Source organism: Amblyomma mixtum, chromosome 5 (assembly GCF_055824585.1).
Source record: "Amblyomma mixtum isolate Tamu chromosome 5, ASM5582458v1, whole genome shotgun sequence".
NCBI classification, from domain to species: domain Eukaryota; kingdom Metazoa; phylum Arthropoda; class Arachnida; order Ixodida; family Ixodidae; genus Amblyomma; species Amblyomma mixtum.
In genome coordinates, this window is record NC_143016.1 from 184,215,268 (window position 1) to 184,276,215 (window position 60,948).

At 49.8% G+C, this 60,948-nt stretch overlaps 1 protein-coding gene, 3 long non-coding RNA genes and 15 other non-coding genes across 20 annotated transcripts; 17 read left to right on the plus strand and 2 right to left on the minus strand.

Annotated features, from left to right (window-relative positions):
* Positions 1-2,442: 2,442 nt before the first annotated feature.
* On the plus strand, positions 2,443-3,656 carry LOC149345066 (uncharacterized). Its single transcript, XM_089547360.1, has 3 exons — positions 2,443-2,536; positions 2,663-3,528; positions 3,618-3,656. The coding sequence occupies exons 1-3, from the start codon at positions 2,443-2,445 to the stop codon at positions 3,654-3,656; spliced, it is 999 nt and encodes a 332-aa protein (XP_089403486.1).
* Positions 3,657-5,219: 1,563 nt separating this feature from the next.
* On the plus strand, positions 5,220-7,125 carry LOC149345067 (uncharacterized). The gene is made up of 8 exons (XR_016282813.1): positions 5,220-5,392; positions 5,478-5,529; positions 5,602-5,722; positions 5,783-5,837; positions 5,947-6,041; positions 6,104-6,154; positions 6,254-6,368; positions 6,964-7,125. It is a non-coding gene; the product is annotated as an uncharacterized LOC149345067 (long non-coding RNA).
* Positions 7,126-16,018: 8,893 nt separating this feature from the next.
* LOC149345068 (uncharacterized) lies at positions 16,019-18,262 on the minus strand. Of its 2 annotated transcripts, none has more exons than XR_016283245.1 (5): positions 17,937-18,262; positions 17,310-17,457; positions 17,047-17,197; positions 16,744-16,908; positions 16,019-16,373 (listed from the first exon to the last, which is right to left on the minus strand). It is a non-coding gene; the product is annotated as an uncharacterized LOC149345068 (long non-coding RNA). The 2 variants fall into 2 exon arrangements; XR_016283244.1 differs by having other exon boundaries at positions 17,310-17,366; positions 17,937-18,257.
* Positions 18,263-20,810: 2,548 nt separating this feature from the next.
* On the minus strand, positions 20,811-34,633 carry LOC149345069 (uncharacterized). The gene is made up of 2 exons (XR_016283249.1): positions 34,445-34,633; positions 20,811-25,438 (listed from the first exon to the last, which is right to left on the minus strand). It is a non-coding gene; the product is annotated as an uncharacterized LOC149345069 (long non-coding RNA).
* Positions 34,634-36,845: 2,212 nt separating this feature from the next.
* TRNAT-CGU (transfer RNA threonine (anticodon CGU)) lies at positions 36,846-36,917 on the plus strand. The gene has a single exon. It is a non-coding gene; the product is annotated as a tRNA-Thr (tRNA).
* A 190-nt stretch (positions 36,918-37,107) lies between these two features.
* Positions 37,108-37,179, plus strand: TRNAT-CGU (transfer RNA threonine (anticodon CGU)). The gene has a single exon. It is a non-coding gene; the product is annotated as a tRNA-Thr (tRNA).
* A 1,532-nt stretch (positions 37,180-38,711) lies between these two features.
* TRNAT-CGU (transfer RNA threonine (anticodon CGU)) lies at positions 38,712-38,783 on the plus strand. The gene has a single exon. It is a non-coding gene; the product is annotated as a tRNA-Thr (tRNA).
* Positions 38,784-39,233: 450 nt separating this feature from the next.
* Positions 39,234-39,305, plus strand: TRNAT-CGU (transfer RNA threonine (anticodon CGU)). Its single transcript has one exon. It is a non-coding gene; the product is annotated as a tRNA-Thr (tRNA).
* A 5,083-nt stretch (positions 39,306-44,388) lies between these two features.
* On the plus strand, positions 44,389-44,460 carry TRNAT-CGU (transfer RNA threonine (anticodon CGU)). Its single transcript has one exon. It is a non-coding gene; the product is annotated as a tRNA-Thr (tRNA).
* A 190-nt stretch (positions 44,461-44,650) lies between these two features.
* TRNAT-CGU (transfer RNA threonine (anticodon CGU)) lies at positions 44,651-44,722 on the plus strand. The gene has a single exon. It is a non-coding gene; the product is annotated as a tRNA-Thr (tRNA).
* A 190-nt stretch (positions 44,723-44,912) lies between these two features.
* Positions 44,913-44,984, plus strand: TRNAT-CGU (transfer RNA threonine (anticodon CGU)). The gene has a single exon. It is a non-coding gene; the product is annotated as a tRNA-Thr (tRNA).
* Positions 44,985-45,173: 189 nt separating this feature from the next.
* Positions 45,174-45,245, plus strand: TRNAT-CGU (transfer RNA threonine (anticodon CGU)). Its single transcript has one exon. It is a non-coding gene; the product is annotated as a tRNA-Thr (tRNA).
* Positions 45,246-50,131: 4,886 nt separating this feature from the next.
* TRNAT-CGU (transfer RNA threonine (anticodon CGU)) lies at positions 50,132-50,203 on the plus strand. Its single transcript has one exon. It is a non-coding gene; the product is annotated as a tRNA-Thr (tRNA).
* A 189-nt stretch (positions 50,204-50,392) lies between these two features.
* On the plus strand, positions 50,393-50,464 carry TRNAT-CGU (transfer RNA threonine (anticodon CGU)). The gene has a single exon. It is a non-coding gene; the product is annotated as a tRNA-Thr (tRNA).
* A 693-nt stretch (positions 50,465-51,157) lies between these two features.
* Positions 51,158-51,229, plus strand: TRNAT-CGU (transfer RNA threonine (anticodon CGU)). Its single transcript has one exon. It is a non-coding gene; the product is annotated as a tRNA-Thr (tRNA).
* Positions 51,230-51,418: 189 nt separating this feature from the next.
* TRNAT-CGU (transfer RNA threonine (anticodon CGU)) lies at positions 51,419-51,490 on the plus strand. Its single transcript has one exon. It is a non-coding gene; the product is annotated as a tRNA-Thr (tRNA).
* Positions 51,491-51,671: 181 nt separating this feature from the next.
* On the plus strand, positions 51,672-51,743 carry TRNAT-CGU (transfer RNA threonine (anticodon CGU)). Its single transcript has one exon. It is a non-coding gene; the product is annotated as a tRNA-Thr (tRNA).
* A 189-nt stretch (positions 51,744-51,932) lies between these two features.
* TRNAT-CGU (transfer RNA threonine (anticodon CGU)) lies at positions 51,933-52,004 on the plus strand. The gene has a single exon. It is a non-coding gene; the product is annotated as a tRNA-Thr (tRNA).
* Positions 52,005-52,193: 189 nt separating this feature from the next.
* Positions 52,194-52,265, plus strand: TRNAT-CGU (transfer RNA threonine (anticodon CGU)). The gene has a single exon. It is a non-coding gene; the product is annotated as a tRNA-Thr (tRNA).
* The last annotated feature ends 8,683 nt before the right edge of the window (positions 52,266-60,948 follow it).

Here is a 60,948-nt window from a genome sequence, read left to right on the forward strand (position 1 = left end):
GTAGCAAAGGCAAAAAAAATATATCGAAAACGCTTTACTGAACATTATAATACATCACGGCTCAATATAATTACCCGTGATTACGAAATCAACGCCTGCCACCACGTTTTACATTTATTGCTGCCAAAGAATTTTTGGCCACTGAAAGGCCGCACCGACGGTAGGGTGCCGACGGCACCGACTGAAATCGTTGGCATGTGAAACGGGGGCTGCGATTACCGTCTCAACGACAGTGCGACCGGGCCGTATTTTTTCGTTCGCGTCGCACCATGTGAAACAGCCTTTAAACGGGGATAATACGGGCAGAGTTAACTGCGGTTAGCGTATGTAAGGGCCGTTTCACATGCATGCGATTCTCGCCTGCGACGCTGCGAATTATGTCGGTCTGCGACTGGGAAGGGCCGTCGGTCTAGCCGCAGACGGCCTGCGCGGTGTGTTCGCTCTGCGACTGACCAATGGGCAGCGCCGAGACGGCACGTGACGTCACGTCACGTGGGAGCTGTTGCCGCGGCCACGGCCGGTCTCCAGGCGCGCGAGCGAGAGCGCATGCGCGTCGAGACCGGCCGCGGCAACAGCTCGCACGTGACGTCACGTCACGCGCCGTCTCGGCGTGGGGTCACGTGGGAGCTGTTTCCGCGGCGTAAGGAAAACTTTATTCTAATCAAAACATACGAAATATTGCCTTGCATCTAAAAACACGCTGGTCATAACATCATCAACACATTCCGTGCAGCGTTTCTGTCGCGTTTAATCGTGGGTTGCCTATGCGAACATCGAGCAACCTTGCGTGTCCCTCCGACCGAATTCGCTGGGTACGCATTGCATGTGAAAACACTGCGAAAATTGCACTGCGGCGTCACCGACTAGGCCGACTATTTTCGTTCTAGTCGCAGCATGTGAAACGGCCCAAACCGCAGTTACGCGACTAACCGCGGTTATCGTGAACCGAGCTTGGCGACCGTTAGTGCCCGTAGGCGTCCGAGTTTCGAAAAGCGTACGAGCTGGTGCGCTTCAGCAACGTACTTTTTCGCGCGAAATCACGTTTCAGGAGCAACACATTAAAATAGGCAGTGCGTAGAGTGCCGTCCGACGGCGCAGCAACAGCGTGCTGCAGCACCGTCCCGCGATGCTCGAGCTGCACATTCTAGCACTGTAATATCGAAAAAGGACCGCTCCCTGCGCCGCATCTTTAAAGTAGGCTACAAGTGCGCAACGCTCGCTGCACCGGATTTCGCGAGCTGACTGCGGGGGTGCCGCCTGCGAGCGCGGCGGACGGCGGCGCTCCGACAGTGTGCTACTCCCTAGTCGTCGCTAGGCCTAACTTGTTTCGCATCGAAGTCACAGTGGGCTGCGCTTCTGAAATGACCAGCGCTACAGTAAATGGTCTGCTCATTGCACTGCCTTACTGGCTACCCCATTGTCTCATGCTAAAAAAAATATATGATCGATTTCAGCGACGGCTTAGCAGCGGAGCTAGCGTGCAAGAGATCGGGTGAACTGCGGTGCACCAGCGGCAGCTGATGCGCCCTAGCTTGTATTAGAGTTATTACTCCTACCGTCAACTCGGTACCGATCATCGATCCTCGAAGAGGAATCATTTTTTACATTGCCTTATCCCAGGGCTTATTATTTACGACAGCATGAAAGCTTAGCACGGTTTTCAGACACTGCCGCCAGGGCTCCGTCGCAAAGACGTGGCCTTGGCGCGGACGGCTTGCAGGAGGTGCGCCGATGTATGTACTACGGCAGTGCTGCCACCGGACGGCGCCGTCGGACGGCACTCTAGACACTGCGTTGTAAGGTATTTGCAAATGCTGCTTCGCTCTGCCGATCATCATGTCACTTCGTTCGTTGCACCCGGCCGGTGTATGCCGAAACCGAGAACGGTAGCGAGCCGTGTGACAACGGCGAACCGCGGTTTACCAAAAAAAAAACGAGGGCAGATGAATAGAACGTCTGCACTAGGCATGTAGTACAGAGGGGGAAATACTTGGAGCTGCTTGTCCTCCTGACTGCAGAGGTGGCTGCCCATAAATAAGGTGTTATGAGTGTAGGCAGTGCGCTCACCTTGCACATTTCGGACCCGGTGTTATCGCTAGGTGACGCGTGCGAAGTGAGGAATGCGATCAGAGCGCGCAGCTCAGGTGTTCTATAGACAAGCGTTTTGGGCTCTGTACGTGCGTTGTATGTCTCGTCCCTCCCATGTGTGCTTTTGTTTCTCAGCCAGTCTGCCACATTCTTTTTCAAGTAGCCTACTAGCTCACTTCTTGCCTCATTGACATTGCAGAACCATTTGCTAATTCATGCGTATCATCCATTCCACAGGTCGTCATGCCTAAGCTAAAAGAAAAGGCATACACACGCAAGAAAGCATACCAGCAGACAAAGGCAACCTTTGCTAGGCTTGGACGGTTATGCCAAAATTCAACGGAGGCGGAGGATATGGGTGCTGTTCAACGTGAACAGAACTTGCAGCAAGAAGCATGTGACAGTTCTTCCGATGACAGTGACCGTGCGCCCAGTTCTGATGGCTTCGGTATTGCTCACGATGAGAGCACCAGCAGAATGCCTGCAAAGACAGATATGCCTGGAGAAACATTAAGTGACGTTTCTGGAGGTACAGAACATGATCGAAGAGGTTTGCTATCCTCACCACTTCCAGGTCCTCCAGTTCTTGAGACTAGCATCAGTGATCGTGAGAATCCAGATTCAGGTGTTGCACCCACTGATTTCTCAGGAGCATTAAGGCGTTGGGCACTCGAAGAGAATATAACACTAAGCGCTTTGACATCGTTGCTGAAGATACTCAAATCTAACATAGTGGACCCTGCTACTCTTCCAAGTGATGCTCGTACCTTGCTGCAAACACCCCGAGATACGCATCATACTTCACAGGCAATTGAGATGCCCCCTGGCAACTATTGCCATTTTGGTCTGGAGCAACAGTTAAGACTCGCCCTTTCTCATGTGGCTCCTGAAATCTCTTTGATTTCTCTTTCTTTTAATGTTGATGGGTTGCCTCTCTCAAAAAGCTCAAGAATTCAGCTTTGGCCAATCCAGTGCATGATTGTTGAGTTTAACAAAATGTCTCCTTTTGTCATTGGGGTTTATGATGGGCCATCAAAACCAGCTTCAGCTAAAGACTTCTTGGACCCATTTGTGAATGAACTCAAGCAACTAATGTCAAATGGGATTTGTATCAAAGGGCGACAAGTTCAGGTGTGTGTTAAAAACTTCATCTGCGACGCACCAGCACGTTCTTTTGTCTTTGGCATTAAAGGCCATATGGGCTATTCTGGATGCCCGAAGTGCATTGCTGAAGGAACTTACACGAACCAAAGGGTTGTTTTCCCCAAAAAAATTTCAACATTAAGGACTGACGATTCCTTCCGGCGGCAGGCTGACCCAGATCATCACAATGAAACATCAGTGCTGACAGCTCTGCCAATCGACTGTGTAAACACAGCTCCCCTTGATTATATGCATCTGCTTTGCCTCGGAGTCGTCAAAAAACTTCTGAATCTTTGGGTGTGTGGGCCTTTGCACGTACGCCTTGGACCTGAACACCGAAAGGAGCTATCTGATGTATATGTTTCCTTTGCTGAACACATGCCAAGAGAGTTTGTGCGGAAAACAAGGAGCATAGCAGGAGTTGATAGGTGGAAGGCAACAGAATTCAGGTTTTTTCTATTCTATGCTGGGCCATTGGCACTCAGATCGGTTTTGCCTCGACCACTTTACAGTAATTTCCTTAGCCTCCATTGTGGTGCACTCCTTGTTGCAAGTCCAGATCTTTGGGAACAACATGTTAACTATGCAGAGCGTCTTTTCTCCCACTTTGTAAAGATTTTTGCTGAACTCTACGGGGAAGATCAAGTAACTTACAATGTACACTGTGTATTGCATCTGGCAAATGACGTAAGAAATCAGGGGCCACTAGACAACTTCAGTGCCTTTCCTTATGAAAATAACATGCAATTCCTTAAACACCTCCTGAGAAGCCACAACACCCCTCTTGCTCAGCTGTACAACCGTTTAAAGGAGCGAGAAGGAACTGGCTTGTCTGTCAAGTCTTCACCTGCTTTAACCTTCACAAAAGGGCATGTGGATGGTCCGCTTCCAGTTTCCTGCAGGTCACCCCAGTACAAACTTGTCAAGTTTCCCAATTTTGTACTCGGTGTTGGCGCACCTGACAACTGCTGCATGATTAATAATGCCATTGTAGTCATTGAAAACTTTGCAAGCCTCGCGTCAACGGGGGCTCCTTGCATCATTGGCCGCGAATATAAGGTGAAGGAAGACTTCTATGACAAGCCATTCAGTTCGGGTGTTATTAGCATTTTCATTGTTTCCGAGCTTTCTGACACAAAAGTCTGGCCACTTATAAACATCCGTAAGCTAATGAGGTTGCCTCTGTCAAGGAATGCAGCCAGGCCTAGCATGTCGCAGAAGGTGGTAGTTATGCCTCTGTTGCATACAGCTTAACTGTTAGAGACATGCCTGTCTCACACTCCCCATTTTGATAACTTTCCAAGAGTAGTTCTACTAGCTGTGTAAACATTACATGGGCCTCTAGCATGTCGCCTCCATCAAAATGCAACCGCCGCGGCCAGGATCGAACCAATGTCTTTTGGGTCAGAAGCCGAGTGCCGTAACCTCTGAGCAACTGTGGTGGCTCTTGACATGGGAAAATGCGTCATGAATGACAGCCTGCTAGCGAAGCAATGTAACAAAAAAGTAACAATTAACGAATGCAATCGGCAAGCGTGCGAAGAAAACGCCACAAGATTCAGTGGGAAGAAGCAACTGGTTAGTGACAGCAGAAAAGAATGCGTCAGCTCACCGAAACGTTGAGTCAGTTATCCAGAAAACGCATAACACAGTAAGCAACAATAGCGGCACCTTGCATCTCATCTATGCCAAATCGCTAAAAGCACTACAAAGTGCTACAAAAACCAGAGGCATTTAGCTGGTTGTCTCATTGTGAACAAGAGAGCCATAGTGCTCCCGAAGTATCATTCCTTTTTGACATGGTCAGTAACCAGTGAGCTTCATCAGTAGTAGGTAAGTTGTTAGAGTTCTTCCTGTTGACAGCCGTTCACAAACATTTTGCTCTTGTTTCTATAGACTCTTAACATGAAGCATATAGCCACCCATGTGGGAAGGACTGAAGGTACACTACAAGTGAGTTTCAAGAAGGGTACTGTGGCTGCTCGTTCCGACGCTTTTCTGTTTTAGGTATTTTGGTACAACTGACCGTGTCGTAACGGGTGATTTTTTGGTCTTTACAGCAACCATGCTGCCTTGGGATACTGAACTACACAAAGTTACCATTATTGTGGCTTTTACCGGGAAACAATTACTGCACTGTGCACTCCTACTGGAGCAACAGGTAGGCTGCATAATTCCTTGCAGTGTAGGCCCTTGTATGGGTCAGTGATATGGTGTGTACACGCTTTCCTCTTGTTTCTATAAAGGCACAATTGGGAGCATATCAACCCGATCTGGGAATGACAGTATAGACTACAGGTGAGTTTCAAGATGCACGTTATGGCTGCTCATTTTGACATCTGTTTCTATTCTATCCTTTTTGTGATCAAGGATAGTTTGTACACCTCTACAGTATTGTGGCCTTTGAAGACTCAACAGCACGGTGCCATTTTTCTTGCTTTGACTGAGAAACATGTTCTGACCTATATGTGCACTCCTGATGATGCAACAGGTAGGCTGCAACACTCTGCTCTGTCAACCTTTCTCTTGACTTTCGCTCTTGTTTCTGTAGGGACTAATATATGATGCATATCTACCCATGCAGTGAAGGACAATGTAGGCTAGAGGTGAGTTTCAAGGTGGGCACTATGGCGGCTCGTCCAAACATAGGTATCTTACTGTCCTCAGTCTGTACTGCTACCCATGCTAGAAAGAATGGTTGTTATGCCTTTACAGTATTCATGCTGCTTTCGAAGACTCAAAAACAACGTGCAAATTTAGTGGTTTTGAATGAGAAGCATTTGCTGAAATATGCACTTTGGAACGATCAGGTAGGCTGCAACACTCCTTGCAGTGTAGGCCCTTCTTATACCTTTTGCTTTTGTGCCTACAGAGGCATGTGGAACATATCTACCACTGCTGGGAAGGACATTGTTGGCAACAGGTGAGTTTTGAGATGGGCACTCCAGTGGCTCCTCCAGACGTCTCTTTCTATTCTCACTCTTTGTACAGCTACCCATGTCATAAATAATGGTTGTTACAGCTTTACAGTATACATGCTTCCTTCGAAGACTGAAGAAGACCAAGGTGCAGTTTTTCTGCCTTTGAGTAAAAATATTGACTGAAATAAGCAACCCCCCCCCCCACTTAAGTGAAAGGTAGGTTGCAACAATCCTTGCTTAGTGTGCCCATGTCATTGCTTTTGTTCTTGTTTGTAAACAGTGTTAGCAATGATTTAAAATAAGCTGCAGGTGAGATTTAGCAGTGTAGCTACTGATACCAATGCTTCCCTTTTATATGATGAATGGAGCTGTTCCTACCTGAAGCTTTAGAAGATTGAATGATATAGGCTGGAATGTTTTTTTGAGAGCTACCAGTGCTATGGTGTGTACAACTTCAAAGGTTTGCGATGCGTAACAATCAGCACTCCTGCAATTTGTTTTTGTTCCTATCTGGTAAAATGAGAAGTGAGGCTGCGTGTTGCGGTACATGCACGGGCTACAGGTGGGTTTGTAAATCAGGCGCCATTGTCACATTCATAGCTTCCTTGATCTTGCCATCTCGTGTGGCAATGCGCTCATGTTACGGAAGACGATTACGGGTGTATCAGGTGAATTGAAAGATAGGTGCCAAATTCAGGCATGGCACACTTCATTAACATGCAGATAGCATACACCAGTGGAGAAACAAAGTTCTACCTAGCTGTAGTTCACTTTTTGTAAGCATCAGGATTAATTTTCATTTTATTTTCAGAGGCTGCTTTCTACCACTGCATAAAGAAGCAAGAAGGATGTGTATTGCCAGCTTCGTTTCATATATGAAGTTGTGTCCAAAAATTTTACAACTGTAACCAATGCTGCTGTGGTGCGCATCATAATAAAATATTCCATGCTGTATAATCGTTTACCATTCTCTTGCCTCGTGGTACTGAAGAAAGCATGATAAACCACAGGCGCGAATATACGACAAATATCCACAACGGACCTCCGGTTAAAGACGGCCGACGAACATACGGGAAGGATGCCCGACGGACGGCGGCGCCGGACGTCCGTTGTATGACTAACCGTATACCTTTGGCTGCCTCTCGGACATCCGGTGGACGTCCATCGGCTGTTTGCGGATGTTCAGCGGACATCCGGAAAATCCGAAAAGGACGTCCGTCGGACATCGAGGGGATATCTGTGGTTGCTTGGGAGGCTAGATGTAAAGGACGATAACGACTACCAGATTATTTTGCCGCAGCTGCCCACCGGGCGTGTCGTGTTGAACACGGTTTTCTTGCATGGTGACGTGCGCGCGAGGCCCTTTCGGGTCGAAGATTTTCGTGAAGCCTTGGTTGAGACTGGTACGCTCCCCGACGTGGTGGCTTTGGGGGCGTATCAGGTGAACCACGTATGGGCGGTGACTCTCAGTAGCGCGGAGGCAACGAAGCGCCTTTTAGCTTTTAAGGAGGTTCAGGTGAAAGACCGTCGGTGCATCATTATCAACCCAGAAGACCAACAGGTGAGACTGCGACTGCATTGGATGTTGCATGGCGTGGCAGATGAAGACATAAGGACGGCCCTCGCGGCATTCGGAACAGTTACCGAAGTCACTCGGGAGCGCTGGCGGGTTCAAGGTTTCCAACAGAAAGGGTCGACTACAAAAGCCGTGCTCATGAAGCTGAAAGCTGGCATGAAAGTAGACGACCTCCCGCACCAAATCCGAGTCGCGGGAGAGCTGGCTCTCGTTGTCCTGCCCGGAAGGCCAATGCAATGTCTGCGTTGTGTAGGCAAGGGCCACGTCCGCAGGGATTGCAAGGTACCGCGATGTACACAATGTAGACGTTACGGTCATGTTGAGGCGGACTGCGTGCGGACCTACGCAGCGGCGACAGGGTCGACGGCAAGGGACGAGTCGGTAGAGCTGCTGATAGACGTAGACGAGGCTGAAGCTGCTGCGAAGGGTGCCGGAGGTGACGAAGGGCTGGCAGCGACGAAGTATTCATCGGTGTCCACGGGGGAAGAGGGCAAGGTGACCGACAGCGCGGAGACGCAGACTGCGGCAGCGGCATCGCCTGAGACAGCTGAAAGAGCGTCAACTGAGGGTGGGAGCCCTCAGCTTGACGAGTCGCTGAAACCAATGGACTTTGACGCCGCGACGCGAAAGGACAACACTATCGTAGCCAGTGTCTCCGGCCCCGCAAAACGCTCCCATGCACAGACCGACAGTGAAGAAGACAAGGCGGCCGCGACTAACGCAGAGGAGCCGCCTGCAGAAGCACCTCCAGTACGACGACCACCTTTCAAGCCGCGGCCAAATGTCGCGACGGAAAGACGGCCGGCCGATAAGCCGGCACCGCAGCAGAGTGACCCTGGTCCCCCCGATGACTGGTCCCCCCGAAGCGGCAGAACATTTGCCACAGGCAAGATGCAAGTACTGCAGAAAGTGCCAACCACGGTTTCATGAGATAAAGATTTTAGGTAAGAGCAAAGACACAAGGGCGAGGGAACTATTGGAAGCATATCATATAAGGAAGAGAGGTGTATCGTGTGTTAGCGATACGTCAGTGAACCTCTACAAATCGAAGATGGCGTATCTTGAACGGTTCAGTAGATAGTGTGGTGTGGAAACTGGTATCTGTCGACACGTATCCTGGTTTTTCCTTATATTTGCTGCGCTGTTAGTGAATAAAGTTAGATGAGGTTTAGCGCTAGTCCTGTGTGGTACTCTCTTGTGTTCGTCTTGATTGCGCTACTGTTCTTTTTCTTACAACATGCACCATCTATCCCAACAAAAAGTTCTTTTAGAGACATAGATGTACTAACCGTTCAAGAAACCAAAGTGGAAGGGGAGTTGGAAACTGGAGGCATGGTGCAACGATTCACGTCGAGGTACTATGCAATTGTGAGCCATGCGATTGGCAACTCTGCTGGGTGTGTTGTGTTTGTGAAAAAGTTGCCGGGACTCGAAATACAGGCTTATTTTTCTTGTCAATCGGGCCGCTACGTAGTATGCGATTTTTTGTACTGCAACGTTGAGTGGCGTGTGCTATGCATTTATGCGCCAAACGTAGTGGAAGACAGGGCAACGTTTTTTGAGAACCTGCAACAGTATCTTCTTTCCGACAAACAAATATATAGTTTTCATGGGTGACTTTAACTGTGTTTTGAGCGCTCGCGATAAGAGTAGCACCCGTGCCTTCCGGGACAGAAGTACTGAGGTTTTAAATAAAATGATAGACGAATACGCCTTGGAAGATGTTGCCGAATGTTTAGAGGGCGCACGCGATGTGCAGTACACGCACTTTCAACGTGTCAGTCACGCGCGGCTCGACCGCATCTATATGCCACTTGATTTATTGCCGAAATGTCACAAGTACAATGTTTTGCATGTGCCCTACTCTGATCACTGTGTAGTCGAGTGCTCTGCAGGATCGAAGAAGCGAAATAACAGCTTTTCGTGGGACCTATGGAAACTAAACTCTAACCTGCTAAGTGACAAAAGTTTCACTGACGCCGTGGTAGAAAATATTAATAAAATAGAGAGGGAGGGAAAAAACGAAGTCGGGTTGCAGTGGGAACTAGCGAAACAAGACATTAAAATGAAGGCTCTAGAATGGTCCGCCGTTCTAAGGCACGAAGAACGATTACAAGAAAGGCAGCTGAAAGTTATGCTAGAAAAATTATTAGCTCAAGAACGCAAACAACCGGGCATATTTATGGAAGACATCAAGAAAACAAAGCAAAAGCTGGAAATTATCGAAGAAAAACGGTATCAGGGAGCGCTAGTTCGGGCGCGAGCGGCAGATTTGGTCGCGGGAGAAACGCCCACTAGCGGGCGCTTGGAATGGAAAAGGCGCACGCTCGACGAAACCTGACTCACGAGGCAGAATGGGCAGGCACTTTAGTCACTGATAACGATAGCATACAACTGGCCTTCTTTGAGCACTTTCAGACAATCTTTGCGCAACATGAAGTCGACTCGAATGCATTTAGAGACGAGTTTTTGAAAGGTATGCCACGGCTGGATGACGAACAAAAAATTTTAGAGCAGCAGATTACGCAGCAAGAAGTCGAACGCGCTATAGAAAGCTTAAACCCTGGAAAGTCTCCAGGCCCGGATGGTTTAAGTGCTGTTTTTTGTAAAGTGTTTAAGAGTGGATTAACCCTCTGCTGACGTCTTTATTTAACGAAGCCTATAATCATAATGCTCTGCCTCCATCCTACGGTACGTCCCACACAGTACTTATTCCTAAAACAGATGATGCGCAGAAACTTTAACTGGTTACATCATATAGGCCCATCTCGCTGACGAACGTCGATTACAAAATTTTTATGAAGGTGCTAGCTGCCAGACTTCAGATGGTAACTAAAGAAATTGTTGGCCCTCATCAAACGTGTGGCATCAAGGGGCGGTCTATTGCTTATAACATTCACAAAGCCAGAAGTGTGTTGGAGTGCTGTGACGCCCTAGGCGCTCGTGTGACAGTTCTCCAACTAGATTTAGAAAAAGCTTTAGACTGTGTTGCGCGTGACATATTGTTTTCTATCCATCATGTTAATTTAGGCACTATTATCACTGAGGGTGTGGCCTTGGCGTACAGAAATTGCACTACCAGGTTAATTGTTAATAAATCGTTGGGGGCCCCTATTAACGTTCAGCGTTCTGTTCGCCAGGGTTGCCCCCTCAGTCCTCTTTTATTTTGTATTTATATAGAAACTTTGAGTAAGCACATTATAAGAAATAATGCAGTTCAAGGATTTCGGCTACAGATGGCTGAAGTCAAGATCCTAGCATATGCAGATGACGTTGCTGTTTTTGGCGTGAGTCACGATAGCATTCCTAACGCGGTCGACGGGATAAAGCGATTAAGCACTGTGACGGGGAGCAGGGTTACCTGCGGGAAGTGTGTGGGTTTCTGGCATGGACAGTGGTCAGTGACCCCGGAAAATTTTGCTAACGTGACCTGGCACACGAACCCTGTGAAATACTTGGGTGTCCCGCTGGAAAATTACCGTGACAGCGAACCGTATTGGACACGGCAGGTGCAAGAAACACGAGAAAAGGCTGAAAAGTGGAAAGCGTCCTATCTATCTATATTTGCGAGAGCCACAGTGTGCAATCTGTTTTTCATCAGCAAACTGTGGTATGTGTTGCAAGTGATGCATTGTTCGCGAATTAATGTACAAAAGTTACATCGTATTTTTGCTATTTTTGTGTGGGCCTCGAAATGGGAGAGGTGTACGCGAACCAATTTGTTCAGAAGAGTAAGGGATGGAGGACTCGGGCTTGGACATTTATTTGCGAAGCAATTGGTCAATAGATTCTTGTTTTTGCGCGATGTGAATGATCCTTTTCTGCGCACAGTGTGCCAAGTAAGGCTCGGTAGGGCTTTGCCAGACTTTGTGATTTCAACTGAGTGTATGACGGGTGGCATTTTTGGGTTTTTCAAGGAGATAGTTGCCAGCGTCCGATTTTTGAATGCTAGATTTTCAAAACAATATTTGAGTGATGTGAGCCGGAAAGATTTGTACAAGGATTTGTGTCACATCCTCTTTCCGGTGCCCCTGTACAGGGCCATGTACTGTGGAGGGCCGGGCTACAACGTCTTGAAAAGGGTAAAGAAAATGAAGGCGCCACCGGGAGTCAAGAGTTTCTTCTTTAAGTTACACTCTAACTTTACCTGTGAAAACTTTTCTTGAGGCAAAACAGTTATTTCGTCCTTGGGGGTCGCATTGTCTCATATGCAAACAGCCGGAGACAATTGACCACGTCTTTTTGCACTGTTGGGAAGGGGTCTGTTTTTGGGACGTGCTGCAGAGGACTTTAAAGAAACAGCTTCCAATCCACTCATACGGAATAAGGTTTTTGCCAACCAAAAACGAGGATGGAGTTCCGTTAGACTTAGTCATGCTGTTGGGCCTCCACAGTATATGGCGCTCCCGCATGGCAGGGTATTATTGTGACCCTGACGCACGGCCAGCCCGCATGTATTTTAGAGAAAGTATGCACAAGTTTCTGGAAGAACAAAAGCTAATAGTGGAGGTTCCTGAGTGGTTACCAAGGCTGGAACCCCTCATAATTTTAAGAGAATTTTAACCTAAGTCAGGCCCACTCTTTGGGATCCTGGCTAACTCTCTATACTGTACGTACATATTATCATGTTCTGTTTTGTAATGTCAAAGCCCGGCAATAAAGAAAAAGAAAAAGGTAGAGCGTTGGTCTTGTAAACCAGCGGTCGTGAGTTCAATCCTCACTGGCGGCTCGAGGTTGGTGTCACTCTCTTTTTTCTCTTTTTTTTTTCATTAGATGAACTTCCGTGCCTTAACGACTCCTGCAAACAGAATAATTGGGTGCTACTCGGTGACGCAGAAAGCGCGTGCTTCGCTTACACCTGGACTACGCTGTGCATCTGCGAGAGCGCCTGAAACAGGTTGTAAAGGCAACAGAAGCGCCGCTATAGCTCAGGAGCTCTCTGGTGGAACTTTTGGTTACTACAAAGAGATTGTAGCAAGCGTTCGGTTTCTTTCGGCACGTTTTTCCACCGATTATTAGTGGAAAAGTAAAAGGAAAAAGTTGTACAATGATCTTTGTGATATTGTTTTCCCAGAGCCCATGTACAGTGCCATGTACAGTGGAGGCCCGGGAGGGGATATTTTAAAAACGGTGAAGAAAATGCAGGTGCCACCAGGAGTAAAGACTTTCTTTTTTAATTTACACACCGGGACATTACCAGTTAAAAAGTTTCTAGAGGGAAAGGATTTATTTTTACCGTAGGGATCGAACTGCTTAATTTGTAAACAGCCTGAAACAATAGACCATGTTTTTTGCATTGCTGGGAAGCGGTTTATTTTTGGGACGTGTTACAAAGGACCATAAAGAAAGAGCTACCACTTGACGCGCACGGAATTCGCTATTTAAGCACTGATAATGAGGATGGGGCACCTTTTCATCTCATAATGCTCTTGGGCCTCCACTGTATATGGCGCTCCAGAATGGCAGGCTACCATTGTGACAAAGACGAACGACCGGCCCGAATTTATTTTCGGGAAAGAATGGCCTGGTTTCTTGCCATCCAAAAAGCAGCTGCGGACCCTTACGAGTGGCTCTCAAGACTAGAGCCGTTGTGTATGTTGCGGGAATTTTAATCTGACGAAGCCAGTCTCGTGCTGGCTGACCACGACAGTGTCGTATTGTATTTTTGTTGTGCAATGTCATGAGCCAAAGCCAGGCAATAAAAAAAAGCTATAGCTCAGTGGCAGAGCGCTGGTCTCGTAAACCAGCGGTCGTGAGTTCAATCCTTACTGGCGGCTCGAGGTTGGTGTCAATCTCTTTTTCCTCTCTTCTGCAAACTGAGAATATTTGGGCGCGACTCGGCGACGCAGAAAGCGCACGCTTCGATTCTACTTCCGGCCACCGAGCGTGACGGACGCAGGATCATGAGCTCCAGCGGAGCGGCGATAGCGACTGTTGGGTTTTGGGCATCCCACCGCTGCCACCACTGTTGAGACTTTGAGCAACCCACCGCTGCCACCACTGTTGGGTCTGGGTGTCCGAGCCAGGAAACGGTCGAGGCGACGGTGAGTCAAATGACTTTTATGTACAGTATGTACAAATGCTTTTACTTGATGCACGACGGGCTAGCACAAAGAAGGGCGGCCCCGGCGGCGAGCGTAGCTCCGGCGTGGTGGCTCTTCTGCTGCCCGTCTGCTGCGCGGGCTCAGCGCGGCTCCGCTTTTAAAGCCGCCCGCTAACGGTTGCGGCAGCCAGCAGTTCAAATCCTCCAATCAGGTCACGGCACTGGCCACCGTTCAAATTAGACCAATGGTCGAGAGGCGACGGCCGACGAAGCGTTGTAGGAGTCCGCACCGACGGAGAGGAGGGGAAGGAGGAAGAGTCCGCGTCGGCGCCAGCGAGTCGGGGTGATTCACGCTGCACGCCGCGACATGTCCGAGAGAGGCTGGGCCTGCTTTGAGCGACGGCGGGCGCGCAGCGCTTGTTTCCAGAGGGGCCAGCCAGCGAAATGTGGGCGCCGGCACTACACGGCCCTTTCCAGCCGCGGAAACAGGCTCGAGGACAACGAAGATAGCGAGTACCAGATTATTCTGCCAACTTTGCCCACCGGACGCGTTGTTTTTAACACGCTTTTTTTTGCACGGCGATGTGCGGGTTAGGCCATACAGGGTCGAGGACTTCCGCGACGCCCTTGCCAACGCTGGTGCGCTCCCCGACGTTTTGGCGTTGGGGGCGTATCAGATCAACCATGCGTGGGCTGTCACGTTAACCAGCACAGAAGCAACAAAGAAGCTGGCGGCGTTCAAGGAACTGGAAGTTAAAGGTCGCCGCTGCCTCATCATCGATCCCGAAGACCAACAAGTGAAGCTGCGACTCAGCTGGATGTTGCACGGCGTGGCAGATGATGACATCTGGACGGCCTTTGCTGCTTTTGGGAATGTGACCGAAGTGATCCAGGAGAGGTGGCGAGTTCAAGGGGTCAAGGAGAAGGGGTCCACCACGAGGACGGTGCTCCTGAAATTGAAGCCGGGCATCAAGGTAGATGATTTACCGCACCAGCTGCGAGTCGCCGGGGAATTAGCCCTTGTCGTGGTGCCTGGGCGGGCGATGCAGTGCTTACGCTGTCGAGGCACGGGACACGTCCGCCGCGAATGTAAGGTGCCCCGATATTCAAAATGTAGGCGCTACAGACATGAGGAGGCTGACTGTGTGCTCACGTACGCTTCGGCCGCGGGACCTGCAACGAGGGAGCGGTCGGCGGAGCTCACTATGGACGTAGTAGAGGCAGAGGAAGCGGCAAAGGGAACCGGAGAAGCGCGTACGCAGGCACGGGAGAGAGACTCGTCGGGGGACTCCGCACGAGACATCAATGCTGCCAGCGATGCGGGGAGGAGTGACGCTACACCTGACCTCCCTAGGTCAGACGAAGAGACGTCACCTCAGCCGGCAGACGACATGGAGCAGGATAACGGTGAGGAGCACCCGGACACCAGCGGTACTCGTTCGCCAAGCGTCACAGCCCCAGCCAAGCGACCCTACACACAGGCCGATCTCGAAGGTGACAAGGCAGCAGCCCCCGGTGTCGACGAGCCGCCAGCAAAAACAGTCCAATCCCAGCGGTCCGCACTACATCCGCGGCCAAACCTTTCTTCGGAGAGGCGTGCAGCGGATAAAGCGCCCCCGCTGCCAGTTCAGCCGCTCGCTCCAGACGGACGCGGTTCCAACGACGGCGTCTAGCCGCGCGCTAGACGAGGAAGGTAAGCACCATGCTTTCGGTCTTTTCACCCTTTATGAAAATGGCGCCTGAAACCCCTTTGCGAATAGCCACGTTAAATGTAAGGGGATTGGCAGCAAAAAATAAGCAGAGCCAAGTACACCGCCTGCTAACCCACGAAACACAAAAAGCGCTAATAGACGTCTAAAAAAAGTCTCGGAAAAAAAAGCTTGACATCTAGAAGAAGTTTCACCTAAGCAGTTTTTTAGACTTAGACGTTTATTAGCCCTCTATTAGCTCTGCTAACGCTACGCTTGTATACGGCTAGAAAACTTCTGAGGTAGAACTTTTCTAGAATTTTTTTAGACGTTCCTTTTTTTTCCGAAATGGGTGCCTGTATTATTTTACGCATTTCAAGACTGATTTTAGTGCTGCCTTTAAACCCTCTAAAGCTTTAAAAATGTTATAGTTCATTTTTCTGGTATACACCACTCAAAAATGAACTCAAAACTGATTTGCAATGACCCGAACAATGAGCCCACATTACAAGGGATGTATGGCTGTAGTAATGAGCCATAAATGCATGTGCTAGCACACTTTTCAGTCACTGCGTTACTCTTTATTGAATCCAGTGCATATACAACCACACAAAAAAAGAAAAGGATCAGGAAATTAATGTTAGAAGCCACGGAGGAGGTAGCTTCACTGGTTTGGCTGACGTTGCAACGGTAAGCACTTGGATGGCGGGAAAGTGTCGAGCAGCAACCAATTGTTAAATCAAAAATTCATTCGGCCCCGGGCCTTGTTCACAACGGATGCGTTGATGAGCAAGTTGCTGTGATGTGGATGGCACTGAAGAGCTCGCTAGGTGTTCCAAAAATCGCTTTTCTTGCAAGGAGGATGCCAACTAGACGGTAACAAAGGGAAGTCAAATCCAGCTCTGTTCAGCAGCCTGCAGAAGTGAAAAATATTAGAGTAACCAAGAGCACAGTCAGTCAGGTGCATGTAGAATGGCCAATGAGGAGTCGGAAGAAAATAAGACCAGGAAATGGCAAGGAGTGACAGCACAGGCAATAAAATAAGCTAATTAAAAACATAGATGCATATGATGTCACTGCAAGCGGCATTTCAGCAGAGTGCTACGGCTCACCATAAACTCAAGAAGTCAATCACTGTGGAGGCCTACAACAGAAGCAAAATCCAAACAGCGTGCATGGACACTGAAAGCCAAGCAGTCAATAGCAAGTGCAATGCCTTACTGTGATGCACACTGTACTCATAGAACCTCCTAAGCTGCATCTTGCAAACAGGCTTTCTCTTACCTGCGGGATGTGGCTGAATCAAAAGTGGTTGATGTTTGACATCTTGCACCATCGCATGAAAACATAGCAGAGATGCTGCTGTCCTGGTAATGCCTGCATCACTTCAGTATACACCAGAGATGTGTTAAATCTTGGACCTTAACTTGACAGCCACACAGGGCACATCTGAAAGATAAGACAAATAAAAGTGCGTGTGTATAAGGTTTCTAACACTGCATTGCCAAAGAAGCCCTTTCTAATCTGTACGATGGAGCTCAAACAGTGGGCAAGAGATTGCTTACACCACTGCAAGAGATTACTTACACCACTGCACAAGAAGCATTAGTCCAGATTCCCACCTCAGAACTGAAACAATCTCCAAGCCAAGTCGTCTGAACAACCAAGTACAAGGTGCTGCTATTAATTTGCGTGAAACTAGACCAGGTCCTTGCTCCTCCGGCCAACAGTTGGAGTTCTAAAGGACAAACAAATAATGGGGCTTGTGGAATGAACATTAGCAAAGAGCCTAGGCCTATACAAGAAATCATGAAGTGAAAGAAAAGGAAGGAGTTGCAAAGCGTGCTTACCAAAACTTGAGAAGTTGAGCAGGCAAGGAGGTCCTCTGAAAACCACTGTTGAACAGCCTGTACCCAAAACGAAATGTACACAGTGAAGTAGGGACAACGCCAGTTGTGCACGGTGCAATGGTTTTCCAAAAAATAAAAGCTGCCATGCCTGCAAAGAGCCGTAGTACTTCACTGCAGTGTCAAACAGCCTGCACACATACAGAGCAGCACCCCTGAGTAAACTACCTTTGTGCCGGGGCTCTCAATCGCAATTAAATAAAAGCTTGACGCAGTTAAGATAACCAAAGCCTTTTTAACGCGAGTTTCACTGACGGCAATCACAGCAAGGAGAATTGGAGCACACAGGTGGCCAGATGAGAGTCCTTGGCAAGAATACCGTTCACCTTGTCATCGCCTTGGTAAAGAAAGCAACTCGCATGCGATAGCAGCGTAGTTGTATCCACTTAACAAAAGCTCAAATACATGCAAATGCCCTGTTTTAATACATTCAACGCTGCACTTTGGTATGTAAAACACTGGCTGATACTGTTTTGTGATTTGTAAACCAAAGGTTCAATCAGGCGCGTTAGTGGCTTAGCCGGCAAAGCCGACACTTTCACCACAGAAGAGAAATGGAAGGTTACTTACTTTTGCGGAAAACGAGGCTCACATCTCAGTGCAACACTGGTAGTAAACGATACCGCAGAAAAGGGGGAAAATGCAAACTGCAGCGGCGTGAAGTGCCAACCAGCGCGGAAAAAAGTGCGCAGCGAAACGTACTACAACGTGCGCAGCCTCCGCTTCGCGCGCGTAGCTATCGCTAGCCTCTGCAACGCCAAATGGCCAAATGAAATACTAAATTTCTAAACGTAAAATAAACAAATCATCAAAGAACCAAAAAACGAATTGAATCTAATACTTTCATGTAAAACTAAGCACTTGCAGCTTCCACTAAGATTTTTTTCTGCTTTAAACGACTAAAATCACTTTGGCAAACTATCCTGCATCGCCACAGTGCGGAGCGACACCAAGCAGCAAGCTGCAGCGTGACTATTCTACTCAAGAAAGATTGCCTCCAAGATACGCCGCCACGAAAAGATAGCGCGCGGGTGATCTGCGCGATAAACCGCGCGAGCGAGCTCGGCGAAGGCGGCGAAGGCAGCGTGCGCTGCGCCTGTCAATCCGCATGCTGCCGCCAGCTAGCCGACGCGTAACAGAGGCGTTCGCAACATGAAGCAAAATTTTTCACTCGCGTCGGCTTTCAGGGCAATTATATGTTACCTAAATCCAGCCTTACGAGTGGCGGGTTAGCTGCACTCGATGTGGAACGTGATTCGGGCTCCGTAGGAGAAAATGCGCTTTCTGTGTTCGAATACAAAGAGCGGTCTTTGCACCGGCGCGCCTGCTCTTCGAAACGTCAAGCAGGAGAGCCATCTAATTTATGTGCCGTGATTTACAGCATGTTTAATCCACGGTGGCAACTCTGCTGATTACTGGCGCATCTCCTTTACGTGGTCTCAAGTTCCACGTCTTAGAAACAAGTCTAGAAAACATCTGACTACAGATCTTTCACAGAAGTTTCACAGCAAACGTCTGACTGCAGATGTTTAAGAGACGCCGCAGAGGAAACTTCTTCTTGTCGACATCTATGAGACGTTTGAACACAGCGCAAGACGTTTGTAGTCATTTGAAGCTGTTCCGAGACGTTCGTAAGACGTTTTGTGTTTCGTGGGAAGTGACCATGATATCGACGTGCTTGCCGTGCAAGAAACAAAGGTTGATGGGGAGGAAGAGACCGGGAGCATGGTGCAGCGTTTCACGGCTAGATTTTACGCCACTGTGAGCCACGCGGTAGGGACATCGGCTGGGTGTGTATTGCTTGTCAAAAAGCTGCCTGGACTGATTTTACTGGCTCACTACTCATGTCTGTCAGGACGGTGTGTTGTAGCCGAATTTGCATATTCCAATGCTGAGTGGCGCATTATTTGTGTGTATGCTCCTAACATTGTTGAGGAAAGAGCAGTGTTTTTCGAGAATGTTATGCAGCAGTTAAGTACGGAGAGGCAGATTGTAATGCTGGGCGATTTCAACTGTGTACTGAATGCTCGGGACAAAACCAGCACACGCGGCTTCAGAGACAAGAGTACTGATGTGTTGTGCCAGTTAACAAGCGAGTGGAATATGAAGATGTGGCTGAGTACCTGGGGGGAGCGCGTGCCGTACAGTACACGCACTTCCAAGGTTCGAGCCACGCGCGCCTTGACAGAATTTACGTGTCGCTGGTTTTGATTCCCGTATGCAATGAATACCAAGTTGTGCCCATGACATTCACGGATCACTGCTGACTGTGTGCTGAGTGAAATGCGTATTCGGCACCAAAAAACTAAGGAATGCATTTAGCTGGGAGTTTTGGAAATTTAACAACAAATTGTTCAGTGATGAAGCCTTTAGACGGGCTGTACTGAATGAACTCATTAAAGTAAGGCCGGGCACGTTGCACGAAATCTGGAAGCAATGGGAGATGTGCAAAGAACACATTAAAATAAAAGCCATTGATAGGTCCAGTTGCCTGCGGTACCAGGAGAAAATTAAAGAAACCCAGCTAAAGGCTTTGCTGGAAAAACTACATGAGCAAGAATGTAAGGCACCCGGCAAATGGATAGAAGATATTAGGAAAATAAAAGAACAGCTAGCGTTGATGGAAGAAGACAGATACCGAGGAGCGTTAGTGAGGGCAAGGGCGGAAAGTTGGAACATGGGCGAGACGCCCTCGAAAAGATCACTGGCATTGGAAAAGGCTCATGCAGAGAAAAATCACATTGATAAGATTGCATGGGGCGGCATGCTATCGTCAGATGACGAACGTATCAGACAAGGTTTCTTCCAATATTATCAGCAGCTTTTTAACAAACAGGAGATCGACATAAACGTGTTCAAAGAAAAGTTTCTTATGGCCATGCCACGACTAGACGAGGACACGAAGAAAAGATTAGAGATGCCAATCACAGAACTCGAGGTCGAAAAAGCAATCGATGCATGGTTTAAATATGGGAAAGTCGCCTGGGCCAGACGGCCTAAGTGCAGCTTTCTATAACCCAAGCAACCACCGATATCCTTCGGATGGCCGACAGAGGTCTATTTCGGATGTTCTGTACGTCCGCTGAACATCCGCAAACAGCCGGCAGACGTCCGTCGGCCGTCCGAAAGGTGGCCAAAGGTATACGGTTCGCCCGCCGACGGACGTCCAGCTGAGTACGTCCATTGGCGGATCTTTCTCGAATATTCGCATATATGGTGCATGCGTGCTTTTTTCACTCCGCGCAATGCAATAAAACCAAAAACAATTTGATGCATAGCACGCATATTTTATTGTGGTTGATGATACATCAGCAGAGCAATGGGTTACATTCGGAAAATTTCTTAAATGTGACTCTTCAAATGTGGCAAGCTTGGGACACACATCCGTAATCTTCCCACCCACACGATTTCTGAAAAATAAGAACGCGGCAAACATCAGTCATGTGAAACAAATGTCACAATGCAGTAGCCCAAGTAGAAACATTGGAACCAATTAACAGAAGTGTTTAATGCTGCAAGTATAACAGACAATGCGCTTTAACAAACACCTCAATAAATATAAGGCAATAACAGCTCTCACTTTTCCACACCATATTTGACAATGTATCTGTTCTTTATTTATTTTCATGGGCCTTAGGGCACTAACCTGCGCAGCACTGTACGCGACTGTGCACAGGGGCGCGATTACGAGTTGCTCAAAATCGTCTCAATCGGAAAGTGTCTCAAAAAGTGTCTCATTTGCCCCGTTCCTATTGGTCGGTCGTGACCAGCGGCCATATTGGTTTTTTGCGTCACCGGCCGACGTCAGAAGTGCGCCAGAAGTGGTGACGTTGCTTGCCTAATTATGCGAGCCGATTGAGACGATTTTTTGAGACTGGAACGAGTGGTCTCAAACCGCTCGAGACAGAAAATGGCGGTTGTTTACATGGCCGGTGGCCGCGCGAGCAGCGGTGTAAGAGGGTGCATGAAGACGGTTTTGACGTGCCGGACGAGTTGTTTCGACGTGTTGACATAGGAAGGAGCATAATGGCTGTGCGACGAACTCGGGCGTTGAACTTGGAGGTGTGCGGGTGAGTGCGCGGTCAGTGGAGCGGCAAGTGCCTGTGCGCGCCTTCGCCGCCGGTGGGTTTCAAGACACCGTAGGAAATGAAGTAAACGTCGGCGTAGCCCAACCGACTGTGCAAGTGTTTGCGGTGAGTTGCGGAGACCACTGTCAAAGTTAAGTCGCAGAAGGTGCGCGCTTTCCGGCGAGACCCCTCAAGACAAGGCGGCGGCGAAGGTGGACTTCCTTCGCATAAACTTTCGCCACCGCAGTATCCCCGGCGGCGTCATCCGAGCATCATCCGAACGGAACGGCACCACCAACACGAATATCAAGTGCTTAACCCGAAGCGGGCGGCATGAGTTGGTTACGAGGCGGAAGAGTGATTGTTGCCGCAGTGACCGGGCGTGCCGGCTCTTAATTCCCGCAGTGAGATTGCAAGCTCCCATCAGCTGCACCGGTCTGCTTCCGTATGTCGGCAGTTGCTGCAGTGTGATTATTCATGGTCGCCGGGTATTTTCTGAACAAAAAAAAATATAATCACGCATCGCCCTTGGAGCACATTTGCCATCGATAGCAGCAAGGTGAGTTCACACTGGCGAGTCGCGGAGGTCGCGCGACAGGCTTAAATCGATTTATTACGCTCCCTCCCCGCTTTACATGTGCTTCGCAAACCGTAACTAATTGACCGAAATCGGTCGCCTAGAATACTAGCGCGACGATTGCAACTCGCCGGTGTGAACTTGCCTTGAAGCTGCCTTCGCCGGTTTTCGAGCCAAGCGCTCCTTCCAAATTGTTCTCGGCAGACTCGTAGCAATCACTGCCTTTAAACAGATTTTTCCGCGCACTTAAGACGTCTGCGCAGTACTTTGATTCTGCGTAATGTGTAAAAAAAGAGGACAGCCGTCGAATCAGCTGATTGTTTTTCTGGCTGCCATGTTTACGATGGCTGAATATGTGCGTGGAGGGATAAGGCTGAATCGGTTGAATCAGGCGGCAGCTCACGCCGCCTAGCCGCCGCTACCGACGCTTTTCCAGCGTCAGCGCACCCTCGCGGCAGCAAAAGTGACTGAAGAGCAAAATTAATTTCAAAATTGAGGACGCTTCTTCTTTTGCTTCATGTCGTTGAGTTTGAAACATAGTTTGTTAGCGAAATAAAACATTCTTCAAATTATTAACGGCGTGTTTACAGCAAAACTTTAGTATACGGTCCCTTATTGCGCAACTAAATGCTTCCTGGGTGGAACCCTACTATTAGACACCACAACCTCGCTGCTAATTGGTTGATTCCGCGGTCAACAACTCGCGGTGTCGTCATTTTGACGTCAGAGTCTCAAAATTGAGACGAAAACTCGTAATCGCGCCCCAGAAAGCCGCAAAGCTTCCGTTGCGAACCACTGCGACCTCACGTGCTTCCTATGGTCTGCCTTTCGCGCGTTGTCACTCTTTATATAAGCACAGTGAACATAGCGATGCCTTAAAAATTAACAAGATGCGAAAACACTCCGTCCCGCAACTTTGAAGAGGAGTGGGAATTAGTCGCGCGAGTTGAGGGCTCCCGCAGCTGTGTGATGTAGGCTCCCGAAAGTGTGAGAACAGCACACACTTGGGGAAGCCATCTCCTCGCGCTTACTGCTCCCACTGTCCTGTGAACGAATGTTATATGAGCATGCTGCATTGTCCTAGAAGCAAAGTTCCAAGAAGTGTACTGGATACATACCTTCGTAGGCAATCACATGTGCACTAAGCCTTCTTTACACCAAGGTCGACGCAGTACGGGATTCCGGTGTTCCAGAGGCGCTTCCCGTATCTTTCGAATTGCTTAAGTTACATACAATTTTCGTCCACAGACCGAACAAAGCCACATTTTATAATAACAGAGCTATAAAGATCTGCGCGACAACACTACGCGACATATCAACAACAGCGCTACGGAGCCGTACTGATGGATTGGATTGCTATGACCGCGAACTGACATCTATGATGATGGTGATAGCAGAATGCACGGGAGTTTTGATGCTTACGAATGGTTTCAATGGCAAGTTTAGCTAGCAAAACAGTGTACATGTCGCGCAACTCCTCTAATTTGGAGAAGTCTTATAAATATAAAACTAGTCATTGAGTTCTTGCAAAATTCTGCAACACCTGATCTTGACAGTGAAGGCGCTCAAAAGGACAAGGACGACAGAAAAGGAAAGACATACAAAGCGCTTACTTACAGGTAGGAGTGGAATCGTACCAATTTACAAACGTCTTCGCGTCAAACCCTCCAACTGATGCAAATAAAACAGTATACATACACGAAAGACTCGAATTTTCTGTGAAATAAAAAACGTCCATACTCATGGCCTGGGAAAATACTCGACCTTACATCCTTCGGACGTCCACCTTGTCTCTCATGCGGATATACAAAAGTGGACACTGTCCGTACGTCCGGCGGATGTAAGAATACGGATATCCGAAATCGGATTGTGTTCGTACGTCCGATGGACGTCCGATCTCGGCAAAGGACGTTCGGATCTAGCTCGTACGTCCGACGGATATCTGTGGTTGCTTGGGAAGGGGTTTAAGAACGAAATAGCGCCAATATTGACTGCGTTTTTCCAAGAAGCGTACGAAATGAACAGATTGCCGCTGTCATACGGGTTATCCCACACTATTCTAATTCCCAAGACAAATAACGAGGAAAAACTCCAGCAGGTCACAGCTTACAGGCCAATTTCCTTGACTAATGTCGATTATAAAATATTAATGAAAGTGCTAGCAAGGAGACTGCAGTCAGTAATTCAGGATATTGTCGGCCCTCATCAAACGTGTGGGATAAAGGGGAGATCAATTATGACTAACATACACACGGCAAGATCGGTTCTGGAGTGTTGTGATCTGACTAATTAATGTGTGGCCATCCTCCAACTAGAGCTCGAAAAAGCATTTGACTGTGTAGCCCACGAAATTTTGCTCGGTATTCTGGACCACGCGAATGTAGGTTCAGTAATCCGAGAGGGCGTGGCCATGGCGTACCGCGGCTGCACTACGAGATTGATTATAAACAAGAGTCTGGGGGCCCCCATTCGGGTGCAACGTTCGGTACGCCAGGGCTGCCCCCTCAGTCCACTTTTGTTTGCCATTTACATAGAGACACTATGTTTGAACATTATTAAGAACGAGGCTGTTAAAGGTTTTAGGTTGCAGGCAGCTGAAGTCAAGTTGCTTGCGTACGCGGATGACCTAGCGGTGTTTGCTCTGAATCAGCAGAGCATACGGGAGGCTGTTGTGTCTGTTGACAGTTTCAGGAAGGCAACCGGAAGTAAAGTGAACTCGGCAAAGTGCCAGGGACTTTGGCATGGGGGTTGGCCATCAACCCCAGATCTTTTTGCAAATGTGACTTGGGTAACTATCCCCCCAAAATACCTAGCAGTGCCACTAAATTGCTACCGGGACAGTGATATGCATATTGGAAAGAACAAGCGAACGAACTACGGGAACAATCAGATAGATGGAAGGGGGCACATTTATCAATCTTTGCGAGAGCGACGGTGTGTAACTTGTTCTTTTTAAGCAAACTGTGGTACGTCATGCAAGTTTTGCACTGTTGCCGGGCAAATGTACAGAAGATACATCGCATTTTAGTTGTTTTTGTTTGGTTCTCGACCTGGGAACGGTGCCGACGGACGAATTTGTTTAGACGTGTGAAAGATGGTGGCCTTGGGCTAGGACATCAGTTTCTGCGCCAGCTTGTAAACAGGTTTTTCTTTTTTCGAGATGTGCGTGACCCTTTTTTGAGAACTATGTGTCAACTAAGGTTAACCCGTGTTTTGCCTGATTTTGTTGTGGGAACAAATTATTTTTCCGGAAGAACTTTAGTTACTTCAGAGAAGTTGCTGATAGCGTTAAATTTCTTGTTGTGCGTTTTTCGAGAGAATATTTAAATGACGTGAAGCGGAAAGAGCTATACGGAGATCTGTGTGATGTTGTTCTTCCAGTGCCAATGTACAGAGCTTTGTACGATGGAGGCCCCGGAGGGGATGTTCTGAAAAGAGTAAAAAGAATGCAAGTACAGCCAGGAACCAAAACTTTCTTCTTCAAGTTACATACAGAAACAATATCAGTTAAAAGGTGTTTAGAGGGAAGGGGTTTATTCCTACCGTGGGGTTCGCGTTGCCTAATGTGCAAGTGTCCCGTAACAATAGACCATGTGTTTCTTCACTGTTGGGAGGGGGTGTTTTAAGGATGAAATTCTTTTAGCTCCCGTTGTCGGCAGTGTGGTGACGTCACGCCGAGACCGAGAGCCATCATCCGGGCTCTGAAACGAGGACATCCGGGCACCGTACGAGACTTAACGAGATTTAACGAGACTCTCTAAGCCCTCCTACGCGACCGGCATTCAAGCGCCGGTTGGTCTCCAAACGAGTCACAAAAAATAACTGCTGCCAGGCCTTCTCAATGTTTATCAAGATATCAGTCGAGCTCTGCGTTTGATAATGCACGGAATTATAATTTCCGATTTCTAATAACGCGTGCAAAAAGCACATACATGCCACATCCGGGCACCATACGAGATTTAACGAGACTCTCTAAGCCCTCCTACAGGACCGGCATACAAGCGCCGGTAGCTTCGCGCCGAACGGGTGGTGGCGTTCCTCCCTTCCTGTATGGTGCGGTTCGGGTGTCCACCGAGATGACAGGTGGTGGTGGTGAAAACTTTTATATTGTAAAAAAGAGTTTGGGAGCCACAGAGTGGCCCCACTACATGGTCGGCGTCCCTAGTCCGGGACACCGCACGACGAGGCCCCGTCTCTCGCCCGTTTCACCAGAGCCCTTTGGGACTCAAGCGAGGAGCAGTTGAGGAGGGCAGTCTCCCATGCCTCTCTGGAAGGGGTAGGGGAAGGGGGGAGGTGGGGATTTTGAGTACATGCCCACACCATGTGGAAGATATCACAGGTCTCCCCACAGTGTGGGCATCGCCCATCCGTGTTAGGATCGTAATGTTTTATTATTGCAGGACAGAGTAGAGTACCTGTCTGCAGGCGCCTTAAAGTTCGCTCCTCCGTCTTACTCAGCCCTTTTGCAGGGGCCGGGAAAAGGCGGTGGTTGTCGCTATAATGTGTTAATATTTCCCTGAATCGCAGCAGCGGCTGGTTAGTCTCCGAGCCAGAAGAGCTGGGATGAGGAGCCCGGTGAGTAAGCGCTCGGGCAGCCGCGTCAGCGGCCTCATTACCTCGTAAGCCCTGGTGGCCAGGAGCCCAAATGATTCGTTTGGGTGTTGGATCAGTGGCAGTCCGTCGTAGAATACAAGCAGCTAAGGGGGAGATCTCCCCTGCCAAGTAATGTTCACATGCTTTTCGGGAGTCCGTGATGATTATTCTCGAATTGGCGTGGGCGGCAGCAAGCGCTATCGCTACTTCCTCGGCCCGCATTGAATTCGGGGCTCGAAAGGAGAGTCCATCAACGTGCATTTCCTGGTGAACGACAGCGGCCGAGTAAAATCCCGTGGGCGATGGCCCTGCTACGTCTACATAATATACACCGGGTCGGGAGCCGTGTTGTCTCTCAAGAGCCCGAGCCCGCGCTTGTCGTCTGTTTTCATGCATGTCGGTGTCCATGTTACGGGGGAGCGGGGAGACCCAGAGCATATGGCGCCATAGTACTGGGATACGCTCCGCCTCCTCTGGAGTGCAGTCGTGTTGGATGTGTAAGCGGTTTAGCAGGCGGCGCCCAGGAGCCGTCTGCGTGAGCCGCGCGTATTGGTTCACGAGGTGGGCCTCCCGCAGCTCCTGGTAGGAGTTTAGCACCCCCAATGCCTTGAATTTGGCATTAGAGGTAGCCACCGGGAGATCCAGGGCTCCCTTAGTTGCCTTGCGGATGATGACGTCTATTCGCGCCTCGTCTTGCTTAGTAGTGCGGAGATATGGCACGGCGTAGAGGATCCGGCTAGTCACAAAGGCATAGACGAGCCGAAGCGCGTCCCTGCCCCGCAGACCACCCCGCTTGTTGGAAACGCGGCGGATCATGCGCCCTACCTGTTCGCCTACTCTCTTGAGTTTCGCAATAGTGGAGTCCGGTCTGAGTCTCTGGTGAATGAAAAGGCCCAGGATACGGAGCTCCTCCACCTCTCTAATAGGACCTCCTGACAGAGAGATGTGTATTGCTGTCCTATCCTTTGGGTTCGCTCTGACATGCAGAAGCTCTGATTTCGCTGGAGCACATTGGAGCCCACAGTCATTAGCATACGCATCGACTATGGAAGCAGCCTGCTGAAGGCGGTCCTCCATGTCTCCAAGGCTCCCCTGAGTGGTCCAAATTGTAATATCATCTGCATATAACGCGTGTTGAATGCCTTCCACCCGGGCCAATTGGCTTGGGAGGCGCATCATAGCAATGTTGAACAGGAGCGGTGATAACACTGCTCCCTGAGGGGTACCCCGTGTTCCCATCATGTAAGGGCCGTATTCCTCGCCCTCAATCCGAAGAAAGGCCTGGCGATTAGACAAGAAATCTCTTACATACGCGTAGGTCCTAGCCCCACAATCGGTAGAACTCAAGTTGGCCAGGATGCTTCCGTGTTTCACATTGTCGAAAGCCCCTTTCAGATCAAGGGCGAGGATGGCTTTGTCATTGTGTTGCATAGTTGTGGGTCGTATTACATCCCTGTGCAGCTGGAGAAGGACATCCTGTGCAGTCATGTGAGGGCGAAACCCGAACATGGTGACTGCAAAGAAGCCCTTACTCTCCAGGTATGGAGAGAGGCGATCCCGTACCATCGTCTCCATAAGCTTGCCCGCACATGAGGTCAGTGATATGGGCCTCAGGTTGTCCGTATTCACGGCCTTACCTGTTTTAGGGATAAACGTCACAAGTGACGTTTTCCACTCGGGAGGGAGTGGACGCCCGTCCCAGATCTGGTTGATGTATTCTAATAAATGAAGGTAGGCTGAGTCCGGTAGGTTCGCCAACAGGTTCACTGTTATGTGGTCCCGTCCCGGAGCCGTACCCCGGCGCATTTTTGCTAAGGCCGCCTTAAGGTCGTGCAACTCAAAAGGGGCATCGAGTGTTTCATTAGGCCTGCCAGAGTACATGTACTGTTGCCCAGGCGGGTCCTCCATACGACAGAGATATCTGTCGCACAGAGTGTCCGCAAGTTGCGCCGTCGTACCTTGATACCCTTGCAGAGCCCGCCGGAGCTGCTTTTGCGTCTCCCCTCTCGTTTGGGAGGGGTCGATTAGACTGCGAAAGAGACGCCACGTCCCCTTCGAGCTCATCTGATGAGCTGCGGCGTCGCAGCGTGCTATCCAATTTGAATCTGAGAGCTCGGCAGCATACGCTGCAGCCTGCTCTGTGAGTTTGGCTATGCGGTCGCGTAATTTGCGATTAGTTGTCTGCTTTTTCCACCGTTTAGTTAAGCTCCGGCGCGCCTCCCATAAATGCAGGAGGTGGGTGTCCACTGCGGGGATCTCTTCGGTGGTTTGTAGTGTTGTGACGTGTTGTTTCTGAATGTTGTATATGTGGTTAGCCCATTCCGCGTAGCCGCCGGAAAATAGTACGGGAGGGATAGTGTGATTCCGGAATTTGTGCCAATCGGTCAGCTTGGCCTGACCCCATTTTTTGCGCGCTGCCTTTGCCTCGAGTGTAATCCGGAGAAGGAGGTGATCGCTGCCTAGAGAATCTCCCAAGTTCTCCCATGCAGCCGCTCTAGCATTTTTAACGAGAGAAAGGTCTGGACACGTGTCGCGGGTTACCGAATTCCCCACTCGAGTGGGATACGCCGGGTCCGTGAGCAACGTGAGGCTGAGGGTGGAGATGAGCTCCGCCAGCTTACGTCCTCTTGCCTGTTCGAAGTGGTAGCCCCAATGAAGGCTGGGAGCATTGAAGTCTCCAACGATCACTAGAGGCTCTTTGGCTGCCAATTTTATCGCGCGAAGGAAGATTTCATTGAAAGTTACGCGCGGCTTACGCGGAGGGCAGTATATGTTAAGGATATGTATTGACGGGTCGCGGCGTCTGAGAGGCAATACTCGGACCATTGTATATTCTTGCTCGGTACTCAAGTCTAAGTCGACCTGAACCACGGTGTAAGCCTTATTCACCAGGATGCACGTAGAGGGGCCCCCCTGAAAGGTGCTGTAGCCTGATAATTTAGCGTCTATGCCGGGCTCCTGTAGGGCAATGAGCGCCGGCATGTCACCTAGGGACTGCAGGTAAAGCTGGAGGTGTGACCGCTTTTTCCAAGATCTGAAACCCCTGCAGTTCCATTGGATGATCTGGAATTTTTCAAAGTTTTTTAGCATTCCTATTACATCTGCTAGCCATCTTGTCGTATTTATTTAAGGGTGATCGGAATAGCTCTGGCCGGAAGCCGGCGCAACCCCAGTGAGGGGCCGCACCGACCCACCAGCTGCCGAGCCTGAACCATGTTCCTCCGCTGCCTGACGGAAGGCTGTCTTACGTTTGAGGTGATGGGATTCGCAGCTTGTGGCGTTCTTAATTTGGGTGCTGACCCAGGGCTGCACGGCTTTAAGGACCGAGTCAGTGACCTGGGCCATAAGGTCGGGAAGTGCTTGCGTTAAAGCTGCCTTGAACATATCCTGGAAGGACTCGCTGACTGCTGACATGATTTGGTTCGGGAGGGCCGCCACTTGCTCCTCCAGTTGCTCGGTTTGGCGCTGCAGTGCCTCTAGGCCGGCGACGCGACCAGCTGATCCAACTACCGTGTCCCCGCTCTGCCGCGAGACGCTAGTGAGGCAAGATGTTACGGATGATCCGTCATCCTCGTCGTCTGGCTCAGCTTCTTGCATTGGTTCAGATGACCCGGCCTGTTTGGCCTCTAATTCCTGAATTTTGCGCGCTAGAATTTGGTTCTGGCGCCTGAGCTCCTCTACTTGCTGCTGTAGGGCGGTTTCGGTAGGGGAGGGACGGGTAGGGTAGGGACGGGTAGTGGGCCCGGAGACTGCCCTACTCCAACTGCTCACCTGTGGTTGGACGGGTGCCAAGGGCGGGAAGTCCCTGGCGTTGAGGACCGGGGGCGCCGCCTGGGTCGCGGACTTGACAGGTTTCGATGGCCCGGTTTTGGCCTTGGTTTCCTGATCGGCTGACGCTTTCTTGGCCTTGGGCGGAGGAGCCTGCTTGGGCCCCGTCTTTGTCTTCGGTTTGGATCCTGATGGGGAGCTGGGTTTGATGGGTTTCCGGAACCGCCCGGCACAGCCAGGAGCTCCGGTAGGGTGGCCGCCTCCGCAGATGAGGCAGCTCGGAACGCAGTCATGTTCCGCCGGGCCGTTAGGAGTGGCATCGGGAACCTGGACTCCGCAGCGTTTGCAGCGCCCCGGCTGCGGTCGCGGGCACGCATCGGCCCGATGGCCCACTGTGCCACAGCGGTGGCATGCAGGCACTGTTTTCTTGTACAGGCGAACAGGGAGCCGTTCGTAGCTGTACAACACCGTCCGTGGCACCTTAGTCCCCGCGAAGGTGATCACCGCAACCGGGGTTCCCCCCAGCTTGCGCACAGACACCACATTTGGTTCCGCACAGAGTTTTCTTTTAACGGTTTCAGACGTTTCGTCAGGCGAAACACTCACGACGCCGCGACAGAACGCACCGGAGAGTTTGGGGTGTCCCCGGAACGGTAGCTCGCGTTCCCCAACCCGCAGCACAACATCCCGGAGTAGCTTCTCCGCGGCGTCGACTGATTTCAACGCACATACCAGCACGTTTTGGTCCCAAACAGGCCACACCGCAAGTCCTGCATTTGCGTCGTCCCCGAGGATGCTGCGGATTGCAGCGCCGGCTTGTCCGGGACCAAAAGTTGCTCTGAGGTCGACCGTGTTTCGCGGTTTCAGCACCACGACGATGTCGTCTTTTTCGATACGCGGCGTGTTCTGCGGCCGCCACCGGAGTTGCCTGGAGCGCTTCGAGGTTGCGTTCGAGGTTGCGTTCGTAGAGCTAGCCGGCGCCTGTTGCTGGGTGGCACCAGCACCAGCGTCCCTCGATGCAGCCGCCGCGTTCTTCTTTCCGCGCCAGACGCGGACCATATCTTCAAGGTAATCGTCCTCGGTTGGTAGAGGATCCTCGCCTTGAGTAGTACCCTCGGATTGGTTTGTATCCATTGTTACGATCCGCAAGGACTGTGGGTCGTACCCGGTGACGTGATTTGGAGCCGCCGAGGCCGAGGGATCGCCGACCGGGGCCATCGCAGGCCCCGGCGCCGTTAGGCTTAGCACCACCGCGGCGTGACGAAAGCTTCAAATGACCGAAAAGTGGTCGAAAATTGGCCCCACCTTAACAAACGTGGTGTAGACGGGTGCCGCTGAGGTTCCTGGAGACGATAATACCAGGCTTGCAGGGGAAAAAGTTGGTGTATCGCAATTGATTGCGATTTGTCACGGAGCCGACGCGGTATGCGACCGCTCCCGTCACCGACGCTAGCGCCCCCCCATCAGATACGCCCACCCTCAACATCAGATACGCCCACCCTCGACACTCGCCTGGCCCACCTTTGGGAGGCCCACCATAGCATCCTAGAGCGCTGGAAGGGGCAAAAGCTCAATCGGACCCTTAAAAAGCGGCTGGCCGCGCTGCAAACACAAATTACTGAGCACGCTGAGGAGCTCTGCCGATCAAACTGGGGTCAGATTTGCGACAGTTTGGCTGGCAATCTGTCCTCCAAACGTAGCTGGCAACTCCTCCGTCACCTAATTGACCCCACGCAATCCAAAACAGCCACACAACACCACGTCACACGCCTTATACACAAGACCGGCCTTTCTCCTGACGCACTCATTAATATACTTAGAAACACACATACAACTCCCGGTACCTCAAACCCCCTGCCCCCCTATACAGGCGCCCCGAATGCCAACCTCGACGCAGAGATCACGGAGACAGAAGTCAGAGCGGCCCTCCTGACTCTCCGTTCTAACTCCACCCCAGGAGTTGACCGGATCTCTAATGCCATGCTCCGCAATTTGGACGATCAATCGATCGCCCAGCTCACGGAGTACTTCAACAAATGCTGGCAGGAGGGCACTCTTCCCCAATCATGGCGTCACGCCAAAATCATATTCATACCAAAGCCCCACAAACCACTTACACCCTCAAATCTCCGTCCCATTTCACTAACCTCATGCCTAGGCAAGCTTTTCGAACACGTCGCACTCGCTCGACTCACCCAACACATGGCGGAGCAAGACCTCTACCCGCACAGCATGGTGGGCTTCCGTCCCCATCTGTCAGCACAGGACGCCATGCTCCAACTCACGCAGGACATTTTCGACCCCCTCATTCCGGGTCACACAAAAGCTGTCTTAGCCTTGGATCTCTCCAAGGCCTTTGATCGCCTGGACCATCAAGCGATCATGGCGGCTCTCTCCCCCTTGAACATAGGTGAACGTATGTACACCTATATTCAAACATTCCTTACTAACCGCACGGCCGAAATTCACTTCGGTCCCCACATCTCCCCCCCATACACCCTTACTGGGGTCGGAACCCCCCAGGGGTCCGTCCTCTCCCCTTTCCTCTTCAATGTCACTCTCATTCCCCTTGCCCACAAGCTACAAACCATCCCTCACCTTCGGCATACACTCTATGCCGATGATATCACGCTATGGACCACCCATGGCAGTGATGGAGACATAGAGAACACCCTACAGTCCGCAGCTATCCTCACCCAAACGCATACGCGGAGTATCGGACTCTCCTGCTCACCGGAGAAGTCGGAGCTCCTCATAATCCGCCCCACAACACGAAACTGTCCCACAGCCTCCATCACCGTGACACTGGAAAACCGGCCCATCCCGGAGGTAAACACTCTCCGGGTACTTGGCCTCCACATCCAGAACAACGGGAAAAACACACTCACCATACGGAAACTCAAGCAGACAACTGTGTCGATATCACACCTAATCCGCCGCGTTTCTGCACACCACCGGGGCATGAAGGAGCATGACCTATGTCGTCTCATTCATGCCTTCGTCCTCAGCCGCTTTATCTTCACGCTCCCCTACCTGAAACTCCAGGCTAGGGAAATCTCCACCCTGGATGCCATGATTCGAACAGCATTTAAGACAGCATTACACCTACCCCAAAATACCTCAACCGAAAAACTCTTTCAACTAGGCCTGCACAATACGATAGGGGAGCTTATCGAGGCCCACCGACAGACACAATACATACGTCTCGCGAGAACCACCACCGGGAGACACATCCTACACACCCTCGGTATACGCCTACCAGTTACCGATCCCACACAGCTCCAGGTCCCCCGCCTCATTCACCGCGATTTATTTATTAAACCTCCCCCCAAAAACATGCATCCCACCTACCACGAACCCCGCCGCAGAGCTCGCGCACGGGCACTCCACAAATACCATGGCACGGAACCGTATGCCGTTTGGGTGGATGCCGCATGCACGGGCGAGGACGCGGTTGTCGCCATCACGAACCCCTCCCTCCAACCAATTGCCACACTTCACATAACCCCTACTGCCACTTCGGAGGAGGCCGAAGAGGCCGCCATTGCCCTGGCCATCACCCGCACGGAGGCGCGATATATACTGTCAGATTCCAAAACTGCCATACTAAATTTTGCTCGCGGGAGAGTTCACGTCCCTGCATTTCGCATACTGGACTCCCTCGCCGCGCACCCGCCCCGCCATGTGGAGCTGATATGGGTGCCTGCCCACTCCGGGAATCCCGGAAACGAGGCCGCCAACGCTTTAGCCCGAGCTTCTCTCAACCGGGCACCGGCGGCCTCCGACCTGGGGTTCTCGCGGGAGCGCATGCACTCATTCAGTGAAATGACGCAGGCCTACAAAGCCGAGCGTCGGCTCTACCCCCCACCTCATCCTTCCCTCGACAATTACCATCAGACACTTTGGAGGCGGCTCCAAACACGCACTTTGCCCTCCCCTTATATACGCTCGCGATATCACCCAGTCCACACGAACCCTTCCTGTACCCTCTGCCACCACCCCAAAGCCACCCTCGACCATATTCTTTTCCTCTGCCCGGCGGATCCTCCCCCGCGGGGCCTGGAGCACCTTACCTCATGGGAGGCTTGGGAGACCCTACTGCGCTCCGAGGACCCGGCCAAGCAAGCCATCGCCACCGGCCGGGCTGCCAGCGTCATGAGCCTCCGGGACATGAACGTTTGAGTGCAGTGGGGCCGTGCGGGGGCCCAAGGACCGACGTGTCCAAAACTCCCTTGTTACAAATAAAGTTTTCATCATCATCATCTTTCCTCAAAAAGCGTTTCGTTCAAAGGGCAACGCATCGCGCAGAACGGGTGGTGACGTTCCTCCCTTCCTGTACGGTGCGGTTTGGGTGTCCACCGCGATGACAGAGAATTACTGCTCCATTTCCTGTCCTCAAAAAACGTTGCGTTCAAAGGGCAAGGCATCGCGCCGAACGGGTGGTGGCGTTCCTACCTTCCTGTAAAGTGCGACTCGGGTGTCCACCGAGATGGCAGAGAATTACTGCGTAATTTCCTTTCCTCTTAAAGCGTCGCGTTCAAAGGACGAGCTCGCCGAACGGGTGGTCGCGTTCCGCGGACTGTCTGGCAGCGCTACAACACGCTGTCGCGTTCCACTCCTAAAGGCGAAGCTTAAGCGTCATTAATTAGCAATTCATTAGTATTTAGTCATTAATCAGTCATTACCCATTAATCAGCAATTTGTCATTACTTCGTCATGAATTATGTGTGACGTAATCCAGTGGTAACATCACCAGTGTAACATACGCAAAGTGGTGCTGAAAACGCTTTCGCCTCTACGCACTTCGGACAGTTTCGAACGCGCTGCATATACATTCTTGTCAGGCCTGCGTCTCGTCGTGTCCGCGTGCGCTTCGCATTATGCCCGTAAACATTTCATGCTTACTCTACTCTCGGTTACGGGAGAGGCAGAGATTTTTTTTTATTTGCCTGATGTCGTCGATCCATTTATCAGGCGATTCACTTTCCTTTTCTAGAAGTTTTGCAAGCATACATCTTAGATTGCGTTTGTTTAGATTCTCTTCGTACGCAATGACACTAGACCGTTCAACTACTTTAACTTTAACCTGTTCTTTGCAAAGTTCCCGCTGTCGCCATATTTTAATGCGGAAGCCTTTAATGTCTCATCGTTGTAAGCAGGAGTTGTCGACAGAAATGTCACGCTTTTCAATTGGTCGAAATGGTCGGGACGTCACAGCGCTCGAATTGCAAAAGGAGCCAATTGTACTTGGGGCTAGTTACTATGAAACCAATTAGAGGAATGTTATGGTGATGCTCCAGTTAAGTGCGACTCAGTTTAGTTAATTAGTTAATTAACGAATTAGCCTAATTAACCTTTCTAGTCCAACCAGAGAAATAAATAAAACCGAGAAGGAAATTGGTCGAGTGAGTTGGATAATCGAACCAGGGTCTCCGGAGTGCGAGACGAGCGCGCTAACCACTCCGCCATGCCAGCTCGATGGTTTGGAATGACCAAAGGCGCGTCTAGTGAATACGGTGTCTTCGCTCACTCCCATCTTCCTCCCTTCCCTTACGCGAGGTTCAGGTGACCAAAGAGATATGCGAGACAGATACATTTCCTTCCCTTAAAAACCAATTTACTGGCATGCAAGGCGTGGAGCCAAATGGGCGATGGCGTTCTGTGGACTCCCTGGCAGCGTTGCAAGACGCTGTGTTCCACTCTTAAGCGAAGCTTAACATCTTAACCACATATCAGTGACACAAGCAGCAACACCGCTTTTAAGACTGCCGCGGCTGCTCCGAACTCCATGCCCAACAGGCATTGGTAGCTAGAGCCCGGGCCGCTGCGGAAGCTACAGGGATCCCGGACTAGGGATCCCTCCTAGTGTTTGTAAGGGGCGGGCCCTTCCGGCTCGCCCCATCGACCTCTCACTGTAAATAGGAATAAAAGTTTTCCTCCTCCTCCTCCTCCTCACCGCACTTTAGGTCAACAAAGTGCCCCCTTGAATTTTTTTGGGGACGTTTTGCAACGAACAATTAAAAAAGAGCTGCCGCTTCATCCCTACGGTATCAGATATATGGCAATTGAAAACCAGGACGGGTTCCCGTTTGATCAGGTAATGCTCTGGGGCCTCCATAGTATATGGCGCCCCAGAATGGCGGGGTATTACTGCGATTCTGACGCCTGACCAGCCCGCATGTATTTTCGGGAAAATGTACGTAGATTTGTGGAAGTAATGAAACCACAAGCATGTGTACCCGATTGGCTACCCAGGATGGAAAATTTGACTCTGTTGAGAGAATTTTAAACTTGACAAGGCCTGCCAAGAAGATCTGGCAGGTTGCTGGTTTTCAAAGTTTGGTGTCTGTAGTTTTTGTGTTGTTTTCTTGAAGGCAATAAACAAAAAAAAAGAAAGCGCATGCTTCGCTTACACCTGGACTACGCTGTGCATCTGCGAGAGCGCCTGAAACAGGTTGTAAAGGCAACAGAAGCGCCGCTATAGCTCAGTGGCAGAGCGCTGGTCTCGTAAACCAGCGGTCGTGAGTTCAATCCTCACTGGCGGCTCGAGGTTGGTGTCACTCTCTTTTTTCTCTTTTTTTTTTCATTAGATGAACTTCCGTGCCTTAACGACTCCTGCAAACTGAGAATAATTGGGCGCGACTCGGCGACGCAGAAAGCGCATGCTTCGCTTACACCTGGACTGCGCTGTGCATCTGCGAGAGCGCCTGAAACAGGTTGTAAAGGCAACAAAAGCGCCGCTATAGCTCAGTGGCAGAGCGCTGGTCTCGTAAACCAGCGGTCGTGAGTTCAATCCTCACTGGCGGCTCGAGGTTGGTGTCACTCTCTTTTTTCTCTTTTTTTTTCATTAGATGAACTTCCGTGCCTTAACGACTCCTGCAAACTGAGAATAATAGACCTCTCCCTCGAGTAAACAACGTGACGTCACGGAACGCACGTGCAGCGACTGCAGCGCTCTCCTTCCTAGCGGCGATGGGCAAAACGCTCCCTCTTCGGCTGGCATCCAACGCTCTCGTACGTGCCTCGGAAGCGATGGAGCTGTCAGAGTACGCGAAATCACTGCCTGAAATCGCCCGGCAGTGATATGTTGAAAAGTTGAAAGTCGACGGGAAACAGTACCCTGACCCCTTCGTTTTGAAGGACTGGAGAAACGACCCGAAATTGTGGCCAAACGTGGCGTTTTGCCGACATATACGTTTATCTCGTTCAGACGCCTGGCCCTTACACTACTGAGAGCATGAAGTGCTACCGTTCGCTGAAGGCGTACGTTCTTGCCGCGGAAAGGCACGTGCGCCAAGTTTTGGCAGCCGACTTTATAGGGAAATTTATAGGGAAAATCATACTGGCCCTTAATTTTTTGGCAGAAAGCTTATTGCATCCGTGGTGCGAGCATGACCGCCAGCCACACCGCAACGCATCCTCCGTGAGTGACAAATAAATCCACTTCTGTTATTAAGGACGCAGCGCATACTGGTACATCAAATGCCATTTGCTTACTTTATGTGGACAAAATTACCATAAATACAACACGGCGCTCTGCACGGGCCACAAGCGCACGCGTAAACGCATCCAACTAGCGCCTGTATTATAAACACGCGTGCACTAGCAACGACGGAGAGCCTTCGTAATGAAGGACTTTTGTACTTGAACAGCGTTTTCGCTTCATTGTCCGCTCAAAACGACCACACTTCTTCATATCTGCGCTGGGATTTCTCTTCTTGAATGAGAAAACGCTGGGCACCCGGTCCGGTGGCCCGGCAACGAGGACGGGGCGCCTGCGTTGGCGGATAAGACGAGAAAAAAAGTTCACAGTGCCATTCACCTCGCTAGCTCTTCAAAATCAGCAAGTGAAAGAAAGGAATGCTTCCCACCAGAGATGAAGTGCGCTCCGCGTATCCTATCTGCCGGTCTTGGCTTTTATTTATCTCGACGCATTGCGTGCACCCACACCTTCAGGAGATTCTCGTCCCGCGCAAAACGAAAAAAGCGGATGCCGGTGCCTTTCTTGGCACGGTTAGTGCATCCCACGGCACAGCAGCTCGTAGGCATCACGAGACAGGGTCGAGGCACGGGTTCCGGCGCCCGCACTGCGATAGCTTCCTTGCTCGCTCAGCAAAACTATACGGGATCGCACGCAAACGGAGGACTGTTTTGCCCATCGGGTTCCCGGCTTGAGCCGGAAACGTCATCGCTGTGACGTCACTCGCCTCGCGTGACGTACCCGAGGAGAGGTCTATTGGGCGCGACTCGGCGACGCATAAAGCGCATGCTTCGCTTACACCTGGACTGCGCTGTGCATCTGCGAGAGCGCCTGAAACAGGTTGTAAAGGCAACAAAAGCGCCGCTATAGCTCAGTGGCAGAGCGCTGGTCTCGTAAACCAGCGGTCGTGAGTTCAATCCTCACTGGCGGCTCGAGGTTGGTGTCACTCTCTTTTTTCTCTTTTTTTTTCATTAGATGAACTTCCGTGCCTTAACGACTCCTGCAAACTGAGAATAATTGGGCGCGACTCGGCGACGCAGAAAGCGCATGCTTCGCTTACACCTGGACTGCGCTGTGCATCTGCGAGAGCGCCTGAAACAGGTTGTAAAGGCAACAAAAGCGCCGCTATAGCTCAGTGGCAGAGCGCTGGTATCGTAAACCAGCGGTCGTGAGTTCAATCCTCACTGGCGGCTCGAGGTTGGTGTCACTCTCTTTTTTCTCTTTTTTTTTCATTAGATGAACTTCCGTGCCTTAACGACTCCTGCAAACTGAGAATAATTGGGCGCGACTCGGCGACGCAGAAAGCGCATGCTTCGCTTACACCTGGACTGCGCTGTGCATCTGCGAGAGCGCCTGAAACAGGTTGTAAAGGCAACAAAAGCGCCGCTATAGCTCAGTGGCAGAGCGCTGGTCTCGTAAACCAGCGGTCGTGAGTTCAATCCTCACTGGCGGCTCGAGGTTGGTGGCACTCTCTTTTTTCTCTTTTTTTTTCATTAGATGAACTTCCGTGCCTTAACCACTTCTGCAAACTAAGAATAACTGGGCGCGACTGGGCGACGCAGAAAGCGCATGCCTCGCTTACACTTGGACTACGCTGTGCATCTTCGAGAGCGCCTGAAACGGGTAGTAAAGACAAAAAAAGCGCCGCTATAGCTCAGTGAGGATTCTACTTCCGGCCACCGAGCGTGACGGACGTGTGTATCATGGGCTCCCAAGGAGCGGATTCAGCGGCCCAGCCGGGCCGCGGTATCAGGAGTACGATCAAACCGAACGAGGACTACCAGCTGATTTTGCCGCATTTGCCAACAGGTTCGAGCGTTTTGCATACTGTTTTTTTGCATGGTGACGTCCAAGCCAGGCCATACCGTGTTGAAAACTTTCGTGACGCTCTTGAGCGTCTGTCATTGCTGCCGGAAGTGGTTGCCCTCGGGGCATACCAGACGAATCATGTTTGGGCCGTGACATTCTGCAATGAAGAAGGAAAAAACAAAATGCTACAGGCGGAGGCGTTCAACGTCAAGGACCACCGCTGTGTGGTCATTGACCCACGCAACCAGGGCGTCAGGCTGAAGCTGTTCTGGCTGCTACACGGCGTGCAAGACGACGACGTGAAGGCAGCTCTGGCGGCTTTTGGAAAAGTGACCGACATAACTCGGGACAAGTGGAGAGTCAAAGGCTGCGTCGACAAGTCGTCAACTACACGCTCAGTGACATTGAAGCTGAAGGTGGGCGTCACCATCGAGGACTTACCGCACCAGTTGCGTGTTGGAGAGGATGTCGCACTCGTCCACGTTCCTGGCAGAGCTCCGCTCTGCCTCCGGTGCCGCGGCACCGGACACATACGTCGGGAGTGCCGTGTGCCACGTTGCGGGCTCTGTCGTCGCTTCGGCCACGACGACGCCCAGTGCGTGCGAACATATGCTACCGTAGCTGGTCCTGGTCGTAGGGATACTACAGAGGAGCATATTATGGACGAAGTCGACGCGGTAGAGGCGACCCGTGAGAGTCGGGAAGAAGCAGTACCGAAAGGCATAGCCTCAGAAAAAGCAGTGCTTCCCACGGAACATGAGGCTGCCAACTCAGCAGAACCATCTGTGCCTGACACCAGAACTGAGGCGGAGGCGGGAAAAGCAGATGATGCTTCGGTAGGTGCACCTGAGACGGTTTTGGAACCGACCGACGAGAAGGACATTGACACGGAGATGCCCGCGGCGTCAACTTTGCCGGCGAAGAGGACGCATGACGAAGATGATGACAAGGCGACGAACTACGACGGGACGGAGCATGAGGAGCCTCTTCCCAAAGCGCCTCCTGTTCGACGTGCGGCCTACAAGCCCAAGCCGAACGTCCCTCCTGATCGTAGGACTTCGTCGGCTGCCCCTCCGCCTTAGCGGAGGTGCCTTGCAGGGTCTCCGTGTTGGTAACCCGGTCTTCGATCGGGTTCAGTGCTGACACCGCCGTACTTTGCAAGCTGGAAGGATTTTTGATGAGGTGAGCTGCAAACCGATGTCACTTTGAGAGCGGCGAATCCCAACCATTTAGATGGCGCCTCAACTAACATCTAGCTTGCGTATTGCCACACTGAACGTGAGAGGTCTTTCTGCGCGAAGAAGGCAAAATCAGCTTAAACGTCTCTTGTTCGAAAACGAAATCGATCTGTTGGCTGTTCAAGAGACAAAAATTGAAAGTGAAGAGTTGACAGATGCGATGGCAGAAATTTACCGTGCACAGTTCAGTGTTTGCGTGTGCCATGCAAAAGGAAAGTCGGGAGGGTGTCTGATTTTAACTCGAAACGGCAAAGTCGCTGTGGAAACTGTATTTTCCTGTGAAAGTGGCCGGATTGTAGCATGCGATTTTTACTTTTCTGGTGTAGAGTGGAGAGCTGTGTGTGTATATGCACCTAATAGAATTCCCGAACGAGATGCCTTTTTTCGCCGTGTTCAACCTTTCCTGCTGACAGAAAAGCGTGTACTATTCCTTGGAGATTTCAACTGCGTGTGTAGACCTGAAGATAGAACAAGCAACAAAACCCTGCAGGACACGAGTGGCGAGCTACTGTCTGAGATGATTAATGAAGCAGAATTGGAAGATATTGGCATTATAATGCAAGGTTCAGAACAAGCACAGTACACGCATTTCCAAGGCGTTAGTCACGCAAGGCTGGACAGAATTTATGTTTCTTCTGAGGTTGTGCCCTTGTGTTCCCAGTACCAGACTGTGCACGTCAGCTTCAGTGATCATTCTTTAGTCGTGATCACACTTGGGGAGAAGAAAAGGACTGTCAAGTTTAGTTGGGAATTATGGAAATTTAATGACTCATTGTTGGAGGATGACGAGTTTAGCAAGAAACTAAAATACTCAGTCAAAAGCTTGTTAGAAAAAGAGACAGACTTTATACAAACCTGGGAACAATTTAAATGCGATGTGAAAGTGGCCGCTATAGAAAGAGCATGTGTTTTAAAGTGTAAAAAAAAACAGCAAGAAAAGGAACTTCGTACCGAGCTTGATTTCATGCTCAGCATGGAAGGCGTCAAGCCGGGGTTGTACAGACAAGAAATAAAAGAGACCAAAACTAAGCTTGAACTAATAGATGAAACGAAATATCGGGGTGCTGTGATAAGGGCACGCAGCGAAAGATTTTGGCTTGGGGAGACGCCCACAAAAAGGGCGCTCAGCGACGAAAAACAGTATGCAGTTTCGAAAGAGATAAAGGAAATTTGTTATCGCAATGACGTAACTTCCGAATCTGAGGTGATTGAAAGGGCGTTTCTGGAATATTACCAAAACTTGTTCAGCCTTAAAACGCCTGATGTTGAACATTACAAAACAGCATTCCTGTCGCTAATGCCAAGAGTCGAGGAGGACCTGGCGCAGGTACTTGAGGAGCCCATAACGGCAGCAGAAATCGAAGCTGCAATACAGCAGCTGAGCTTGAACAAGTCGCCTGGGCCGGACGGCCTCGGTGCCGCACTTTACAAGGCTTTGAAAACAGAAATGGCAATAGCATTACAGCGCGTAATAAGCGAGTGTTACGAAAGAAAGTTAACTCCGCCGTCTTTTCGAACTTCCCACGTGGTGTTGATCCCAAAATCGGACGACCCGAGTAGGTTGCAGTCAGTTGAGTGTTACCGCCCAATAAGCTTAACTAACGTAGACTACAAAATTTATATGAAAGTGCTAGCCGGACGACTCCAAACAGTAATTAAAACCCTTGTTGGCCCACACCAGACCTGCGGCATAAAAGAAAGATCCATTTTTACTAACATACACGTAGCTAGAAGTGTCCTTGAATGCTGTGATGCAACGGAGGGTCGTGTCGCCATGATGCAACTGGACCTGAATAAGGCGTTTGATAAAGTTGTGCATGAAATTTTGTTCGTGCTTTTGGAACATGTGAATGTAGGATGTATCATCACTTATGGCGTGAAAATGGTTTATGATGGCTGTACATCAAGGTTCATAATTAATAACCGCCTGAGTAATAGTATTCCTGTCTTGTCGTCAGTGAGGCAGGGTTGCCCTCTTTCTCCACTGCTTTTTGCCCTTTACCTGGAGCCCTTTTGTTTAAAGCTGTTAACTACGCAAAACATTCGAGGTTACGCCTTTTGTCATAATGAAGTGAAGGTATTGGCATATGCAGATGATATAGCAGTGTTCTGCAGAGACCAGGAAAGCGTGCAAGAATTGGTGAGAGAAGCCGTAAATTTTTGTGATGCAAGTGGCTGCGCGATAAGCTGGCAGAAATGTTTTGGTTTTTGGCATGGAAAGTGGCAGGCCACGCCAGAAGTATTCTGTCGAATGAAGTGGGTAGACACGCCAGGAAAGTACCTCGGCGTGCCGCTAACCAACTACAGAGAAAGCAAAGAATATTGGGCCCATGAAACCGAACGAGTCAAAGCTCAGACAAGCAAATGGGGCGGTCACAACTTTTCCATGTCCGCAAGAGCTACGGTGTGCAACATGTTTTTAGTAGCGACGATTTTTTACGTTCTGCAAGCGTTACCTTTGCCAAGGACTTCAGTGCAAAGGTTGCACAGAGTGTTTGCAACATTTATTGGGGCGTCAACATGGGAACGTACCAGCCGATGCAATCTGTTCCACAAGGTGCGGAACGGGGGCCTAGGGTTGTCAAATTTATTTCTGAGACAGATAGTCACTAGATTCTTTTTCTTGCGTCAAGATAATGATTTTCTGCGAACTGTTATACAAGTGCGATTGTCAGAATCACTGCCTGATTATGTTGTGTCATCTATGTCTGCAGGGCGGAGTGGGTTAAGTGCTTTTTTGCAAGAAGTTGTTGCAGCAGTCCGTATTCTTCGGTCAAAATTTTCCGATGAGTATCTAACCATTGTAACAAGGAAAAAGATGTACAAGGACCTGCTTGATGTGTTTCTGCCAGTGCCTGTTTATCGCAGTGCTTATCTTCTGGGTCCCGAAAGGGATGTGCTAAAAAGAGTCAAAAGAATGCCGGTGAAGCCTTCAGTGCGTTCTTTCTTTTTTCAATTGCATACTGGAACCCTCCCAGTGAAGCCATGGTTGCAAAGCAAAGGCCTTTTTGTATCTTGGTCAGTAGAGTGTCTTATTTGCAAGAAAGTGGAAACTATAGAACATATCTTTCTCGACTGTCATGACGCTGTTTTTCTTTGGGATGTGTTGAAGCGCACACTGAAAAAAGATTTCCCCCTGACTCCTTTTGGAATACGCTTCCTACCATGTGCAGAGCCAGGTGAAGTGCCTTGCGACCTGCTAATGTTGCTCTGCATGCACAGCCTATGGCGTACGCGAATGGATGTCAGGCATGAACATGTTGTTGTGAATCCGGCTCATCAGTATTTCATTGAGAGCATCATGTATACTCAGGAAGTTTTCGGACAGCAAGCTCCTCAGCCTGAGTGGCTGCCTGTCCTCGACCAACTAAAATCATTTAACCCATTTTATCATCGTGCACTAGCTAGAAACTGACCTGTGCTTTTATTGTCATGTAATTGTATTTTTGTTTTGTTTGCCCGGCCAAGTCGGTAATAAAGAAAAAAAAAAGCCGCTATAGCTCAGCGGCAGAGCGCTGGTCTCGTAAACCAGCGGTCGTGAGTTCAATCCTCACTGGCGGCTCGAGGTTGGTGGCACTCTCTTTTTTCTCTTTTTTTTTTCATTAGATGAACTTCCGTGCCTTAACCACTTCTGCAAACTAAGAATAACTGGGCGCGACTGGGCGACGCAGAAAGCGCATGCCTCGCTTACACTTGGACTACGCTGTGCATCTTCGAGAGCGCCTGAAACGGGTAGTAAAGACAAAAAAAGCGCCGCTATAGCTCAGTGGCAGAGCGCTGGTCTCGTAAACCAGCGGTCGTGAGTTCAATCCTCACTGGCGGCTCGAGGTTGGTGGCACTCTCTTTTTTCTCTTTTTTTTTTCATTAGATGAACTTCCGTGCCTTAACCACTTCTGCAAACTAAGAATAACTGGGCGCGACTGGGCGACGCAGAAAGCGCATGCCTCGCTTACACTTGGACTACGCTGTGCATCTTCGAGAGCGCCTGAAACGGGTAGTAAAGACAAAAAAAGCGCCGCTATAGCTCAGTGGCAGAGCGCTGGTCTCGTAAACCAGCGGTCGTGAGTTCAATCCTCACTGGCGGCTCGAGGTTGGTGGCACTCTCTTTTTTCTCTTTTTTTTTCATTAGATGAACTTCCGTGCCTTAACCACTTCTGCAAACTGAGAATAACTGGGCGCGACTGGGCGACGCAGAAAGCGCGTGCCTCGCTTACACTTGGACTACGCTGTGCATCTTCGAGAGCGCCTGAAACGGGTAGTAAAGACAAAAAAAGCGCCGCTATAGCTCAGTGGCAGAGCGCTGGTCTCGTAAACCAGCGGTCGTGAGTTCAATCCTCACTGGCGGCTCGAGGTTGGTGGCACTCTCTTTTTTCTCTTTTTTTTTCATTAGATGAACTTCCGTGCCTTAACCACTTCTGCAAACTAAGAATAACTGGGCGCGACTGGGCGACGCAGAAAGCGCATGCCTCGCTTACACTTGGACTACGCTGTGCATCTTCGAGAGCGCCTGAAACGGGTAGTAAAGACAAAAAAAGCGCCGCTATAGCTCAGCGTGGTGTGATGGGAAGCTCTGAGCGCGCTTCGTTATCGGTCATGTCTGGCCGAGGTTTCGGTGAGCGACGCCCACCAGTGGGCTATCGCTTAGTTTTGCCTACGCTGCCTTCGGGAGACGCAATGAAGACAGCGGTTTTCCTTCACTGCGATATTGCCGGGCGGCCTTATCGCATACAGGATTTTCGTGAGCCTTTGGAAACTGCCGGTGTTCTACCTTTCGTGGCTGGCATTGGGGCCTTTCAAATGTCGCATGTGTGGATGTTGAAGCTGAAAACTGCGGAAGCGAAGGAACGACTGCTGACAGAAGGAGCACTTGAAGTGAAAAAACGCTATTGTGCGGTCATAGACCCCAACAAACGTGAGTTGGCCTTCAGGGTGCACTGGGTGCCCTTCTACGTGTCGAATGAATCTGTGCAGAAAGCTTTTGAAGAATTCGGAGATGTGACAGACGTCACTCGCGAGCAGTGGAACAGTCCGGGTTTCGAAGACGTCGAATAGACAACCCGTCTAGTGCGCATGGTTCTGAAGGATGGGCTCTCTATCGATGACTTGCCCCACATGCTCAAGTTTTACGGAGGGCAAGTGCTAGTGGTGGTGCCTGGACGCCCACCAATATGCCTGCGGTGCAAGAGGACGGGGCATATTCGACGCGACTGCCGCACGCCAAGATGCAGTTTGTGTCACGCCTTCGGACACGAACGGGAAGGATGCGTACGCACGTATGCGCGTGTGGCCACGGGCACGCTCCGGCGCAAGACGACGGGAGCGAGCTGCTCATGGACCAGGAGGAACTGGAGAACGCCGGAGCCCCGCCCCCTTCAGGACTCAGCGACGGCCCTGCTTCCCAGCAGCCGGAGCTGCCTGCTGGCGACGAGAATTCACAAGGTGACCCCGCTTCAGAAACGACTGTCAAGAAGGCGGATGCTGCGGCGGCGCCAGAAGAGCCAACGAGGAAGAGCACTTACGGCGACCACGACTCCGAGGCACCGATGGATGCGACAGTCGCTTCCATTAAGCGACCTCGTGACTACGAAAAGGCACCGACCACGGAACGAGAACTTCGTCGGCTAGAAAGGCATTGGAGAGGGGAGGGAGCCAAGAAAGGCAAGTTAGCCTTGTCGCGGTCCTCGTCGCTCACTCGCGACGAGAGACCGAAACAGTGAGCTTTTTAGTCACTGTTGTTTGTTTGCTGTGTGCACGCTATGGCTTATTTGAAGAAACCGCTAAAAGTTGGCACTCTGAACGTACGAGGGCTTGCCTCGAAGCGTAAGCAAGTGCAGTTGAACCGACTGTTCGGGGAGTTAGATCTAGATATCGCGGCTATTCAAGAAACAAAAGTTGAGGATGAGCAGCAAACAGATAACATGGTGCTTGGTTTTCGGTCACATTTCAATGTTTGTGTAAGCCATGCGGCTGGTTTGTCGGCGGGATGCTGTCTTTTCCTGAGGAAAAACATAGGCATAGTAGAGGAACAAATAATAACTTGTGCAAGGGGGCGGTTTATTGTGTGTGATTTCACATATGAAACATTCGCGGTGAGGGTTGTTGTCCTGTATGCTCCCACGATACAAAAGGAACGGCGGGTTTTTTTTGAACAGTTAGCCTCGTTCCTTGATTGCAGCCGAGTGCTCATATTAATGGGAGACTTCAATTGTGTTTTGGACCCGAAAGATCGGTCAAATGTAAAGGATGTAAAAGACCCGAGTGTTGACTTCTTGAGGACTGTACTCAACGAGTGCAGCTTGGAGGATGTAATATGCCTGGCGAAGAGTCAGAATCACGTGCATTTTACGCATTTTCAAGGTAGTAGCCACGCACGACTGGACAGAATATACGTGTCGCCGGAGTTTTCACCTTCCTGTGAGCAGTATGAAGTGAAGCAAGTGTCATTTAGTGACCACTGCCTAGTTACGGTAACTTTGGGAGGAAGGAAACAGCGTAAAGAAAAAATGAACTGGGATATGTGGAAACTAAACTCAAGAATTATAGAAGACGACATATTTTTAAGGAAAGTTAGAGAAATCATGGATATGTTTAATAATAGTGAAACAGGATGTATTGAATCTTGGGAACGCTTTAAGCAGGAGGTGAAAATCCATGCCATTGAGCGGTCAACCATAAGAAAATATGAAGAAAAAAAAGAAGAAAAGCAACTGCGTGGGCTTTTGACGAATTTAGGGCTTGAAGAGGAAAAAACGCCAGGCATGTTTATGCATGACCTAAAAGGCGTGAAAGTTAGGCTAGAAGCTTTAGATGCTCAGAAGTACAGAGGGGCAGCGATAAGAGCACGCACGGAAAAGTGGCTTACTGGTGAAATGCCAACAAAACGCGCGCTCTCAGATGAAAAGCGATACGCGCGGTCAAACGAAATATCAGTTATCGAATACAAAGGACAAACCCTCAGTGAACAAAGTGGAATTTCGAGTGCATTCGTGGAACAGTACCGTGAGCTGTTTGCACGCAAAGCACCAAGTGAAGAAGGGTTTCGGGAAAACTTTTTGCCACTTATGCCAATATTAGGAAATGAGATTACTGAAGAACTAGAGAACGAAATAAGTATTAAGGAAATAGAGACAGCAATTAATGAATTGAATGCCGGAAAGTCGCCGGGACCTGACGGTTTGACTGCGGCCTTTTATAAGAGCTTTAAATGTGACCTTGCCATTATGCTCTATAAGCTTTTCAAAGAGTGCTTTGAGGTCGGTAGGCTGCCACCTTCGTTTAGCAATGCTCATACGGTCTTAATTCCGAAGACAGATGACCCAGCCAAGCTGGTAAAAGTAACAAGCTATAGACCGATCACGTTAACAAACGTTGATTATAAAATTCTGATGAAAGTGTTAGCCAAGCGATTGCAATACGTCATAAAGGATATTGTAGGACCTCACCAAACGTGTGGAATAAAAACAAGAAGCATATTTAAAAATATTCATGTTGCACGCAGCGTGCTCGAGTGCTGCGATGCTTTAAATAAGAAAGTGGCTATGGTTCAAATTGACTTTGAAAAAGCATTTGATCGGGTATCTCATGAAATACTCTATTGTTTGTTGGAACATATTGGTATTGGCTCGGTTGTTCTCAAGGGGGTAAAAATGGCTTATGCATGTTGCTCGACACGCCTTATTGTAAACAAAATATTATCTGAAAGAATTGATGTGAGGGCATCTGTTCGACAAGGATGTCCACTGTCCCCTCTACTTTTTGCAATTTATTTGGAGCCTTTTTGTAGGATGATAACTTCGAGCGAGCACATCCGAGGTTTTAGGTTGGGAGCCTGTGAGGTGAGAATACTGGCATATGCAGATGATGTGGCCCTCTTTTGTGAAGACCGCAAAAGTATTGTAGAAGCGTTACAAGTAACCGAAAGGTTTTGCAGGCAAACTGGTAGTGCTGTTAATCTGGATAAATGCCTCGGAGTTTGGCATGGGCAATGGGACTTAGAACCAGAATCGTTCTGCGGGGTTCGATGGGCTACAACTCCCGGGGTTTATTTGGGAGTCCCGCTGGACAAATATGGGGAGAATACCAATTACTGGAATGATAAAGCGGAAGAAATGCGGGACCGGACCAAAGGATGGATGGGCCGTAATCTTTCTATTTTCGCGCGTGCAACTGTATGTAACACCTTTCTTGTGGCAAAGATCATGTATTTACTTCAAGTATTATATTGTGCACGAACCAATATCCAAAGGTTTCATCGGGTTTTTGCGGTTTTCATTTGGGCGTCTAATTGGGAACGAATTCGCAGAGATAATCTCTTCCGGAGAGTAAAGGTCGGGGGACTGTCTCTGATGCATCTCTATGTGCGGCAGGTTGTTTTAAGGTTTTGTTTCCTGCGTGACCAAAATGACGCCTTTCTGCGAACATTCATACAAATCATGTTATCCAGTGCACTTCCAGAATTCATTGTCTCTTCTTGCAGTGCTCGGCGGTACACAGTGTCTCGTTTCCTGCGAGAGGTTGTCTGGTCGTTCAGGTTTTTGCAAGTGCGGTTCTCTCTAGAGTATTTAGCGAATGTAACGCCGAAGCGATTATACAAGGATCTCATTGAACAGTTGTTTCCAGCGCCACTGTACAGAACCTTATACTGTGAAGGCCCTGGGAAAGACGTTCTCAGGCGAGTTAAAAAGATGACTGTTGCACCTGGCGTCAAAACATTCTTTTTCAAACTGCACACCGGAACCCTACCAGTAAAAACATGGATAGAGGAAAAGGGCCTTTTTGTTCCTTGGGGCTCGAACTGTCTCCTGTGTAGAAAACCGGAGACGGTAGAACATGTGTTCCTGGATTGCTGGGATGCGGTGTTCTACTGGGATGTTTTGCAAAGAACCCTAAAAAAGGACTTGCCATTGACACCGCGCGGAATTCGGTACTTGACTACTGAAAGTGATGTTGCACAGTACGACCAGATTATGTTATTGGGCCTTCACAGCATTTGGAGGAGTAGAATGGCTGTTCGACATTGTGACTTGAATGCACGATCGGTATGTGATTATTTTGTGGAACATGTGTATAAATTAAGAGAAGTCTTGAAGCAACAAGATTACGCTGATGATGTATTGAGTCTGATGGACCAACTTGTGTTAATGAAAGTCCATTAGACACGGTTGTCTGCCAAGGGGCATGACAACTGCGATATTTTACTTATGTATTCATTCATGCAATAAAGAAAAAAAAAAGCCGCTATAGCTCAGTGGCAGAGCGCTGGTCTCGTAAACCAGCGGTCGTGAGTTCAATCCTCACTGGCGGCTCGAGGTTGGTGGCACTCTCTTTTTTCTCTTTTTTTTTCATTAGATGAACTTCCGTGCCTTAACCACTTCTGCAAACTGAGAATAACTGGGCGCGACTGGGCGACGCAGAAAGCGCATGCCTCGCTTACACTTGGACTACGCTGTGCATCTTCGAGAGCGCCTGAAACGGGTAGTAAAGACAAAAAAAGCGCCGCTATAGCTCAGTGGCAGAGCGCTGGTCTCGTAAACCAGCTGTCGTGAGTTCAATCCTCACTGGCGGCTCGAGGTTGGTGGCACTCTCTTTTTTCTCTTTTTTTTTCATTAGATGAACTTCCGTGCCTTAACCACTTCTGCAAACTAAGAATAACTGGGCGCGACTGGGCGACGCAGAAAGCGCATGCCTCGCTTAAGGCCCAACTCCAATCTCACTTCCGAGGCGTCGCGCCGCGCGTCACCGCGCGCCAGGCGTCACAGGCGTCAGCCAGAACCAGTCTGCGCATGCGCGCGGCGTCAGACGCGAGCAGCGCGTGCGCTGATAGCGCTGACGCTCCTATCTGTCCCTGCCAGATATTTGGCGCGCGGCGCGCGGCGCCGCGCGCGCCGCACAGAGTGAGCGAGTGTCGATGGCGCTGCGGGTTTTGCGATACAGCATCACAGTGAAAAGGCGTGCTTAATTATTTGTGTACCAAATACATTCCACACGTTTTAAAATCATTTATTTACTCGAATTACTACCTCTCACCACTCTTGGCAGTCGAACTGCTTTTAGCAACACCAACCCAGACGCGAGCGGCGCGAGCCAGTTCCCGGAGAATGGAGATGTGTACCTCTCTCGACGCCCGACGCGGCGCGGCGCTCAGCGCGCCAGCGCGCGGCGCGACGCCTCGGAAGTGGGATTGGAGTTGGGCCTTTACACTTGGACTACGCTGTGCATCTTCGAGAGCGCCTGAAACGGGTAGTAAAGACAAAAAAAGCGCCGCTATAGCTCAGTGGCAGAGCGCTGGTCTCGTAAACCAGCGGTCGTGAGTTCAATCCTCACTGGCGGCTCGAGGTTGGTGGCACTCTCTTTTTTCTCTTTTTTTTTCATTAGATGAACTTCCGTGCCTTAACCACTTCTGCAAACTAAGAATAACTGGGCGCGACTGGGCGACGCAGAAAGCGCATGCCTCGCTTACACTTGGACTACGCTGTGCATCTTCGAGAGCGCCTGAAACGGGTAGTAAAGACAAAAAAAGCGCCGCTATAGCTCAGTGGCAGAGCGCTGGTCTCGTAAACCAGCGGTCGTGAGTTCAATCCTCACTGGCGGCTCGAGGTTGGTGGCACTCTCTTTTTTTTTTCATTAGATGAACTTCCGTGCCTTAACCACTTCTGCAAACTGAGAATAACTGGGCGCGACTGGGCGACGCAGAAAGCGCATGCCTCGCTTACACTTGGACTACGCTGTGCATCTTCGAGAGCGCCTGAAACGGGTAGTAAAGACAAAAAAAGCGCCGCTATAGCTCAGTGGCAGAGCGCTGGTCTCGTAAACCAGCGGTCGTGAGTTCAATCCTCACTGGCGGCTCGAGGTTGGTGGCACTCTCTTTTTTCTCTTTTTTTTTCATTAGATGAACTTCCGTGCCTTAACCACTTCTGCAAACTAAGAATAACTGGGCGCGACTGGGCGACGCAGAAAGCGCATGCCTCGCTTACACTTGGACTACGCTGTGCATCTTCGAGAGCGCCTGAAACGGGTAGTAAAGACAAAAAAAGCGCCGCTATAGCTCAGTGGCAGAGCGCTGGTCTCGTAAACCAGCGGTCGTGAGTTCAATCCTCACTGGCGGCTCGAGGTTGGTGGCACTCTCTTTTTTCTCTTTTTTTTTCATTAGATGAACTTCCGTGCCTTAACCACTTCTGCAAACTAAGAATAACTGGGCGCGACTGGGCGACGCAGAAAGCGCATGCCTCGCTTACACTTGGACTACGCTGTGCATCTTCGAGAGCGCCTGAAACGGGTAGTAAAGACAAAAAAAGCGCCGCTATAGCTCAGTGGCAGAGCGCTGGTCTCGTAAACCAGCGGTCGTGAGTTCAATCCTCACTGGCGGCTCGAGGTTGGTGGCACTCTCTTTTTTCTCTTTTTTTTTTCATTAGATGAACTTCCGTGCCTTAACCACTTCTGCAAACTAAGAATAACTGGGCGCGACTGGGCGACGCAGAAAGCGCATGCCTCGCTTACACTTGGACTACGCTGTGCATCTTCGAGAGCGCCTGAAACGGGTAGTAAAGACAAAAAAAGCGCCGCTATAGCTCAGTGGCAGAGCGCTGGTCTCGTAAACCAGCGGTCGTGAGCTCAATCTTCACGGTGTCCGTTAGCACCGCACGAGCAAGTGCAGTTGTTTGAACACGGTATTATTTACTACATAGCCAGGAAATGCTAGGCATCATTTGCTGGTCGTTCGTCAGATGCATACAAGCAAGACTGGATTTGAAAACAATTATATTCATGGGCGTCCGGAGGGGGGGGCAAGGGGGGGCGGCTGCACCCCCCTGGAAAATCACTCAATCGAGCCGTGAGTGATGGCCGCACGCCAGGGGCGGTGGTGCGCTCAGCCAAAAGGGTAAAAGCAGCCCCGCTTCGACGCTTGGTCACATCTGCGAAATGCCGCGTCCGGGCGCGCGTCGTTCCGCCGTTTTCAAACCACGCCACCGCCAGCTCTGCTGAAGGACGACCTGTTGCAGACATGCAGCGGCACCGGCGAGCATGTGTTTCGAGATGGGTGTCTGTTTCTTTGATCTCTAGAGAGATAGCGACACGGAGGCAGACAGTGCACAGGGCACAGGTGGTGGTGGTGGTGGTAGTGGTTTATTTTTAAAAAAAAATAAAAATAAAAAGTGAAGCAAAAGAGTGTTGCCGGCCGCGGCAATTGCTATCTAATATCTTAAGCACCCGAGCTGCAGCCGGCGGAAACGAAAGGGAAAGGGAGAGGATAGTGAGGAAAAGTATAGAGGGGAGCGACAGCGAGAAAGGACAGGGGAGAGCTTTGTACACTATTTACAAAATACAAAAGTAATCAAGTTCGCGCCGCTCGCGCGCTAAGAGGGCACAGGTCGCTCGCTAGAATCAGGATACGTTCGTACGCCGGCCACTGATGAATTCTTGAGGGGGGAAGGACAAATCAGCCGTGTCCACCCCCGCTTTGTCGGGCTGCTCAGGGGCAAGCGGGCGACGAGTTGGCGCCGCCGCCGCTCGCTGTCTCCTCCGATCCACGGGAGAGCTCAGTGCGGTAGAAGCGCCGCTTTCAGAACCTTCGGCAAAGGGGATTAGCTGCTTTTGTTCACGGCGACGCAGTCTCCAGAGGCGCCCCCACACCAGCGTTCCTTGCGTCTTCTCCGAAAACCAGCGCCTTTGGTCAACGCAGCCCGATGGCGACTGCCTGGCTCGCCTGTCACCTCTGGCTGGGCCTCAAATCACAACAGCGCCCATGTACTGTGCGTGTCAGTGCATGGTAAAGAGACCCAGGTGGTCGACATTATCCGAAACTCTGTACTACTCCGTCCCTTATAGCCTGAGTCGTTTTGGGGCTCTGAACCCCATAAAAGCACAAAAACAAATTTTCCGACCGAATTAGTTGCGGGTGTCCCTTCCCCTCGGAAGTCGCGCGGCGTTCCTTAAACCCCAAAAGTGCGCATTCGTGGATATTGTGGCAAGTAAGCCCTTGCACATGTGCGCGCCTCTGTGTTTGTGCTTCGGTGTTTTTAGTGGCGGGTTGTCAACGAAGGTGAGAACAACCAAGACAGCGGACGAGAAAACGACGAGCGGCGAGCAGTGTGTGTGCGGTTGCTCGACTGTGCGGATGCGCGAGCAAGATGGAGCGAGGTTTATGAAGCTGCGAGCGTGCATTTATCTTGTAAATATGTTTTCGTTGTATATAGTCATCTTTTGTTTTCAACGTACTCGTTCAACCATTTTTCCAATCAATATATATGATGACTGTGCACTGAGAGCGTGTAATGAAGCACAGAAATGAATTTATCACCCGTGTAACTACGCAATTCGCCCAGAAAAATCCGAGGCGCCTACAGTTGCTGTTCAAGGAAGACTGACTGAGTGACTGTAGTTGCGTGTTTGTGAACATATTGCGCTGTGTGCTGGTCATCAATTCGGGTGAGTCGAGAACCCGTATGCAGTAAGACTGAGCACTTCGAGTATTGATAGTATCTTTTTGCATTTTTATTAATTTTAATTGTTTCTTTGTTGATAAACTCCAATGTATCTCTACAATCCGCGCTTTAATTTGCTGCTTGTAATTTTCTTTCATGTGTGTATTTTACTTATTTTTTATTTATATATAAATAAATAAATTTACTCCGCAAATAGTGCCTTTTCGCTACGAATATACCCCCCCCCCCCCTCCGGCGCCAACAACCAATGGGCCCCCCCCCCTGAAAACAATTCTGCGGACGCCCTTCCCTACAAATCTCGCAAACACAATCACATTACAAACACCTGCCTATAAAAAGTATTTACGTTACAGTAGAAGCACTTGGGTAAAGTAATTACGCAATTACTTTTGAATTCCTTTCTGGGTTTTGACGCATTCAAGGAAGCACACCAGAAGAGCGCTCCTTTAAACATTTCAGCTTTCGTTATTGCACGGCAAATGAGCTGCGATGCGGGCGTTGGAAATTTTGCTTTGGAGGGTGCACTTGGTCCCGCTGTGCTGCCTTGTGTGTTGGCGTAGTGGGCAACTGTAATCACGAAATTCATAAAACTGCTGATATCACCCTTCATCGAGGTGTAGAGTTGATAACTGCCATCTTCATGTGGTCCCGTCCACTTGATTTTGAAGAATATCATCCGTGTCGTCAGTTCACTGTTCTGCGAATACGGTTGCGAGCAGGAGCGGCCAAGATGCCAATTAATTTTGATGCTCGAGTTGCTCGTCCCGGAGCACGCTGGCAAACACAACTGGTGTGTGGCATTGACACATATTTTTGTGCGCTGCACTCTTAGAAAAAAGGTAGTAGTGCTTACTAACTTTTGGGGTAGTAACATGGTTGTCACATATGTTACTACCCTGTTAGTAAGTGCAGTTATTAACGGGAAGGTTAGTAACAGTGAGTAACCCATTTAGTTAGTAACGGTAGTTACCCGCAGTTAGTAACGGGAAACTAGTAGTATTTACTAAGAAAATGAATAGAAACTCGCATATGCTGCTAGGTTCTTCGTACGGTGTGCTGGCTTGGCTTGTCAAATATATGCGTACTCGTAGAATAAAAAAGAGCTTCATAGCCAATTTGACTAATTCCGGAATCCAGACAGAGCGATCAGAGCGTGCTGGCCGTAAATCCTACACTTAGCTAGGTTTAAGCTTATCGCGCGTTACATGTAGAAATTATGCGAGGTGATGGCAGCAACAACCTCACCGTGCGCGCACAAAGGGTTCAGAATGCAGGAAAAGCACAAATCATAGTCACACGTTGCATAGCGCGCGCACATGTAGGGTTGTTGTTGTTTTGACTGGGAGAAGGATGAAAAGAAAATTGCACGGGCCTGCCTACTGGCTCGAGCCAAGCCACCACCGCTGCCGCGTGCAGATAGAGGGGAATTTGAAGGTCAGAGGAAAGAGAAAAAGAAAAGACGCGCGTCGCAGCAACAACCGCGTCCGCCAAAGCGGACGCTGCTGAAGAAACAGATACGCGGCCGACGCCGCTATCGCTCCACCACCTCCCTCCTCCTAGGGAAATCTTTCTCAGTCTTATATACTCCGTAAATCAGACTCGGGCGATCGAGTGGCTCTTACCGGTTGAGTTCAGATACCAGCGGTAATTATGAAGTTGAGATTGTAGAAACAGCTTAGTCTGCATAAACATTTGCCCCTGCAGAAATGTTTAATTACAAAACCAATTTATTAGCACGAGAATCTGCGCCAGCTTATATTCTTTGACTTTATTTTACGGTGAAAGGACGGCTATTAACTAGGTAGTAACTAGCGACCATAGTTAGTAAAAAGGTAGCAAGGGCTACTTTTACTAACTATACCTTGAAAAGGGTAGTAAATAGCTGGAAAAAAGTAGTAAAACGCAGTCAGTTATCAACTGCTGCACTTACTAACTTTTTTTAAGAGTGTAGCATTACTGACCGCGGTGAGCTATTTCAGCTGTGTGTGGTCCCTCTGCGTCATAAAAACAAATTCCCGGACAGAAAAGTTCCACGGGGGGTCGGATTCGAGCCCAGGCATCGCTGCGAGAAATTCTTTGGAGCGTTAGCTCTTAATACTCGCATTCGTCACGGTTAGTATAGCCTGAGTCGCTTAGGGACGTTAAACCCTCAAAACCATCAGTGTGAAAAACAAGGTCATTCATCTAAAATGGCGGCCGCAACGGCATCCGCGCATAGCATACCACGTGACAAAAACAGGCGATTAATAACCGCCATCATCAGAATACAACCAAGTGGCACCATACCACGCGACCCAATACGTCGCATAGCAGCAGCGCAGCCAACGTTGGGCGGCTACCCGCGTATTCTTGTATACCTTGTTGTAGCGACTGAGGTGCAGTTGGGCCTGCCCACTGGTTCAGCTGAGCCTCAGTCGCTGCCACGTGCAGACAGAGGAGAGTTCAGATGCGAGAGAGAGAGAACAAACATTTATTGTCCAACAGAGAAGGTGGGCGCCCCAACACCAGGGGGAGACACCGCCTTGGAGTGTTGTTCCTCGGCGGCCGGAAAGTTTGAAAGAAAAGACGCGCGTCGCAACAACCGCGTCCGCCGAAGCGACGACGCCGGTTGTAACAAATCCTCTCCTTATCCCACCATCCAATCTCTATTATGCGTTGTTGTTGTTGAGACTGAGAGAAGGATGAAAAGGAAATTGCACGGGCGCCAACTGGCTCCAGCCGAGCCACCACCGCTGTCACGTGCAGATAGAGGAGAGTTAAACGATAAGAGGAAAGAGAAGAAAAGACGCGCGTCGCAGCAACAACCGCGTCCGCCGAAGCGGACGCTGTCTGAAAAAATATTGAAGGCAAACAGCGCAACCAACTCGCCCGTTTGGCTATAGCGCTCACAAAATAGATAAGCGGCCGTAGCCGCGCTTCGTCACCTGTTATGCTCAGGGTGGATGTTAGGGCGAGTTGGTTGCTCATGATGAAAAACTGTAGCGCTCGAGACAAGGACACAACGAAGACGACAACACATGCGCTATCCTTTAAGAAAAATCATCTCCTTCTTTGATAAATGTACAGACGGGATGCTTACACACTTATCTTCTAAATTTTTTATTCGTCTTGCTTCAACAATCTCCCGTGTTAGCTGTTTCCTGCTTTTGTTAATCACCTGGCATTCATCGAACTTCGGCATGCATGCATCTGGTTTACATTCCTCACAGTGTTCTGAAAGATTACCTTTTTTATGCGAAGCATATTACTAGAGTTACACTACAGCCCGTCGAGCGCGGCGGTGGAGCTACCATTGACCTTTAGCGTGACACCACGTGACAACATGACGTCACAGCAGAGGAGAGATGGGCTGCCGGCTCGCGCGGTCGGCCGCGGCGGTGGAGGCTCCACATCAGAGGCGCGGCGGCTGACCACGTGACAACATGACGTCACAGCAGAGGAGAGATGGGCTGCCGGCTCGCGCGGTCGGCCGCGGCGGTGGAGGCTCCACATCAGAGGCACTGCAGCTGACCACGTGATGCTACAGCAGCGGTATAAAGCTGAGCTTGCCTCGCTTTACTCTGTCTTTTACTCTGACCTCTTATCTTTCACCTGCCTTCTATCTGCACGTGGCAGCGGTGGTGGCTCGATCGATCGGCTTGAGCCAGTTGGCAGGCCCGTGCACTTTCCTTTTCATTCTTCTCTCAGTCGCAACCAACCAACCATCTCCGGGCACTGTATCTGTTCTCGCCTCGGCGAGCGCGGCTTCGCCCGCTTATGTTTTTTGAGCAGCGTCCGCTCCGGCGGACGCAGTTGTTGCTGCGACGCGCGTCTTTCCTCTCTAACCTTCCTCTGATCTTTTAACTCTCCTCTATCTGCACGTGGCAGCGGTGGTGGCTTGGCTCGAGCCAGTAGCAGGCCCGTGTAATTTCCTTTTCATCCTTCTCTCAGTCACAACAACAACAACAACTCCGGGCACTTACGAGGCGGCCAGGTGTTGGGATGCCGCCTAGAAGCAGGGCTGATTTGAACGAGAAGCGAAAGCTTCAGCATGCCACAGAGACCGATGAAGAGCGGGATGAACGTCAACCAAGGAAAGCCATGTATTACCAAGCCTAGCCATCAATATGCTTTGCATCTGACCAGGCTTAACCTTAGTAAGCCTCAGCCAATTTTTTATTTTCTATATTCCTATTGTGCTCCTGTAGCCTCTCGTTTAGGCACCTCCCGGTCTGGCCTACGTATACCTTACCACATGACAGTGGCAAGGAATACACAACACCTTCTGCGCAGTAAACAAATTTCTTGCCGTGATTCTTTGTAAAACTTTGATGTGTTGCAGTCTTTGTGTCCTTGACTCGAGCGCGACAGTTTTCCAACCTGTTATGCGTTAGTTCTCCTATATGTACTCCTGTGTGTGAGGAGTTCAAGTGGGACCAGCGGGTCGCACCATTGGTACACAGATTATGGACCACCTAATTGGCGTAGGATGCCTAGGGTGGTATCAAACGATTTAGCGTGTTACGGAGCATAACATTACTAGTAGAATCAAAGCGTAGCGCATCATAGGGATCCTTATCGACGACCTTTGGTTCCCCAAACTGTGACTTCTTGAAACTTCAAACGTCCAGTACAGCCAAACTAATTGACATAGGACATTCGAAGTGGTGTGAAACAATCTGTCTTTTTGCGCTGTACATGTTGGCATCACAAACTAGATATCTGGATATAACGCAAATTTTTAGCGGTGTAGCAAAGATGGCTAATGATGCAATATTCGTTCGACATTTTTAACGCTCGATACTCATACGCTGCCTCAGCGTATTGCTCTTTTTTTCTTTATTTTCAGTCTTGCTCACACAGGAAAATTCAAACACATGTGAGAATGTTAAAAATCTCATCGGTAGGTCCTTTGGCGTGCATACATTAAAACTTCTTCGTATTGCACAGATAATGCAGAACAGGCAACCATTCAGGGGGTTCAGGTTGTGCTCTGTATATAGTTCTCTAATGAGGTCAATGCTCGCTATATAGTTTTCCTGGACAGGATGTGTATCATGATCCGCGTGAAGAAACGCCATTCATGTCATCCATGTACTGTGCAGTGCCAGAAGCACGAACATATCGGACAGGATACCGTCTTCGCGTCCAACTGGCAAGAAACGGACCCCACAACTGCTAATGGGCAGGTCTTCAAGGTACATTGGAGGATGTCACATTGGAACACAGCGTCCCAACAGTTTCGGGTTGTTTGCACAGTTAACAGTTAGTTGTCCATGGGATATATATATACCTTTATCAGCTAGCCACTGTTTTACTGGTAGGGTTTATGGTTTATGGGGGTTTACATCCCCAAGCAACTCAGGCTATGAGAGACACCGTAGTGAAGGTCTCCGGAAATTTCGACCACCTGGGGTCCTTTAACGTGCACTGACATCGCACAGTACACGTGTCTCTAGAATTTCGCCTCCATAGAAATTCGACCTCCACGGCCGGGATAGCAACCAGAAGGGTTTCGGAATACAGATGGGAAAAAAGGTAGGCTTTCGGAATGCTGATGGAAAAAAATTATGTCCACTGGATCCCGGCCTTGCGCTCATTCTTTTCACCCATGATAGTACGTCATGTCCAGGACCAGAACTAAACAGCGATCTCTATGTTGGTATATTATGTCAACGAGATCTTTGTAGAATTTTTTTGCATTTTACAGTCAACAGATTACTCTTTTGAAAAACGCGAGCTCAGAATTTCCGCTGCCTGCTCAACTTCACGAAGGAAGCTTGCAATACGGCTGCACATGTAATTGTCTGAGGACAACACAAAACCTGGCAAGTGGTTGCACAAACGTAGCCAAATGACAGTGCACAAAAAAGTTATTCTGGTCATGAAGGAAAAGAAAACGTGACACAAGTTGCCTTATAAACAAATGCGACAAGCCTATGCCTCTGGCTCGAACAGAGTGGAACAAATTCGCGCGGCTAGTCCGTTGGCCCGTTGATTTCCATACAAACACCGCGAACACTCTGTAAAGCTTCTGCACATTGACACCCGCCATGCAGAGCACTTGCAACACATACCATATCGTCGCCAGTGCGAACACTGACAGGTCATGACTGCCCCATGCGGTCGTTTCTTCTTTTATCTTTTCTGTTTCCATGTACCAGTATTCCTTCGTCTCTCTCTAGACTTCCAGTCGCACTCCTAGATATTTGGTCGGCAAAGCTAGGTGACCAGTGCTCGCCGTCACCCAGTGCCGTGCCAGAATTCGGAGCTCTTGTCCCAATTAATAATACTACTGGTTTGGGTGCAAGAGGACTTAGCCAGCTTGGCAACTGCACTAATACTTTCACGGTTATTACAGAGCACCGTCACATCATCAGCATAAGCAAGTACTTTCACTTAACTTGATTCAAGTAGAAAACCATATTTTGTTGGGTTCGCGATAATCGTTAAACACAAGGGCTCCAAGTAAATGGCGAAAAGCAGTGGTGATAGCGGACGGTGCGGACGCACTGAATTCCGGACCAGAATATTAGCACTAACAGTCTTTTTAACAATTATGTGCGTGACGCCGCCAGAATATGCCATCCTCAGGCCACCCAAGAATACAGAGCCAATTTTCACGTGTT

Bases quoted from the DNA above. Each gene is read 5' to 3' on its own strand.
- LOC149345066 (XM_089547360.1), top strand. From the start codon at position 2,443: ATGGGTGCTGTTCAACGTGAACAGAACTTGCAGCAAGAAGCATGTGAC. The intron at 2,537-2,662 runs GTATTGCTCACG...CACCACTTCCAG, and splicing joins GCCCAGTTCTGATGGCTTCG to GTCCTCCAGTTCTTGAGACT. The intron at 3,529-3,617 runs GTGTGTGGGCCT...ACACATGCCAAG, and splicing joins AAAAACTTCTGAATCTTTGG to AGAGTTTGTGCGGAAAACAA.